This window comes from Dromiciops gliroides, chromosome 1 (assembly GCF_019393635.1).
Source record: "Dromiciops gliroides isolate mDroGli1 chromosome 1, mDroGli1.pri, whole genome shotgun sequence".
Taxonomy (NCBI): domain Eukaryota; kingdom Metazoa; phylum Chordata; class Mammalia; order Microbiotheria; family Microbiotheriidae; genus Dromiciops; species Dromiciops gliroides.
In genome coordinates this window covers 449,584,251-449,656,339 of record NC_057861.1, presented here as the reverse complement: position 1 = coordinate 449,656,339, position 72,089 = coordinate 449,584,251, and the positions used below count along the sequence as shown (strand labels likewise).

Sequence of the window (72,089 nt, the reverse complement as noted above, 5' to 3'; positions counted from 1 at the left end):
CAGAAGTTCTCAAAATATGATCCATAGACCTCCCATGACCTGTAAAGGTACTTTAGATGGTTTGGTGCAGGTATTAAGCACTTACTACATATAAGCTATTATGATAGGCTCTGAGTAATAATAACACAATAATACAATTATGACAAGATTGGCAAAGCACTTTGCATACATTAGCTTGTGTTTTTTTTTGAAGAATAACAGAGTCTCTGCCCTCAGGGAGTTTATAATCTCTCTTGTGTTTTTAAAATGATAATGTTTATATTTTTATTTCTAACATATTCATTATTTGTGATATGCAATATATATGAGGTATTTGGTCTGCCCACTGACACAGGAAAGACCAAGTAGAAGAACAAACAATATCTGTTGCCCAGATTTCAGTATTGCTAACAGCTAAGATAACATAGATAATAGCTAGCTTTTATGTAGTGTTTTAACATTTGAAAAGAACCATGCATTTTTTTATCTCATTTGACCCTCATAACACTGAGAGGTATCTTCTGTTATTATCCTGATTTAACAGATAAGGAAACTAAAACTGAGAGTGTAAATAACTTGCTCAGGATCACACAGCTACTAAATATATGAGGAATGATTTGAACTTCCTGACTCCAAGTACAGCACTCTTACCCGTTTCACCACCCAGCAATCCAACATATATTGGGATGGACACTCTAGAGAGCTTATTGAATAGGATAGATAGATAGATAGATAGATAGATAGATAGATAGATAGATAGATAGATAGATAGATAGATGATAGATAGATAGATATAGAAAGAAAGAGGTAGAGGCAGATGTAGATATAGTTGATATAGATTTAGATAGATATATGTGACATAGTACAGATGGTCAGTGAGCTAGGCCCAGAGTTTCACAGGATGAGGAGTGTAAGCTATATTGCTTTCTGGAACCTACAAAATCCTTTAACTGATCTCAAGATTCCCCTGAAAGGAAAGGCCCATCTTTTAAATTTTGTTCTTATTGCTATATTGTTGCTAGAAGTGGAACACTGCTGCTTCTGAAGAACTAAAGATGATTATCCACAGAAGATAATTGAAAGCCACATGGTAGGTGTGAGCAAATTACAACTTATAGCCACTGAGGAACTCTGAAGAAGAAATAAAGGTATCAGAAAATTGTATAATATGAAGAAAAGATGGGCTAATAGATGGCAAGAGTGGGGGCCATGGTGGGGACAGCCAGAGTTTTCCACTGGTTCCATCAGGAGAAGGAAAAGAAAGCCTTCAGAATTCTGGGATGAGTGGTGAACTTTGGGGAGAATAAGGTTTAGTAGCACAGGATAGGCAAGCATAGATGGGCTATCCCCAGCTTCATTGAAGGGATATCTTGAATCAATGAAATACGGAACCATTTGAGTATAAATAAATAGAAGATAGCATCTTCGGAACTTTTCAAAAGCAGCAGCAGTTTCCACGTTTACTCTTGTGGCCGACATTTTTAGGAGGAAACTGAAATGGGTTGGGCAGGTAGCAAGTAGGGTCTTATGTCCCATGGAAGTGATGAATAGGTTGAAACATTTTTTCTAACTGTGGCACTCATATACTTGTTCACTAGGCCCTAAGATTCTTAGTTTAATCTGAAGAAGCATGATATAATAAAGAAAAGCTGAATTTGATTAACTGAATGACATTGAAAGATTCCTACATAGTTCTATGTAGAAAGAATCTGCATGTTCTAGAGAAGATGAGATTTCAGTGACTTTTTACAGTCCATGGCATCTTGTTTGAATCATTTCTTTCAGCCCTGATCATGTTCCATTATTACAATCCACACATGTCTCTGGGACTATAACCAATACATTGAGAAAATAAAATGAATTTGACAGGTTTATCTTTGGTAGATTGGCATGTTCTTCACCAGTTTAGAATATAATAAAGGGGGACTTGTTCAGTGGTTCTATATTGTGAAAGAAACACAGATTACAAGGAAAGAGGACAAGCATGATCTACTGATATTTTAAAAAGGTATAGTCAACACATTATTCAGGCTAAATTGCCTCTGAAAAAAGATGAGGTTTTAGTAGTGAATAGGCCCCCAAATATGGGGCACCTTTTGAGAAAACATAGCATTCTACAAAACCCTTTACAGAAAAATAATGCCTCCCAATTGGCTTATGAACGTTAATGTTGCCTCCTGGCTCACACACATTAGTGCTGTCTCCTGGCTCCATAGTCACTTTTCTATATGAATCACCAAATCTTTCTTATCTCCAAGGTTAGGATCCATTGACACCATTCTTATTTACAAACTATGTACAATTTTGCAATACCATCTATGCTGCTATTGTTAAAGATTTATTACCTTTTATCAGGTTTGTCTCTGAACTCTGGTTTTTGAGGGGAGGGAGCTATCAATCCAGCATCCATTCATCTTTCCTAATGCCAGCTTAGAGTGTATTTCACCATCCCTTTTCTCATGCCCACATAGAGAAAGATTCTGGTTAGGGGATCCTCTAAGATGCTAGCTGATGTAAGCTTGGTTATCAGAACATTTATTGGGTTTTTTTGTTTGTTTTTTTGTTTTTTTTTTAGTGAGGAAATTGGGGTTAAGTGACTTGCCCAGGGTTACACAGCTAGTAAGTGTTAAGTGTCTGAGGCCAGATTTGAACTCAGGTACTCTTGACTCCAGGGCCGGTGCTCTATGCACTGCACCATCTAGCTGCCCCATTATCAGAACATTTAGCAATGAAAATTGCAGCATTTAATAAATGCATTTTTTAATTCATCTAATCATTCACTAATTTTTAAAAAAATCATTTCAAAAGCAACTCAAATTCAATGGTACATCATCTGAGGTAAGTGCACAGTGGCCATAGAAGAAATAGCAATTCTAGCTTCGTTGAATGAAGGATAATGAATCTCTTTGTTCTGACAAACTTCACATAAACCCAACCAACTCCTTCTATATAGAAAATCAATTCATTAGCCATAGGATATGAGTCAAGTTTAATATTCAAATATTTAAGTGAAACTCTTATCTGAGTGGCATGGCTCTTTCCTTCATTGATGCAGATCACAATCCATCCATGCCTATCATGCCTGTATAACTGTTTTCTGTGTCTTTCCAGGAATTTGCCAAGGGGGTCCATCCAAAAAGTTGGAGGTCTTCCTCACTTTTTCTTAATGTAGTGAGCACACTAATAGAGAACATGAACAGTCTATTGGAATTATATAGCATTCTGTTAAGAATACCAAATAAAATGTCTTATTGGTTTAGCATTGACTGGTGGGTCTAATTGTTCTACAAAGCTCCTTATTATCAGGAATGGAATTCAAACTATGCATTCTTTATTTTAGCCAATCAGCACTATGGAGTCATCTATAGCATAAGCTAAGCATACTCACCTATATGATTTTTGTTTATGCCATTCTTTAAACCTAAATTCAACTTCTAACTTGAGCTATTTCTTTGGAAGTTCTATATATCTTTTGAAACTCAGTTCCAATGTCACTAACTCAAAGGACCCTTCCCTGACTTTTCCAATCATAAGTGATCTTTCCTTCTTGACATTGCATGATATGCTATACCACTCTTGTTCCCTTTTCTTATTCTATTTTGTCAGATAAGTATTTGTATATATGCTCTTGCCCCTACTTAGTTGTAAACCTCCTACAAGGAGGGGAAGGAAAGGAAGATGATAAGCACCTGCTATGTGCTAGATAATGTACAAAGTGCTTTTTACATTTTTTTTTCCATTTGATCCTTACAACAGCTCTGGAATGCTATTAGTAACCTCATTTTACAGTTGAGAAAACTGAGATAAAGGCCAAGTGACTTTCCCAGAGTCATATAGTGAGTGTCTGAAGCTGGAATTGAACTTGTCTTCCTAACTACAGGCCCTGGGCTCTACTCACTAATGAAGGTCAATCTTCTTGATTTTCTAACCTGTCACCAATACTTAGCAAAATATGTAGTAGGTAAATGTAATGGGTAGAAATGAATTCTGAATTTGAGTTCACTTCCTTTTGCTAAATATTGCTGAAAGGTTAGAAAATCAAGAAGATTGACCTTCATTAGTGAGTAGAGCCCATTTCATCCCTGATCCTCCCCCAAGCTGACCTATGGTAATGTTTTGGTGGAAGACCAACCTTACCCCCTAACTGGACCGGACTTGTGGGTTGGTGCAGCTGGTTACCCCCTTTACCATGGCATCTGAGCCCTTCTCCAAATCCAAGTCTAAATGAATAAAGAAACACAGCCCAGAGGGGCAAAAAGGGTCATCTGATGCTCCAATCTGCCTAGATAGCATAGGAATCCCATAGGGTATGCCAGAATCTCTCCTACAGTGGGTAACCATAACTAAAAATGTAGATTGGAACCAGCAGAGGTCCATCAATTACATTAGGGTTGCAGTACAGGGTATTTCTGAACAACTGGCTGCAACTAGCAAAATGGCTTGGGAAAACAGAATTGCCCTTGATATGATGTTACTAGAAAAAGTGGGAGTGTGTGTCATGCTGGGTGGCCAATGCTGCACCTTTATCCCAAATAATACTGTCCCTGATGGTTCAATAACTAGAGCCATGAAAGGCTTAAGTACACTGGCTGAAAAATTAGCAGAAAATTCAGGGATTGACACCACCTGGATGAGATGGATGGAATCCTGGTTTGGGAAATGGAAAAGTTGCACTGCCTCAATCCTCACCACTCTCATTATAGTGGCAGGAGTTTTATGCTGTATCCTTCCCTTCCTTGGAGGGTCAAATCAGAGGCTAATAGAGACTTCTCTCACAAAGGTTACTCCATTTGGGAAGGTAGAGGCAAACACTCAAATGCTCATATTCACAGATTTAGACCAAAAGGCAGAGGAGATAACCAATAAATGGAATGAGAGGAGCCAAATAGTCAAAAATAAAGAGGAGGGATTGTGAGAAAATGGGTAGTTGTTTCCTCTCAGTGTGGATATAATAGTCAGTCATACTCCTCCTGACCTGTTTGTAGGACAAAGGTCTCAGATCCCCTCCTCCACCTCAGGTTAAAAAAGTCACATGGTTCAAGGAGTCCTGGTCTCAATAAGGTCCACTCCAGAGTTGTGTCCATATAAGGAAGTATAAGGTTCACTCCTGAGTTATGCCCATACAAGGAAGAGGGGTGGGAATACCGAGTTCTGATTAGCTAGTTTTTGCAGGTAGATTGTAACCCTTGAGTAATCAGACCAGTGATGAAAAAGAGAAGGGTCCATTCGAGTTAGGGACTAGGGCCTGCGAGCCCCCTTTCTGGGCACCCACTAGCTGCACACTAGGGTGCCTCCTTCTCATGAGAAGAAAATAAAAAGCCTTTGTCACACACACAAAAAAAAAAGAAAAAAGAAAAAAAAAGAAATGCACTCGGAACAAGTGAATTTGCATTTATATAATACTTTATCCTTTAGGATGAACATACATTCATAAGATCAGGTATATCCAGAAAAGGGTAGCCAGGATGATGAGGAGCCTCAGAAACATGTCACTTGAGGAGTATTTGAAAGGACTGGGGACCTTTAACTCAGAGAAAAGAAGACTTTAAAAGAGCATGATAGTTGTATGAAGAGTAGTCAGGTACAAGAGGGATTAGATTTCCTCTTTTGGGTCCTGTTGGGCAGAAGTAGGACCAATTGAGATAAGAGGCAGAAGCAGATTAGGCATGAAGTTAGGGAATGCATCAACCTGAAATGTTTTGCATATGGCTGAATAGTCAGAAGAAAATGTGAGCTCCTTGAGCCTCTTTTTGTATCTATCCCTTTTGCTTTAGCGCAGTGCCTGGCAAATAGTAGGTGCTTTATAAATGTTGATTAATTGATTAAATGATTAATTAACTTTCCTATTTCTTTTAGTCATAGCATCCTTTATTCCAGTTCTTCATAGTTCCCCATTTGTTAATGTTACAGTCTATTCACACTTATCATCGGCCTCTCCATTGTCCTCTGAATGAAATTCATTTTTAATTCTTCATAGATTACCATGTTGCATGACTTGTAGCCACACAACAATACAGGTAGAATATGGACATTAAAAAGAGAGACCTTTAACTGAGACATGTATAATTATTATAGCCAACCTTGGTGCCGAAGAAGAAAAGAGAAAACACGCTTCCCTCCCTCTTTTGTAGAGGATGGGGACTATTGGTGTGAAACATTCTATACACTACTGTAATTTGATTGATGCATTGGTTAGTTTTGATTAACTATTTCTTGGCACTCTCTTTTTATTCTTTTTTTAAGTAAGGAATAACTCTAGGTGGGAAAAGGAGACAGGTTTGTTTATTATTTTAAAATGAAAATGGTAATTAAAAAAGTTTTCAAAAAACAGTTTTAGGTGGGCTTTTATTTAGGGATAAGGCTGGGATCACTAAGGTAACACCAATTTCCCAGCAAGTAGCAGTAGACAGTGTTGGAAGACTTCTGTTCAAATCCTGTCTCAGATACTTACTAGTTATGTGACCCTGAACAAGTCACTTAAGCCTTTTCTGAGCTTCAAATTCTTCATGGTAAAAGTCAGATAATTGAATAGACCTCAGAATGGTTGTGGGTATAAAATAATACAAGTAAAGTGCTTTGGAAACTGTAATGAGCTATATAGATATTAGCTATTTTACTAGTACTAGTACTAGTACTACTACGCTATTAGCCACTGCTACATTTACTAATACTTAAAGGCAACCAAAGGCAATCCAGCATTTTTTCCTATATTTTGATAGACACATTTTATATAGGGTTTTATCTTACTGCATATCATCATTGGGACAATAATCATTCTTCATCTACTTGGTTTTTCCTGAGTGGATGATTTGGCCAAACTCTTTGGAGTGGTAATAGACCTTATCCAAGAGTCTCTAAAATATTCTGAGCTTTGATTTAACCAGCACAAGATCAGCTGCAAAGAGGAACACTTAGAGAACTTGGCATGAAGTATTGAGAATTAAACCATCCATAGGGAACCTTCTTTGATTTCAACTCTGCTCTGGATCTCCTAATACTGGCAAGCATATATCTTGTTTTATGTCATATCTGATAATAGTAATAGAGAAGTCATCAAACAAGGTTAATAGTTGTTATGAATTTCTAAGAATCTTCCATAATTTTGTTGCATGCGTGGGAGATACCTTGTTGGAAGAAAGCTTTTAAGGTAAGCTTTTGCTTTAGCAAACCAAATACATTAGGACTGTACATTCTTTATATCTCTAGCAACTGTGTGATGGCAAAAATGTGGCCTACTACTGTGAAAGGTCAATTGAAAAAATTCTGCCTATTCCCCCACTAATATCCTCATCTAGGAAGCCCTTGATGCATTCATAGATTATTTTCATTAAAATTCATTAAAGAACTACCAAAGAAACTTGGTATGGCAGTTTAAAAACTCAACCACTCCACATGGGGATTTTGCAAAATATTTTTCCTTCTCTACACCCTGTACACACAGGAGGAAACATCACCATGCCCTCTCAGAGACAAGGAAAGAATCAAGCACATTATTACTAGCTGAGGCTAATTTTATCCTTGATGTCCTGGGGCTACTTAACAACAATCCAGTTATCCGCTTGTGGCACTAACCAATAACAGGAAAGAATATCCGTGGCAAATCCATTGTACTTAGTCTGTGTGATGCCAAAAACAATTCAGAGATTTTAGGTCCCTTCATAATGATCAGATATCTCTGAGGTGTCAACATTTGAAGAGCTAAAAAGCTTCTGGTCATTTCCTTGGTAAATATGCTGAAACTGAAGGATCAAATAACTTGTTCAATTTATAATGTCTTATTACAAAATTTTAATTTTTTACAAATGAATTATTAAAGTCACAAGTGATAGTGGCTCCCTTTGAAGAATTATTTAACACCTTCCTTTAGAAATCAGCTTAATTCAGCACTTAAAAGATAGTAAAAAATTCCAAAAAAAAAAAAAAAACCCTTGTGTGATCTCTGAAGTGTCAAGGTGCATGTGATGGTGAATACAATGGAAAATTTGCCAGGTGACTTCAATCAAGCTATATGACATGACTTATATTCAATGCATAGGGGAAGTTATCAGAGGCATAGAATAGTTAGCCAATGTACCAAATGGTAAAAGATCTCCTGGTCTAAAACATGAGTAGCAAAAATGAGTTTCTTATTCACTTAAGGGAATCAAGAGGACACATTATAGTTCTAACTGAGCTGGCTTACTCCTGGAGGAAGCTCTGAATAAATCAGTTTCCCAGTCTTTAAAATAAGAATTATCATCCCATGGATACTGTCAAGATTAATCGGGATTATTTTGAGAGAATAGAGACCTCTGAGCTTATCTGGAAATTGTGGTTGTATAAATTTATATACCCCTGTGTGTCTAAGGGAAGAATTATTAAATGGAAATCAGAAGGAGAGAAAGCATCCAACTTAGAGTCATAACATCTGGTTTGAGTCTTGGTTTATATGAAGTCAGTCATAACTATAAAGTGCTATGTAAATATGAACAATGTCTCACAGAAGAGATGTTATGAAAAGCAGTGTAGCATATTGTAGCTGGCTGCGGAGTCAGAAAATCCTGGGTTCAAGATAAATACTGCTGCCTAGCCCGGGGCAATCATCTACTTTCTCGGTGCCCTAGACCATTCTCTCTCTCTGACTTTAAATTGCAAAGATGTCACTCTAAATTGGTAGAAGTTCCTCACTGGAAGTTTCCTATACTGACCAAATTGCATGTTCTTTCAAAAGAAGATGCAGAAGGAAGAGGAGAACTAATAATAGTAACAGAAAAGAAGGATTAAATTGTTCTACTTAGTCTCAGAAGGCAGAAGTAAAAACAATAGATCAGAGCTTCTTAAACTTTTTTCACAGGCAACCCCTTTTCACCTGAGAAATTTTTGTGATTCCATGTATATATGTATATATAATAGGCATACATAACCTTTTGCTGTTGTCAAATTTTTCACATCCCCTGCATTCAGTTACATAACCCCATATGGGGTGGCAACCCACAGTTTAAGAAGCTTTGCAATAGATGAAAGTTTTAGAGAGGATGATTTCAAAACAATGTGAGGAAAGACTTCCTAAACAAATAGAGCTGTCCAAAGGTGGAATTGTCTTGTGAATCAGTTTATTCCCTGACACTGAAGGTATTCAAAATTATTACCAAATTGTGGGGCTATTGTAGGAGAGATTCATGCCTTGAGTGTGGGTTGGACTAGGAGATTTCACAAGTCCTCGACAACTACACATTGTATGATACTTGAAGGCTATTAATTCCATTTATAGAAAGCTATGCATTGCTCACTGTGGAGAAATGATCTGCTCAATTTGGGGCTCAGATTCCTCAATGGTTAAGAAGAGAGGTCCCACTAAGCCTTTAATGTTCACAATACATACATGGGGGCATCTAGGTGGTGCTCTGGATAGCGCACTGGCCCTGGATTCAGGAGGACTTGAGTTCAAATCCGGCCTCAGACCCTTGACACTCACTAGCTGTGTGACCCTGGGCAAGTCACTTAACCCCAATTGCCTCACCAAAAAAAAAGTAGATTACATATCTTGCATGGCCAGGGGTAGGACATATATTCTCATATATTCTTAACCAAACAAGGGATAAAGGCAAATTAAAAAAGAGATAACTGTGATTACATGTAACTGAAAACCTTCTGCACAAACCAAATTAATATAACTGGATGAGAAGAAAAGCAGTTTAATGGAGAAAAAGTCTTTATATAAAATTTTTGAGAAGAGTTTGGTACTCAATGTTATAAATAAAAAATTAACTTCTGTGAGTATATATGTTTGTATGAAGAGAGAGATTCTTATATCTATATCTAGCTATACTAAAGTCATTCTCAGATAGATAAGTGACCAAAGGATGAGTGAACAGTTCTCAAAAGATGAATTACAAACTATTAATGACCTTAGGAAATAATTCTCCATATATTTAATAATAAGAGAAATGTAAGTCAAAATAACCCTGAGGACCAGGACATTGGGAGGTAACATCATGACTTATACTGAATTGGATTTAAGTGAGGGAAAGCTGTGCAAGGTCACCAACCTCACAATCTCCTCCAGAGCCATCTGAGTCCAGTGACAAGATATATATCAGGATTACTGGAGATGACCCTGGATGTTTAAGATAACTGGGGTTAAGTGACTTGCCCGGGGTCACACAGCTAGTAAGTGTATGAAGTGAAATTTGAACTCAGGTCCTCCCCACTTTAGGGCCAGTGCTCTTTCTACTGAACCACCTAGCTGCCCCACAACAATGCTTATGAAAAAAAAAACACACAAAAAAAGCAAAAGTGAATGTTGCAAAATTAGAAAGAAAAAGCATGATTCAAAAGGAGACACAAGGGATATCCTTTTGCAAAGGTAGAAGTTCCACAAGTGTAATATATTTCCCATATTTTCTGATTTTTTAAAACTTTTTTATCTTTTAAATTTTTTCTTCTACAGAATGGCTCTCTGGAAGGGAAAGAGATGTACTAGGGAAAATGGTGGTGATGCAAAAAGTAAAACATACAACAATAAAAACTAAATATGCAGGGAGGATATTGATACTGGAGAGGAAATAATTTTTATGATATCAAGGGATCAGTTCACAAAGTGTATGAAATAGGGAAGGCCACAAAAGGCTTAGAAAAAAATCTTGCAACTTACTATTTTTTTAAAAAGTGACCAAGAATAACTACTGTCCTGTGTCTGCTTTCCTATCTCTAAAAAAATTTGAGACTAATCTACACATGAATTGAGGAAATCCTTGATAAAGGTTTGAGAGGCTGGCTTTGGCAAGATTTTACAACATACTATGTATTTATAGTCACAGAATTTACTGAAAGGTCTAAAGAGCATATGATATTGCTGTGCTTCGAAGACTATTACAAAAGCATTTGATTTGGCAGAGCTAAAATCTGGCTTAAAAGCTCTCATTGAACATGTTGTCCCTTATACATATGTTGAAATCACAGGAAACCATATTGATTCCTCAAAAGATGTTACAGACATAACTTTTTCCACTATTATCGGCTCAAGTATCCCCAGATGTTTTTGCCACCCTCATGAAAGAAATTCAGTTAAAAGTCAAAATAGTACAGAGATTCTTTATCAATGGTAAGAGATTCAAAATATTCCTTCATATATATATACACATACATACATATATGTATATATATATAATATTCTAATTGTATCAAACCTCAGAATATGACCAAGCATCTTAAATGGCATCCATAATTACTCAAAAGCTCTTGGACAAATTATATACACAGGAAAAACCAAATGAATGAAGAATGTCTATCGTCAGACTATGATATGGAGTTGGATAAGCAACCCATAAAAACAATTTTTCACCACATATATCCTGAACATACAGTGCAAAGGGAAAGTGAACTAGACCTAGAATTGAATGAGAGAAAGAAGCAGGATAGATTGTCTTTGGGAAATTGTTAAGTTTTTTTAATGACCTCAAGTTTCTTCCTTAATCAAAAGCCCAAAAGTATTCTTCTAATGATGCTATTTGGCAATGATTCATGAAATGCTACAAAAATTAAAGTTGAGAATCATTAGTAAAGCAATAGAGAGTTTCATACTGGTTTTGGACAGGCTATAACACATCGCAAATGAAGAATTATACAGGAAAACCAGGACAAAAAAAGGATTCAGAGAGATATATTATTGGGAAAAGATTATATCAGATAGAGTGAAAGACAAAAAATAGTCAACCTGTATGCTCCACTGGTAATTCATACCATATGAATTAGATAAAGGCCTCTAATAGTTTAGGGGTACTGCCTTTAGAGAATTTAGGGAGGACATGTACAAGAATCACAAAAAAGATGGACAAGAATGGTGGGGTTATCAAATCCCTTGAAGGCATACACCACAAGACCACATATCCATTGAAGTTTCTATTTATTTATTTATTTATTTATTTATTTATTTATTTATTTATTTTTTTTTTTTTTAGTGAGGCAATTGGGGTTAAGTGACTTGCCCAGGGTCACACAGCTAGTAAGTGTTAAGTGTCTGAGGCCGGATTTGAACTCAGGTACTCCTGACTCCAGGGCCGGTGCTCTATCCACTGCGCCATCTAGCTGCCCCTCTATTTATTTTTAACATTTTACATTATGATATAGTCTTCCTGAGAGGAACTATTGCATCTGAGATTGGTCTGCTCATAAGCCCCACCCCCCAAAAAAAGCTTTGAATTAAAAGGTTTGATCATGGATGGTAAAATTTTCCTGTCTCTCCTTTGGCAAAAGATAGCAATAGGATGATACTTCACCTCTTATGATCTCTGGGAAATATGGCAGTCATGAGAGAGTGGTTTGCATAAATGCCTTGGAAATTCTCAAAGAAACCCTGAAACAATAGGGAGCCACTAAACAATTTGTAATAGAAGAATGATGTGATCAAAGTGCGGTATTACCTATTACTTTAGCACTGATATGAATGTGGATTGTAGAAGATTGGTATCCTATATAAAAATAGCCTATGGGGAAAGAGATAAAGGCCTAAATAAGGGTAGTTAAGGTAGTAAAATTGACGTAGCTTGGTAACTTATTATATGTGGATGTGAAGAAAGAGAAGTTTCAAAGATGACTCCAAAGTTATAAACCTCAGTCTCTGGAAGGATGTGGTTTCATCAATAGAAATATAAGAATTAAGGGGATACAGGACTGTGGGGGGCCAAGATGGCAGAGAGAAGCTAGGAACTTTCCTGAGCTTTCCCATATTTCCCTCAAAAATAACATTAAATCAAGCCTCTAAACAGATTATGGAACTACAGAACTTACAAAAAGGGAGACAAAATCCTGCTACATGAGATAAGACTTCAGAAAAGGTCAGTCTCACCTCAGTAAAAGGGGAGGGCGGCTCAGCTGGCAGCTCACCTCAGCAAAGCTTGGCTTACTGGGCAGCTCTCTAAGTGAGCAGCTCAACACTGTTGCAACTCGACACAGCTGAGAGTGGAGCAGCTGAGAGCAGTAAGAAGCTTACAACCATGAACTCTGTGCCCCAGGAGCAGACTTCAACTTGATAAGTTTAAAAATAGCCAACAACATGAGCAAGAAACAAAAAAGGACCCTTACCATTGACAACTTCTATGGTGAAAAGGAAGACCAAAACTCAAACGCAGATGAGTTAGTCAAAGTGAAGACTCAAGAGGGAAGATGATCTTGTCTCAAGACCAAAAATCCTTCTTTGAAGAGCTCAAAAAGGCTTTTAAAAACCAAATAAAAGAGGTAGAAGAAAAAATGGAAAAAGAAATAAGAGAAATGAGAGTTACACTGCAAAAAGAAGCAGAAAAAATGACTAAGGAAAACAATTCCTTAAAAAATACAATTGGCCAAATGAGAGAAATAATTAGCCAAACAGAAAAAGAAATGCAAAAGCTTACTGTGGAAAATAAGGTCTTAAAAATTAAAATTGAGCAGATGGAAGCAGATAACTCCATGAGACAACAAGAATCTGACAAGCAGAATCAAAAGACTGAAAAAATAGAAGAAAATGTGAAATACCTCATTGGAAAAACAACTGACCTGGAAAATAGGTCCAGGAGAGATAATCTGAGAATTATTGGACTACCTGAAAGCCATGATCAAGAAAAGAGTCTAGACACCATATTCCAGGAAATTATTAAGGAGAACAGCCCTGAAATTGTAGAATCAGAGGATAAAATCATCATTGAAAGAATCCACCGAACACCTCCTGAAAGAGACCCCAAAAGGAACACTTCAAGGAATATTGTAGCCAAACTCCAGAATTATCAGGTGAAGGAGAAAATACTCCAAGCAGCCAGAAAGAAATCATTTAAATACTGTTAAGGGCTAAAATTCTAGCTAAACTGTCTAAAATATCTAATGAGTGGTCGCCAATCAATTACAAGCTTTAGCAAGAGTTAGACTTTTAAGCATTTATTAAGGAGAATAAGAATTTGGTAAAGAGAGAGAGAAAGGCCTAGATTCCTATCTATTAAAGGGAGAGCACATTTTTAAAAGGTCCATTCGAAAAAATTTAAAGGGAAAACACAGCCAGTGCGCCAGTACTTAGCAGTTTAAAGGGTAGGGGAAATTTCTTACCCAACCGGAAGATCAGAAGTGAGGTTCAGCTTTCCTCTTCGTGGTCAGCCATCTGTTAAACATGTAGATTCATAGGGAATCGATGAAATTATCATAGCCGGATTTGCGACTATAGAATGTCTAGGAATAACATAATTATTAATCGCTCTAAGATCTTGCACAAAGCGATAAACAGGTTTACCATCTGGCCCAGGCTTGGGTTTTTTAACTGGCAAAATGGGAGTATTGCATGGAGAGTGATGACATGGAATAATAATACCCTGGCTTTTCAAAGCCTCAATTATAGGGGTGATCCCTTCTTCTGCTTCCCTAGACAATGGATACTGTGGAATGGAGGGGGGTGGCCCCCCCTTAACTTTAAAGGTAACAGGCATGGCAGACTTAAGGAGCCCCACCTCATTAGGGGATGAGGCCCATAAAGACTCAGGAATGTCAGAGGGGATTTTGGATACCTCCCCTGCTGTTCCTTGAGCTTCTGTAAGTAAAATTGGTAATAAATGAACAGTATCCTCTGGCAATTGTAGGGAAACAGCCCCATCTGGAGCACAAGATATGGTTGCTCTAAGCTTGCAAAGGAGATCACGACCTAATAAATTTACAGGGGCATCAGGCATGAGTAAAAATGAATGTTCTACTGTTAAGGGCCCCATAGATACCATGCGAGGATTCAATTTTGCCACTCTCTGGCTCTTTCCTGAGACTCCCACTACATTCAAAAATCCTACAGGTCTACACCCAGCATCTGGTTTGCTTACTAATACTGATTTCACCAAAAGAGGGTATCCATTGTCTACAGTACTCTCTGCCCCCACTACTAAGAGGCAGTTGAGAGCCATTCTGGGAGCAGCTGGGTACTGTAGACAACGGATACCCTCTTTTGGTGAAATTACTAAACCCCTCATAGCTCTTACAAAAAGTTCTGTTCCAGACATTTTACAGTTGGATCCCCAGCATCTCTCAGCCATAAAAGAATTAAAACGGGCCTTGTTATCAGCACCTGCCCTAGGACTGCCAGATTATAGTAAGCCTTTCACTCTCTTTGTGCATGAACAAAGGGGGGTGGCTTCTGGAGTCCTGACTCAGTCACTGGGGCCTAACCAACGTCCTATAGCCTACTATTCAATTCAGCTGGACCCTGTAGCGGCTGGAGCGCCACCTTGCCTTAGAGCAGTGGCAGCCACAGCGCTTTTGGTAGAAAAAGCCTCTGATTTGGTCCTAGGTAACCCTCTAACTGTGCAATGCCCTCACGAAGTGGAGGCTCTCTTACTACGTCACAGGACACAAGCCTTTTCAGATCAAAGGCTGGCTAAGTATGAAATAACCCTGTTAGGTAATGAGAATATCACTTTAAAACGCTGCACAGTTCTTAATCCAGCAACACTACTCCCTAACTTACCATTCTCGGGGGAACCGTTGCATGACTGTGCTTCTTTAGTTGATATGGCTGAAAAACCCCGTGACGATCTTTTTGATACACCTTTAGAAAATCCTGATCTTGTCCTCTATACAGATGGTTCCTCATTTATGAGAGAGGGAACCCGTTTTACTGGAGCTGCTGTAGTTTCTGATTATGACACCCTCTGGGCAGCTTCTCTGCCTTGCCATTTTAGTGCACAGGCTGCTGAACTTGTGGCTCTTACACAGGCCTGTAATATAGCTAAAGATAAGAGTGCCACCATTTTTACTGACTCGAAATATGGCTTTGGCATATGCCACTTTATTGGTATGATTTGGCATCAACGAGGCTTCCTAACATCCTCAGGCAAGGCTATTGCCAATGGGGACCTTATCAAGGACCTCTTAGATGCCCTAAAACTGCCTTCTTCCCTAGCCGTTGTACATTGCCCTGCCCACACAGGGAATAGTGACCCTGTTTCAAAGGGAAATGCATGAGCCGATTCTGCAGCCAAGCTTGCTGCATTAGAAGCTCCTGAACATGTATTTAACCTTTCACCTTCTGAGGATATTCCTTCCAACCTAACCTATGACGATTCTGAAGTAGAAAAGTGGAAAAAGAAATTTAAGGCGAAACAGATCAATGGCATCTGGGTGTCTCCGGAAGGTAAGCCCTTTCTTCCCCGGAAATTCTACCACCAGGTATGCCTCTCTGTTCACAGAAAAGGCCATTTTGGTACACAAGGCATTGTAGACTCTATTAAGAGAACCTGGATAGCACCAGGTGTGACTAATACAGCATCTCGAATCTGCTCGGGCTGCTCCACATGTCAGTCTTATAATCAGTATGCTTTTAAGGCCAAAAATCATCTCAGACACAGACAAGAAGCTGCTTCTTATATGATTAACCATAGACAAGAGTTTGAGTCTTTTATAGTAAACTGATGCTAGAGAACTTGTAGCATTTGCTAAGCAGCATCAGCTGAATGTTGTGGTTCATCAATTAAATCAGCCTTTTGCCTGCTTGGCAGGACTCCTGACGGCGCGGCACAGACTCTCTCTCCAAAGGTGGCCTTGTCGGTTAGGTGAGTTTTTATAAGGAATATAGACTAAGCTTAGACTTAAGACGATTTGTATTGTGTTTCTACTTTCCTATCCTTCTAATCAACATCACCTTGTGACTATCATAACTATAAATAAAAAGGTCTATCTAGAAAACCAAAAGCTGCTTCCATTTACTAGTTTGGGAGATAAATTAAGGGAAAGGTTAAGTAGGGGAGATTTATGATCTAATATCCAATTTTAAATCTCACAATACCATGGAGCCACAGTCAGGATTGCACAGGACCTGGCAGCTTCAACATTAAAGGATCGCAGGGCTTGGAATATAATATACAGGAAGGCAAAGGAGCTTGGATTATAACCCAGGATCAACTACCCAACAAAACTGAGCATCCTCTTTCAGAGGAAAAGATGGACAATCAATGAACTAGGGGACTTCCAAGGCTTCCTGAGAAAAAGACCAGAAATGAGCAGAAACTTTGATCTCCAAATACAAGACTCTAGAGAAATATAAAGAGGTAAACAAGGGGGAGAAATAGGTTGTTCAATGATGTTAAACTGCTTGAGTCCCTATGAGGGAGGATAATACTTTTAATTCTTGAGATCTGTATCTCTGTAAAGGTATTGTTATTAAATCAACTTTGATGTGATGATATAAAGAAACTTAAGGGGCAGAATAAAAGAAGGCTGGGGGAGGAGAAGAAGGGAGAGGTGGAATGGGGTTAATTATATCAAAGGAAGAGGCACAAAAAGAGCCCATTACAACAAAGGGAAATAAGGGAGGGGTGGGCATTGTTGCAACCTTACTCTCATCAGACTTGGTTCAGGGAGGGAATAAAATACACTCCCATTTGTATAAAGAAACTTTGCTTACTCTGTAAGGAAACAAAAGGGGGAGGGGAAATGGATGGTATTGATAGAATGGAGGGCACGAATGGGGGAAAAAGGGGCAAGAAAAAGAAGGGCAGCTGATAAAAGGGAGGGCAGATTGAGGGAGGCAGGGGTCAGAAGCAAAACACTGGTCAAGTGGAATAGGGGGAAAGAAGGGTAAAAAAGAGTATAAAAGAGGGGCAGCTAGGTGGCGCAGTGGATAGAGCACTGGCTCTGGAGTCAGGAGTACCTGAGTTCAAATCCAGCCTCAGACACATAACACTTACTAGCTGTGTGACCCTGGGCAAGTCACTTAACCCCAATTGCCTCACTAAAAAAACAAAAAACAAAAAAAAGAGTATAAAGGGGAAAAGAAGATGGAGGGAAATAAACAGTTAATAATTTTAGCTGTGAATGTGAATGGGATGAACTCTCCCATAAAATGGAAGCGAATTGCAGAGTGGATTAAAAACCAGAATCCTACAATATGCTGTTTACAAGAAACACATTTGAAGCAGAGTAAAGGTAAAAGGATGGAGCAGAATATATTATGCTTTAGCTAAAGTAAAAAAAGCAGGTGTAACAATCCTTATCTCAGACAAAGCAAAAGGCAAAAATAGATCTAATTAAAAGAGGTAAGAAAGGAAACTATATCTTGCTAAAAGGTACCATAGAAAATGAAGTAATAGCAATATTAAACATGTATGCACCAAGTCGTATAGTATCCAAATTCTTAGAGGAGAAGTTAAATGAGTTACAAGAGGAAATAGCCTGTAATACTATACTAGTGGGGGATCTGAATCTCCCCCTCTCAGAATTAGATAAATCTAGCCAAAAAATAAATAAGAAAGAAGTGAAAGAGGTGAATAGAATACTAGAAAAGTTAGACATGATAGATGTCTGGAGAAAATTGAATGGGGATAGAAAAGAATATACCTTTTTCTCAGCAGTACATGGCACATTTTCAAAAAATGACCATGTATTAGGGCACAAAACAGCAGAGTCAAATGTAGAAAGGCACAAATAGTAAATGCATCCTTCTCAGATCATGATGCAACAAAAATTACATGTAATAAAGAGCCATGGAAAGGTAGACTGAAAATCAATTGGAAACTAAATAATTTCATTCTAAAAAATGAGTGGGTCAAACAACAAATCATAGAAACAATCAATAGCTTTATCCAAGAAAATGACAATAATGAGACAACATAGCAAAATCTATGGGATACAGCCAAAGCAGTGCTTAGGGGAAATTTTATAGCTCTGACTGTTTACATGAATAAAAAAGAGAAAGAGGAGATCAATGAATTGGGCATGCAACTTAAAAGGCTAGAAAAAGAACAAGTTAGAAATCCCCAATTAAATACTAAATTAGAAATCCTGAAAATTAAAGGAGAAATTAATAAAATTGACAGCAAGAACACTATAGAATTAATCAATAAAACTAAGAGTTGGTTTTATGAAAAAACCAATCAAATAGATAAAATATTGGTTAATTTGATTTAAAAAAGAAAGAAGAAAACCAAATTACCAGTTTCAGAAATGAAAAGGCTGATCTTACCACCAATGAAGTGAAAATTAAAGCAATAATTAGGAACTATTTTGCCCAACTCTATGCCAATGAATTTAACAATCTAAATGAAATGGATAAATATTTACAAAAATACAAGCTACCCATGTTAATTGAAGAGGAAATAAAATCCTTAAATATGTCTATATTAGAAAAAGATATTGAACAAGCCATTAATGAACTCCCTAAGATAAAATCCCCAGGGCCAGATGGATTTACAGGTGAATTCTACCAAACATTTAATGAACAATTTATTCCAATATAATACAAACTATTTGGAAAAATAGGTGAAGAAGGAGTTCTATCAAATTTGTTTTATGACACAAATATGGTGGTGATACCAAAACCAGGCAGAGCCAAAACAGAGAAAGAAAATTATAGACCAATTTCCCTAATGAATATTGATGCTAAAATCTTAAATAAGATATTAGCAAGGAGATTACAGCAAGTGATCACCAGGATAATACACTATGACCAGGTGGGATTTATACCAGGAATGCAGGGATGGTTCAACATTAGGAAAAGAATTAGCATAATCAATCACATCAATAAGAAAACTAACCAAAATCATATGATTATCTCAATAGATGCAGAAAAAGCTTTTGACAAAGTACAACACCCATTCCTAATAAAAACACTAGAGAGTTTAGGAATAGGTGGAGCTTTCCTTCAAATAATAAGCATTATCTACCTAAAACCATCAGCAAGCATTATATGTAATGGAGATAAGTTAGAGGCCTTCCCAATAAGATCAGGGGTGAAACAGGGATGTCCATTATCACCTCTATTATTTAATATTGTATTAGAAATGTTGGCTTTAGGAATCAGAGGAGAAAAAGGAATTAAAGGAATTAGAATAGGCAAGGAGGAAACAAAACTATATTCTTTGCAGATAATATGATGGTGTACTTAGAGAATCCTAGAGAATCAAGTCAAAAATTACTTGAAAGAATTAACAACTTTAGCAAAGTAGCAGGATATAAAATAAATCCACATAAATCATCAGCATCTCTATACATGACCAACAAAGTCCAGCAGCAAGAAATAGAAAGAGAAATTCCATTTAAAGTAGTGGTAGATAATATAAGATACTTGGGAGTCTACTTGCCAGGAACTCTATGAACACAATTACAAAACACTTTTCACACAAATCAAATCAGATCTAAATAATTGGAAAGATATCAATTCTCATGGATAGGCAGAGCTAATATAATAAAAATGGCAATTCCACCTAAATTAATGTACTTATTTAGTGCCATACCAATCAGTCTACCTAAAAATTATTTTATAGAGCTAGGAAAAATAATAACAACATTCGTCTGGAAAAACAAAAAATCAAGAATATCCAGGGAAATAATGAAAAAAATGCACAGGAAGGTGGGTTAGAGGTACCAAATCTGGAGCTCTACTATAAAGCGGCAGTCATCAAAACTATCTGGTACTGGCTAAGAAATAGAGTGGAGGACCAATGGAATAGGCTAGGCACAGGAGACACAGTAGTAAATGACATTAGTAATGTACTGTTTGATAAACCCAAACACCCCAGCTTCTGGGATAGGAATTCAGTATTTTACAAAAACTGCTGGGAAAACTGGAAGATAGTATGGCAGAAATTAGGCATAGACCAACATCTTACACCTTATACTAAAATAAGGTCAAAATGGATTAGACATAAGAGGTGATACCATAGGTCAATTAGTAGAAAAGGGAATAGTCTTCCTTTCAGATCTTTGGAAAGGAGAGCAGTTTATGACCAAACAAGAGATAGAGAATATTATGAAATGCAAAAAGGATGATTTTGATTACATTAAATTCAAAAGGTTTTGTACAAACAGAATCAATGCATCCAAAATTAGAAGGGATGCAGAAAGCTGGGAAAAAATTTTTATGGCTAATACTTCAAATAAAGGCCTCATTTCTAAAATATATAGGAACTAAATCAAATTTATATGAATCCAAGTCATTCCCCAATTGAGAAATGGTCAAAAGATATGAACAGGTAGTTTTCTGACGAAGAAATCAAGGCTATCTATTGCCATATGAAAAAATGCTCTAAATCACTATTTATTAGAGAGATGCAAATTAAAACAACTCTGAGGTACCACCTGACATCTATCAGATTGGCTAATATGACAAAAAGGGAAATTAATAAATTTTGGAGACACTGGAAAAATTGGAACACTAATGCATTGTTGGTGGAACTCTGAACTGATCCAACCATTCTGGAGAGCAATTTGGAATTATTCCCAAAGGGCAATAAAGCTGTCCATACCCTTTGACCCAGCAATACCACTTTTGGGTCTTTTCCCCAAAGAGATCATAAAAAAGGGGAAAGGACCCACATGTACAAAAATATTTATAACTGCTCTTTTTGTGGTGGCAAGGAATTGGAAATTGAGGGGATGTCCATCAATTGGGGAATAGTTGAACAAGTTGTGGTATATGTATGTAATAGAATTCTATTGTGCTGTAAGAAATGATGAGCAGGGGGCAGCTAGATGGCGCAGTGGATAGAGCACCAGCCCTGGAGTCAGGAGTACCTGAGTTCAAATCCGGTCTCAGACACTTAACACTTACTAGCTGTGTGACTCTGGGCAAGTCACTTAACCCCAGTTGCCTCACTAAAAAAAAAAAAAAAGAAATGATGAGCAGGTAGAGTTCAGAGAAAGCTAGAAGGACTTGTATGAACTGATGATGAGTGAGAGGAGCAGAACCAGAATAACATAGTACACAGTATCATCAACATTATGTGTTGATCAACAGTGATAGACTAGATTCTTCTCACCAATCCATGGAACAAGAAAATTCCAAAGGACTCATGATGGAAAAGGCTCTCCAAATCCAGGAAAAAAAAGAACTGTGGAATATGGATGCTGATTAGACCATACTATTTCTTTTTTTTTTTTTTTGGTGTTGTTGGTTTTCTGATTTGAGGTTTTTCCTTTGTGCTCTGATTCTTCTCATATAACATGATTAATGCAGAAAGATGTTTAATGTTATTATGTATACATAAAATATATCAGATTGTCTGCTTTCTAGGGGAGGGGCGGAGGGAGGTGAGGAAGGGAGAAAAATTTGAAATTGGAAATCTTATATAAGCAAATGTTTAAAACTAAAAAAAAGAAAGAATTAAGGGGATAGTTGGGGTGGGAATAAGTTTAGTTTTGTGTGTGTTGAGTTTGAGGAATTTGTGGGACATCTATTTGGAGATATTCTATCTAACATGTAGTTGGAAATGCAGTACTAGAATGCAGAGGAGAAGTCAAGGTTGAAATTATAGATTTAGAAGCCATTCATATAAAGATGATAATTGAAGTTATAGGAGAAAATGAACAAAGGAGATACTGTGGATAAAGACACCCCTGGGACCTTGGAAAACACCCATCTTTAGGATGGTAGAGAAAGATGATGAGTTATCAGAGAAAACAGAAAAGGGAGTGATCAGAAATGTATAAAGGAATCCATGAATATACATCTTGGAAGCCAAGGAAGGAGAGGCTAAATTTATGTTTGTCTGTCTGTCTATCTATCTATCTATCTAATCATATACATTTGTTCACTGTTTTACCAAGATGACTATGTTAGCCTTAAAAGCGGAAAAACCTATAACCATATCTCCCTCCAACTCCACTTCTAGTGTCACCTCCCACCCCTCCACCATTCACAGGACATTCTGTTCTTTTGGTCTCTTAGAAAGTACACAGGAAGACAGAAGAAAAGGTGTGAATCAGTCAGTAGTAGGCTGATGATCTTTCTGTCATTCTAAAATGTGATTCTTTGTCCTCCAAAATTCTACTTCACTAGAGCAGGCCCCATGCAATTGGGAAGAAATGATGTAACCCAGAAATAGGAGGAAGTTATCTCTACATCCCTTAAAAACCTCACATAAACATTTTTTTCCCCAGGGAGTCATTGGATTTCACAAAAACCTCTAGATTTCTTTATTTCAAACCTCAGCCTTAATTATCATTTTTGAGATTTGTGAGACACATAATTTTCCCTTAATTTAAACCTTTCTTTTTCTAGCAGGATTTCAGTTTTTGTAACTCAATGAAAGCCTGTACATGTAAAAAATAAAATTATTGGTTAGAAAGTTATTCTTGCCATGTTTCCAAGAATCCAAGACATGTAAATTTAAAACAAAACAAAACACACTGTGATTTGCTTAGACAAAATGGCCTCAAGGGGGAAAAATGGTTCTAGTTCTCTATGAGTTTAATCAAGAACAAGTGTCTAAATTGGGAAAATTATTTTTCCTTCTTTCTGTTCACTAACTAGCTTTACACTCTTCAAGTGACTTAGCTTTTCTAATATCTCCAATATTATTGCTAATAACATATCCATACCATTTTGTATTTGAAATTGTTTGTTTTATTTTTTCCAGTAACCCTATAAAGTTGACAAATATTATTGTCATTAAGGGAGTGAGGAAATTAAGACAACATCACTGTTTACAAAGGGACTTCAGTGTCAAACTTAATATGTTTTATACTCATTCCAATGGTGGGAAATGAATGAGTCATGTTGGAAGAAAAGGCTCACTTAGTCTGCTTAGGAGGAGCAGAATGCTGAGTTACAAGGAGGTTTGGGTTCTAGTTACAGCTTCAGCATTAACTATTTGGGAGATGTACACAGTTCAATACTTATTTGAATTTGACAATTCAGAAATACAAGTTAGAGTCCTTCACTTGGTGATACTCTCTTCTCCCTGGGCTTTCACAGCTCTATTCTGAGCTACATGTATGACAACTTGCTCTAAGTCTCCTTTGCTGGCTCTTCATCCAGCATGCACCATAACAGTTGTGGTACCATAGGGTTCATTCCTCAGCCCTTTTCTTTCTATATATTCTCCATCTTGGTGACATCATTGACTCCCATGAGTCTTTGCAGACAATTCATATATTTATCTAAAGTCTTTCATAACCCAGCAACTGCTAGTCCCCTTTATCCCTAGCTACCTTGTATTTCATTTGCATTTATTCTGTTCATATTTATTTTGGAAACACTTATAAATGGATATAAATGGATCATCCAAATTTTAATATTCATTGAAAGTTGGAATTTTTGATTTTTTTTTTGTTCAGTATCCTTAGAACCTAGCACAGTGCCTGGTACCTAGATGTTTGTTAATTGATAGGTTGATGATTCTTAAATTTTGCAATGAGATAATGCAGTAAGACATATTTTTGGAAGTAGTGAAAATATGTAACAAGAGACTTCTGACTTGTAGCATTACAAAGGCCACTTTACTTATTGTAGAGAAAGCTAATAGACTAGAAAATAATGCATAAATTTTCTGAGGATCCTTGTAGCTCAGGATATGGCAAAATGAAAAACTGTGTAATTCAATAAATCCAAATAAGCACTGGAAAATTAAAGGGAGTATTCAGCACAACTTCTGACAGCTGCTGTCACTCCTGACTTTCCTGGACTTTCTCTACAATGCCCAGAAACCTCTTTACCCTAGAAGTTCTCTCTACTCCAGGACTTTACACACTGGAAGTATCCTCCACCTCTATGACCTCTCCTTCTGATCAGCTGGTTTTGAGCAGAACCGCCATTTTAGGGCTATAACCAGTACAGCCACGTCTTAATTCTTCTCCAGGCTACAATTTTGACTCTGCAGGACTTCCTCTCCAAGGCCCCCATACTAGGTATCTTTATCTCTTCTCTTTTCCCCTGTAGCCTTTTCAGATTCCTTTTTATGTTGTCTTCCCCATTAGAATTGTAAGCTCCTTCAGGGCAGGGACTTTCTTTTCATTTTTGTGATCCCAGAACTTAGCAGAGTTCCTAGCACATAGCAAGTGCTTAATAAATGCTTACTATTTTGATTTGATTTGACCAGACTCAAATGGATATATGTTCTCTTGGATTTGGGAACTCCCTCTAACAATACAGATTGTAATTCATGCATGGCTGACTATCATATGGAATTCTTACTATTAGCCTTCCATAAATTCTCCAAAGGGAGTCTACACAATGTGCTTGAGGCTTTACTGTTTTTCTCCTTATTTATCATCTCTTCTCCTTGTCTTTGCCCTTGCCATGTGACTAAACCATCTTCTTTTTTTATCATACATTTCCTAGGCAATTTTTTTTCTCCTCTTGCTCTTGAGAGTTCCTAATTGGTCACATGTTGAAGGCTGTCCTGTTCACAAAATGACTCTCTCCATTTTCTTCTGTCTTATATTAATTTTTAGTTTTTCAGAGATTATTGTGTTCTTTGTTTCGATGTCATACAGTAACAGTGGTAAAATGTAGGGTGCTAAAAGTATGGGCCTTTGTTTCCTTGAGAATCTTAGGGTCATTGACGGAGTTTGACAACATTTGTGTCAACTCCTTTAAGTGATTTTAGCTCCATGCTAAGAAGCTCTATAATTGCCTGAGGTTAAATGCAATCCTAAAAATGCCATCTGGAGGACTTCACTATCTACGTAGAATTCCAATTCAGCTGGCACTCTACACAGGATCCCTTTCATTGCGATACAAACAATTTTGGCTAACATGTTTTGAGCCTCATCTGATATTTATGATCAGTGTCATTGACCTGAGTGATTTCTAAAAGAAAGAAGAAAACATTTATTACATCTGTACTATGTGCCAGGTATTGTGCTAAGCACTTTACAAATATTATCTCATTTGATCCTCACAACAACTCTGCTATTATTATCTAGGTTTTATAACTGAGGAGTATGAGGCAGGCAGAGGTTGAATGATTTACCCAGGGACTTCTTGTTGTCATTCAGTCATTTCAGTCACATCTGATTTTTCTTCATGACTTCATATAGGATTTTCTTGACAGAGATACTGGAGTGATTTGCCATTCCCTTCTCCAGTTTATTTTACAGATAAGGAAACTGAGGCAAAGAGGGTTAAGTGACTTGCCCACAATCACACAGTTAGTTAGGGTCTGAGGTCAAATTTGTATTCAGAGAATTAGGCAGAGCAGTGAATAGAATACTGGGTTTGGAATCAGGAAGACTCATCTTTATGATCCAAAATAGAGTCACAAAGAGTCAGACACAACTACAACAACTCAACAGCAAACAAAAACTTCCTGCCTCCAGGTCCAGCACTCTATTCACTGAGCTACTGAGCTGCCCTTGCCCAGGGACACACAGCTAGTAAATGACAGGTCAATTTCTAACTCAGGTTTCTTGACTCCAGGCCTAGCACTCTATCCACTGTACCCTCTCAGCCACCTCTAAAGTTACAATTTTCAAAGGATATTGAATGATTTTGATATGTGGGTGGGAGATGTCTTATTGGAAAAGAGTCTCCAGGATAACATTTTCGTCTTTTATGTTAATTTTTTGGTAATAAAAAAATGAGTACAATGTAATCTCATATTCTCTACATTTTTCATTCAAGCAAAAGTTGTGAAGAATAAGTATACTATTTTTGTTTGTTTTTTGGAGAGCAATTGGGGTTAAGTGACTTGCCTAGGGTCACAAAGATATTAAGTGTCAGGAATCTGAGGCCACATTTGAACTTTGGTCCTGCTAACTCCAAAGCTGGTGCTCTATCCACTGTGCCATCTAGCTTCAGTGCACTATTAAATATTACTTTCAAAAATCTACTTGTCAACACAGAAAACCAAAATGGCCCCTAAAATGTCAGTTTCTTTCATCAATCCACTTCACTTTGCCAGAGTTCAGTGAGACATGTAGCAAAGTCTCTGGATTTCAGATGCACTTACTACCTTTTCTAATTTATAGCATTTTGTGGTATAGCAGAGAAAGCACTGAATTTGGAGTCAAAATGATTAGGAGATCTTTAAAGTCTTTTCCAGACCAATAACCTCATGATGTTATGATCTATCTTCCAATTCCTGACAGTAATTTCTGAGTTGGTGATTGAGAGAGTGAAGCAAGATCATGCTACTTCTATCCAAAGGAAGCTGAACAGATTTCCAAGATGTAGACATGGCATTAGATACACTCTCCAGGTGCAGATGTTGCTGTTCCTTTGTTTCCCCACTTTTTTCCTTCCCCCTTGACAAACATACAAAAAAAAGAGCAAGATCCAGACAGCACCCAGATAATCACTAACATTTCTTAAGTGTCTACCATATGCCAGACACTATGCTAGACACTGTGGATACAGAGACAAAAAGAAAACCGCCCCCGTCCCCATTCTATTAGGAGAGACATATGCATATAGTTATATACAAATACCTGTATTAAAGAAATTCTTGGGAATTGGGAGAGGGGATCACTAACAGCTGAAAAGGGTTTCTTTTGGAAGTTGGTCTTTGACTTGAGTTTTGAAGGAAGAAAGGGGACTCTAAGAGGCAGAGGGGAAGGGGGTGTACGTTTCAGAGGGGGAATAAGCAGTGTAAAGGTGTGGAGAAGGGAAATGGAGTGGTGTATGTAAAGAACGGCAAGAAGGCCAACTTGGCCAGCTTATTTATTATCCTTTAGCAAAGCCTGACTCTGGGCTAAGAGTCTGCTTAGGGAAATATTCCTCAACTTGTACTTCATGTGCTTCTTTCCATTGTATCCGTGGATATCTGGCAATAAACATGCCGCCCAATGATCACATACTTCAAAGGCACAGCCAAAATTGGGAGAATGGGCTAACTCTGACAGCATCTGATAAGATCAGGCCTCACCAAGGAAGTCACATCCCTCTGTAGGGAGTTTAAAAGACCTATAATTAAAGTCCACAGGCATTGAACTTCTGATTTGCTGTTTAAATCGCTCAATAAGCTTCATGATGACCTCCAATAATCTAGGCAATTATCAATATGGGAGAAGCCATCAAACAGTTAATCTTCAAACATAACTATGTTAATATTTTATTGGTTACATTTCATTTTAATTGTAGCATGGCTAAAACTCCATTGAGATAAACACCTTCCTTTATGTGAGTACCCCAGAGTATGGTAGCAATGAAACATCACAGAAACAAACACAGCATAAAAATGTCTGTCGTTGGCCAGCCCAGTGTAATACTACATCTAAAAATCAATGATATCCATCAAACTTTGAGGAAAGAGCATAATTCTGTAAGTAGACAGAATATTCCAGATCTGGAGAGTGAGCTGAGAAAAAAAAAAAACGCCCCTCCACTGCTGTTCGTTTAAACTCTTGACATTTTGATAACAACCTGATCCTATGATCTATAGTTCAAGCATATTGTCGAAACCAGAGTATAAGTATTTATTTTTCTATTTAACCCAATATCTGACAAGCTTTTGAATACATTTATGGAATTAAAAGGGCCTACATTTTCTCTTCAAAAGGCAGTAGAGTGACTATGAGAAAGGGAGCAGTGCATTGTAGCCTTAGTGAGTTACTGACCATTCCCAACTAAACCATTTCAAAGAGTTAAATACTAAAATCACTACTTGAAGCTCCTTGTAAATAGGGATTTATTTCTACACTGGCTTTGTATTCTCAGCCTAGCACAGTACCTGGCACATGGGCCTGCGTGTTGACTGATTGAGCCTAAGTTTTCCTGTGTCATTAATTCCAATCATGGGAAGTAATGTTGTTAGGTTGACTTTCCATTCACTGTCTCCTTCACCCCATGTATTGATTCTGTGCTCTTTTGTCATATTTCTTTTGCTGATACTAGGCAGGTAGAAGTCTTTAACAAACAAACAAAAGCCCCACAGCCCTTTCTTCATTACAGATGATTAGAGTCAGATTCCAGAGTCCAAATTGAGTCTATTCTTACAAATTTCAAGAACAAATGTTATTGGATTTGATGACTATGGGCCCAGAATGGGATTCATAATACAGGACCAAGACTTTTTTTCCTCTTCTCATAAAGACCTTGCTTTAATTCCTCCTCCATACTTCTTGTATTCTGCCTTAGCAAAGTATTGCATCTCTTGCTAGATGCTCAAGGTTTTCTGGTAAAATGGAATTAATATCCAAATAATCAGTTTCTTCTTTATCTAGCTTCTGCCTGATTATCTTACTTGTGTATTATACATTCCTGAATTGCCTCTTTCTCCTTTTTTTCTGCCTCTTGAAAGGAATTACATATAACCCATTAGCATATCCAGTAGAAAGAGACATAGGGAAAGAGAAAAGGAGAAATGTAAGGTTAAATCACTCAAAAAAAAGTGATTTGTGAATAGTCCTGAAAAAAATACTTAGTGTAAGAGGAAATGAAAATTATTAGTTAAAATAAAGTTTATAGATTATTTTTCATGAGCACAAAGAGATGGCTATATAAGAATCTAAAGTGAAAGTATTTTAATAGTCTAGAGCATAGATATGTGATTCTCTTGGTTCAGGGAATTCCTAGGTAAGGAAACTATTGATAGACATCTTCTGTTAAACTTACTTGATGCATACTTGCTGTTTATAGTCATAGAAAATTGCCAAGGGCATTAAGAGATTAAGTGACTTACTCAGGTTCACTCAGTTCTTATGTGTCCAAGGTACAACTTGAATCCAAGTCTTCCTGACAAACTTCTATACTTCTGTAGTCATCCACATTGAGTATAATTGTCATCCACTTGAATGTCCCACCAAAGTCTTAGATACTATAGCAAAGACTGAATTTATCATTTCTCTCCCCATACACCCAAGCTCCTTCTTAAAATTTCCTGTGTTGTCAGTATAACCATCCTGTTCCCAGCTCCCACACAAAGTTATGACTCTGATGTATCTTTAATTATACCCTTCCTTTTATCCTCCATACCCTCCTAAATTTCTCATTGAGACCTGTCAATACTTCCTTGGCAATATCAAATTCCACCCTCTCTCTCTGCTTTCATATCTACCACTCTTATCTAGGGCCTCATCACCACAATTCCAGCACTGAAGCAGATTCTTAGCTCTTTATTCTGACTCAATATTATTTTCCATCAAATACAGTTGCCAGAATAATCTTTTCAAATGCTGTTCTCCTCAATGAAATCTCCTACACATTTTTTTTTTACTTCAAAACAAAAAATATATATCTGACTTTGGTAATGTCCATGATCCTTCCATGGAGAACAGCTTTCAACCCCTTTACAACTTAATAATTAGTCTTTGAGAATTTCTGTGGCAAACTGGGTTAGGCTGGTCCTCAGACAACCAGTATCCTTTTTATCACTGTGGCAGGGTCAGCTTTTTGGCCCCTGCTTTGGCCTTAATTACCATGGAATAGATCAGAATGATAGATCTAGAGGGAAAAGTGTGATATTGACCAAGGACTGTTCCTTTTCTCTTATGGATCACAATATATTTTTAATCATTTTTCATACAAACTTTCCTTCCTCAGCTTTTCTCCTTATAAAGAAGTACTTCTAGTTTGTTTTGCCATTTCCATTTAATTTAATTGCCTTTTAATTTGTCATTAGAGTGCTCTTGATGGAAAGAGTGATGATGATGACAGCTAGTCTTTATATAGTGCTTTAAGGTTTCAAAAAAAAGTTAACATCTCATTTGATTCCTATAAGACAGGTGCTATTATTAATCCCATTTTACAGATGAGAAAACAAGTTGAGAGAAGTTAAATAATCTGCCTAGGGTCACATAGCTAATGAGTTTCTGAGGAAGGATTTGAATTCAGTTGTTTTCGACTCCAGGTCCACCCTTTATCTAATCTACTGTGCCACCTAACTGACATAGATACAGTTTTGACCAATTTGTGACTTCCTTATTTTATTATCTCTACCTCTCAGTACATAAAACCAAAGTGCTAAGGATAATCATCATAAAATTTATATTGTGCTTATGGTTTGCAAAAGATAAAGAAATTTACTTTTTGCCATAGGATCACTTAACTATATCAAATCTTAAATAGGTCTATTTCATTCTTAGTGGTTTGGAAGAACTTTTTCTCTTAACCTAACCTAGACTCTCTAGAGGTGTTTCTGATGCCCCCTTAATCATTCCTCCAATATTTAGTATTACATTCTAACTTGCTTTTGAAGTGGTGCTTTGTACAACTGCACCGTTAGGCAAACAACTAAGACAATGAGTTGGTCTTTGAACTAGAAAGGGAACATGATTAAATGTAACCTAAAGTTAATAGAATTAATACCAGTTAATAATACCAGTCATGATTATATAAGAGAGAAGTATGATCATCAGACAAGTGCCATTGGGATCAGGAAAACCTAAGCCCAAGTTCTGAGCTCAGACCTGCCTGTGACACATAACAGTTGGGCACCCTGGGCAAGTTACTTAAATTTCTCTACCAAGCAGTTCTCTAAAACTATAAATTACATATAAGTTGCTGCTCTTCATCAGGAAAAGAAGTTTCCCCAGTGGGATTTTTTCACACTGATGAAATCATAGATCTGAAATAGAAAAAGAAGTTAAATAAATGTTTGACGGATAGGATGTAATTTTAGTATCTACCAATTGCATAGAGCCTAACAAGTCCTAAATTTTTTCAAGAATTTTATTAAAGGCAGAGTAAGTTTTTTTTCTTTTACTGACTATAAAGATTCAGTCTTTGAGACTTTAAATATAAAAAAAGACTGTACCCTTAACTTTGTATTCAGGGAAAATATTGCAGGTGCAAATAATAGAGTTTGAGCTGCCCCTCCCCCAATTCCTATTATTATTATTATTATTATTATTATTATTATTATTATTAAATAATTTCTCCATAGTCCTAAAGGCCAAGTTCTGGACAGAATTTCCATATAAGTGTTTTTGATGAGTAATTCTGGGTGTAGAAAGAATTCATTATTGAGAATAAATTGACTTCTCTAGGGTTAGCAGCTACTAAGTGATACAGGTATGAGGGATGGGCAGATTACCAAAATGACTCCTAGAGAGGAACAGAATCATTTCAATCCTGATGCCAAGAATAGGTCAAAAGGAAAGATAAAATAATCATCTTTGACCTCACAAATAGACCAGGCCATCAATCAATCAGTGATTCTTATGGTTGATTCCATTAAGTCCTAATAAGGATAGAATTTATTAACTATTCATATACTAAAAGGCACATATATTAAGAGGTTTAAAGAAGGCAGCATTGTGTAGATGATAGAGAACTGGCCTCAAAAACAGGAAGACCTGAGTTCAAGTCCTACTTCTGACACATACTAGCTGTATTAACCTAGACAAGTCACCTGGCCTCTCAGTGCTCTAGGCCAGGCCTTCTTAAACCTTTTCCACTTGCAACCCCTTTTTGCCCGAGAAAATTTTACTTGACCCAAGGTACAGGTATATAAAGACCCACAGTTTAAGAAGCTAGGCTCTAGACAGTTAAGACCATAATTTGAAAAGAAGGGCTCACCTAAAGAAGCAGTTTCCTCATCTTGGAGTTTCCTGCATCAATGATATCACAAGTGTAATGTCTATCCTTTACCATGTATTAAGATTCAACTTGGCATAGTGCTGGGCTTAGAATTAGGAAAATGTGGGTTCAGATCCCAACTCTGACATTCAGTAGCTCTGGAATCTTTGGTAAGTGATTTAACTTTAACGTATTTCAGACAATTTCTTAGGATAAAAAATGATTATGTTAAATAAGCAACAAAGGTACTATTTGTCAGTTATCTGGTTTTTATAACATTTTTAATGGATTATTATAATTTTCACCATTACATATTATAATCTTCAATTCTCAAATTTGTTGAGCTTATAAAATTTGTATTGCATATCTTAAGTGGCTAACTTTCCACAAGATTCTGAATGAAATCTACCCCAGATTTCATCTATCAACTTCTTACTGCCTTTATCTCAAATATACTACTTATTCTGTATACCTCTTGTAGGTATACATAGTTCTTTGCATGTTGTTTTCTTCCTTTTAAAATGTGAGCTCCTTGAAAGGAGGGACTGTGTTTTTGTCCTTCTTTGTATGCCTGTATTGACTGTGCATGGTACACAATAAGAATTCAAAAAATGCTTGTTGACTGACTGTGCATCCAAAATCACTTTGTGGTTTTATTTTGCTAGTCTTTGAAATTGACAAGTATTAATTTGTTCTGTATACTTAAAACTACCAGCTAAAAAAAACCTTCTTACAATAACAATAGATCATGTTCAATGGATCTTAGCCATTCCTTTCTTTGTACAGCACAACATTGAAACTATTTCTTTATGCTAATTTGTAGAGTTGCAGTGGCTAACTCCCCGGGACCAGAAGGTCCTAGATTTAGAGTTGATTAAGCATTTTAAAGTTCATCTTATCCAATCCCTTATTTTTATATGTGGTAACTGATGGCCAGAGAAGTAAGCAGTAGAGTCAGGATCTGATTCCAAAGCATGTGGCTCTACATTCAGTATTCTTTCAACTAAAGCATTTTGAATTTGTTTAGGAGGATGATCTCAGTCATGGTCAACATAGATAGTGTGATACAATTGGAAACACCACTGATTCTGGAGCAATGGGACCTTGGTTCAAACCAACTCTTGGGGCAGCTAGGTGGTGCAGTGGATGGAGCACCCATCGGCCCTGGATTCAGGAGGACCTGAGTTCAGGTCCGGCCTCAGACACTTTACACACTTACTAGCTGTGTGACCCTAGGCAAGTCACTTAACCCCAATTGCCTTCCCAAAAAAACAAACAAACAAAAAAGAACAACAACAACAAAAAATTCCAACTCTGATGTTTATTAGCTTGTGACCCTGGGTAGCAGTGTAATAGATAGAGCATTGAACTTGGAATCATGACGACCTGGAATGAAATCTCACCTTTGACACTTATTAGCCAAGTGTTCCCAGGCAATTAATTGGCACTCACTGGACTTCTAGTTTTTTGACTGAGGCTCCTTTTGTGTCCATATGTCCATGACCCTGTGAAAGGCTGGTTCTGCAAGCCCAATTGTTGAGATGCAGGTGAGATCCTATGGAAAAACCCAACAGTTTAAAATATTAACAGGAGGCATCATAAATGTTATATAATATTAAATCTATTAATTAATTAATTAATATTAACTCTCACTTCTGAGATAAAGGGAAACCAGGAAAGATCTATTACTAGTTACAGTTCAAAAATAGGTACAGCCCCACTCCTAGAGAAAAAAATCCAGTAAAACAAAACAAAACAAAATAAAGCCCACACTTCTCAAAAGATTAAAATTCACTAATCAGAAGAAAAGCCAGTTCCAGGAGGACAGGAGGAGCTCTGCTTAATTTGCATTTCCATGAACAGCAGGGCTTTACCTCTCTATATTCATTTCCACCTGGCGTCATTTGAATCCTTTCCCAACTTTATGGGTGATTGGGATTGAAGATAGGGGGAGGATCTTTTTGACTTCTATTACTTCATAGTATCATAAAGTAGTATGTGGTTAATGCTAGAACTGTGGGTGATAGTAGAACCCTAAATGCTAAGAGAAACAAAACCAAATGAGCCAAAGAAATAATGTTCTTTTTCCTGGTCTTTTTTTGTCCTGGGTAGAGTCAGGAAATAGTTATGGGACCTTGCCAAAATGTACCTGAAACTACAGTATGTGACAATGTCCTGCTCTATTCCTGTGGTGAAAACAACAGCAGGGACCCAGCATAACAGAAGAAATTGGTATTGACTCAGTAGCAAACAAGGAGAGGGCAAAGAGGAGAGGGAGAGGAGAGAAGGAAGGGAGACAGATATAAAGACATGGACACAGACAAGACACAGATATGGACACAGAAAGGAAGGGAGAAGATGGAGAAGAAAGAAAAGAAAAAATTTCTTCAGGACCCTTCTCTCATAAGAGAAAGTCCTGGAAACAGGATGATACCTATATCTATAGCAAAAAGATATTAGTGTCAAGAGGCAGCTATTTCCCAAATTAAAATAAGCTGTTTGTTTACCTCTAAGATAAATGGAACTTATATTATGAATCTTTTTATATGGAAACCTAAATAGGAGACAATTCAACTAGGTGGCACAGTGGACAGAGAACCAGGCCCAGAGTCAGGAAGACCTGAGTTTAAATCTGGCTTCTAACACTGACTAGTTGTGTGACCCTGGACAAGTCATTTAACCTCTACTTGCCCCAGTTTCCTCAGCTGTAAAATGAGTTGGAGAAGCAAATGGCAAAACACTCTAGGATCTTTGTCAAGAAAATCCCAAATGGAGTCACAAAGAATCAGACACAACTGAAGCAACAAGAAGAAAAAAACCAGAAGAAAAAAAAGATATACAATAAAAAATAAAAAGGACCCAATACTGCTAAATGCAAATATTCTCAGTAGCAAAAATTTTAAATGTTATTTCTGTAAAGCCAGAATGATCAACTAAAATAATAATAAAGTATAAATATTTAAATTTAAAGAATTTGATAGTATATATTTTTCTGTTTATTTATAAACAGATTTGGCTTGAGACAGTTTAATTATATTGTCAATTGAATATAGTAAGTCCAAAGTTTTAACAATATCCTCAGCAAAAATTATATGAGATTTGTTACTCTATTTTCATATGCCTACTAGCTTTAAATTTAGTTCTCAAGTATATTAAAAATTCAGTATGTATGTATTAGGGCAAATGAAAGTAACTTACAATTAACAGAATTTGATGATTTTATTACATGAAAGGTTTTTTCTGTAAAAACCAAAGATATTGATAAAAATGTATTTTAAAATTCAGTAAAATTATTTTTTCCATTTAATGACTAATGTGACAATTTATTAATCTGAGGATTTAGTTGGAAATAAAGTTCTGACTCAATAAAAATAAAACTGTAAAACTATTCTTTTATTTATATAGATTATTTGCTCTGAATAGCTCAAACCATTGTAATATGTGTTACTCAATTATTCTTACATCATTTCTGTGTTATGGATAGGTATTTTAAACCCCACTTTCCATGTGAAGTAACTAACCTGATGATGAAATCACATCTCCATGAAGTCGGTATAACTAATTATGGTTTGGATCAAAACATTCTTCCTCCCTTCCACCTTTCTTTAACTATATAGCATAAAAGAAACGGAAGACCATTTACTTAACTGTTTGGAAAATAAGAAATCGAAAGCAAAACATCTGGGCCAAAATGAGAAAATGTGCTAGTTTTAAACTAACATTCTTGTGAACTACTTGGTGAGTGTTAGGGAAAAAAAAACTATTTTACAGATTCTTTTTCACCATTTTTTCTTTTCTCACATTTGTTTCCTGGTAAGTTGACAATAGTTCAGTCACTGCCAAAGGTCACACTATTTGCAACATTGCTGGAATCAGAATCCAAGTCTTTTGACTCATGCCTGGCTCTACATTCTATCCACTAAGCCTTGAGAATAATTTGTTTCAACAGCCATGAAGGCGGCTGAAGCCGGCTCTGTGGAGCACTTAAAGCTTGGTCAGACATAGAAGACCCCAAGGTCATCTACTGCATCTGGGGCCATGGCCAGGCATCCTGACTTTGGTCTTGCCGCTGGACTTTGATGACTCTGGAAGAGAGAGTGAGGCTGACGACTTTGTGCAACTCTGCCTCACTTAAAGCCAACTCATGCCCAAGTCAAGACATCACCTATCATCCACTGTTTTACCCCAATATCACAATGTCATTGGTTCTCTTCAAATTGAAAGACAAACAACATAGCTTAGAGAAATGCAAAGAAATAAAAAAGTTAAACCAGGAGGCTTAGACATCTCCTAGAGAAAGAGAAAGCTAATGTGAGTCATGAAATCCTCCTTAAATGCTACTCTAAGTGCATCTGTTCATGACCCCAATTATCCAAATAATTTAAGAACCTTTTGTCTCAATTCAAGGTACTCTGGGCTATATAGAGTTTGTCTTAAAAACAATTATTATTAAGTTGTTGTCTACCATGCTTTACTTTGTTTAATTAACTATTCTCCATAATTTGTCTTTAAAAAGACAAGACTTAATAATTCCTGTTTCACTAAAGAAAAAACTAAAACTGACAAGATTCATGCATTGGCCAAAGTCATGAAACTGGTTGGGCAAAAGCCATGAATTCTAAGTTTAGAACTCAGAAATTTTTACTTAGACTGTGTCTATGTATGAAAACAATGTGTCAATTTTTTGTCAATTGTGAAGTTGTCATGATGGTATGAAGTGAATTGAGTCAAAACGACTAATCTAGAAGCCTTGGATCTGAATAGTCTTTTATACATTCTTCTTCCTGTTCTTTATTTTACTTAGTGACCTACATTGTTTTGGAAAAATTATTATAAGGTGGACAATTTAAGAGCTCATCATTTTTGTTTCATGTCTTTTTGTATATATAATTTTTAATCTATAGTTTAAAAACTGCAACAAGTTTGAAGCATACAGTAATTATCAACCCTATGGCTATAACCCTATTCCTAATAATTATGCCATACATTGCAGAAACAGAAGCAAATAAGGAAATTCTTTTTAATCCCACTATTTCTAGGGTTTGTTTTTTCAAATAAAGAATGAAATAATTTTTGAAATTATGAAAAATATGCTGATGTTGCCCTTTTTAATTACTTAAAGAATATAGGTCCAGGATCAGGCCAATTTTTAATTTCACTGATTGGCACTATAGGAAAATGCTCATATTTCACAGGTATACCATTATTAATGCCCAATCCTGTAGTCTTTCCACAAGCAGAACTCCCACTGGGAGTACCACATGAGAAAGAAATGTAGGATGAGGCCCGATTATTATAATTCACAAGACTAATTATGACTTTGAGTTTTCCTGGATAAGCTAATTCTTCTGGTGCCCTGGGATCAGTGAGTACAAAAGTAGTCTCAGAAGGGTCTCACTGCATTTAACATTACATATATGTATAAATAAATGCAGAGACATTAAATCAGAGATCAGTGATAATCTGGGTTTTAAAAATACATTTCTGCTTTTTTAAAAGAAATAAAGAGAAAGGAAATGAGGTAGTGCCACAGGTGTAGGGCTATTGAAAACAAGCTCTTCTCTTTTGGCACTGGCTCATTTGTTTTAAACAGACTGTTTGTTTATTTTTGTTGGCATCGGTGGTGAACGGGACTTGAGCAGGGCATGGGAAAGTGAGGAGAAAAGAGAACTTGAAAGAAAGGAGAAAGACAGAGACAAACAGGAGTTGGAAGGAAAAGAAAGAAAAGGGACTGCTGTAAGATGAAAGAAGGGTGGCAGGAGGGACTCTGCTTAATTTTCATTTATAGGAAGCTTTGTGAATGGTATAAAATGATTAGATGTTTTTGAATGATCTGAAATCCATGTTTGTTTTATGGTGTGACAAATCTCACAAACACTGATTCCAGGCTTTTCTATGATGCCACTATAAACAAATCCCCTCCAACAGCCCTTTTTTATTCAGTTACCCATTGTATATCTATATGAGAGGGAATTTCTTTGTGCACTGGGTAATTTCCACGTTGTGAGGTTTCTTGTCTCTAGCTATCTCTAGTTTTATGCTGCAGGAGGAAAACTCACATAACAATGATGATGTTTAAATTCAAACCAACACGGATTTTTGTGTCTTTTTACAGAAAAGAATTTCTATCCTACTTTCTATATAAGAGAAAGAGTATATGTGATCAACATTCCTTTTCACATTCACCTTGTACATAGAAACAACTTCAGTGTGGAATACAAAACACTGGTTCTTTCTGGCTTCATAAGAAGTGATACATCACCGTAATTATTAGAGTTAGCTACAGAAAAACAGTTATGCAACTGGTCAATGAAAATAATTTTAAGTGGGAGAGGAGGGGGGAAATCTACCATCTAAAGTACTTGGGGAAATAATGTAGAATTTTCTGGAAAGAAAGCCTACTTATAACACTTCCTAGAATGGAAGTATCACCAAACTGAGGTACCACACTTATCTATAATAGCACATTGTACCCTGGGTGTAATACAGTGTACCTGCCATACCTGGCAAATATAATTACTACTATTTTCTGTTGACTTTTTTGTCAAAGTGACCATTTTCTCCATTATCGATTCATCTAATGTTTCATCAACAATGCCATTTATTCCACTTAATCCTTACTAGGTAGCTCTTGATTATGACCAAATAGACACCTAGGAGCATTATCTATCAGGACCTATTTGGAGTCAACTATTTTGGTCATAAGCATGACTAAATATTCTATATGTGGAGTCAATATAAAAATAAACTTTTATTTAAAAGAAACAAAAATCTGATGTCCTTGCTTATAAATGAAGCATCCAAAATAGAAACATGTTCTAAAGGAGACCAAAGAAATTTGAAGACTTCTACAGAAATGATTTATTTAAAATATCTCCTGTGTGCTCCCCCCACCCCAGCTCTGACATGCACCTACCCCTCATTGAAACCCAAAGGATTTTGTTTTCTTTTATAAGCATAACTGCACTGGGGTCTTTAACTTAATCTACCAGGATGAATGAACTTAGAGCAGAGACAGCAAGAGCAGCTACATTTAGTCTTATATCAGCATTTCTGTTAACACATTTTAAAACTACATTTAACTAATGTTGAGGTTATGACACAAAGTGACAAACCCGCATCTATATATAGATGTTTATATAACACACATATATACACATATATGCATACACATGTGCACACGTATATATGTGTGTACCTATACATACACATATACACACATACATATACACAGTATGTGTGTGTGTGTGTGTGTGTGTATACTGGATGAAACTATCCTTTAACCAGCCTTGCTGTACCCAAAGTATGGAAATAGATGGGTTACAGGGAGTTTAGGCTTTTACTCTGAATTTTCCAAGGTGAGATGGCTCTTTTCAAAATCTTAATATTAAAGATATCTTATCTAGCAACTCTAAGGGCTTCTGTGGTTGGCAAACTAGTGAGTGAAGTGTGAGGAAGTTTTTTTCATTCTAAGCTTTTATTTTCATTTGCTTCTCTCTGGCTTTTCTCTTCCCACACCTACCTACATACCTCTCCTATACCAACAGCAGAAACCAAACAAGCAAACCAGTAAGAAAAAGGTCTTTGGGGATTGAAATTAGGGCCTGGGGGAGGGAAATGAAATTTCTATAGTTGGTTTCAGGTGAAATAAAACTTTTCTGAACAAAACTTGGAAATTGGTTCAAGGGTGTATAGCAAGAACAGACTAGATGAAGATAGGAAAGAGTGCTTGCTTTATTCATTAAAAAAATAAATCTGATCTCTTTATATAAGCAATGGAAACAAATGAAAGGAGAGCAGGTGGATAGGTCTACACACAGAGCATAGTGTTATATGATTCAAAGAACACTGGGATTGGGGTTGGAAGGTGTGAGTATAAATCCCAACTGCTACTTATTGCTACCAAGTCTCTTAATTTCTCTGCACTTCAGTTTATTTATTTATCAATAATATAAGGGGCTTGGACTTAAGTGATTTCCCAGATTCGTTCTAGTTCTAACATAATATACACACATATGTGTGTATGCATATATGTATACACATTGAATATATATATGTATATACACATGTGCATAGAAATATATATGTGAGAGGAAGCATATGCTAGTGGATAGAGAGAAGATCAAGGAGACAAGAAAATGTAAGTTGTTTTCCTATGCAGATTGGCTATATACTGTGGACCAGGCACTGTGTTAAGCACTGAGGGTACAGGGAAAGGTCAAAGCCAGTCCCTGCTTTCACAGAGCTCACAGTCTAATGGGGGAGACAGCATGTGTGACCATGAGCAAATCACTTAACCTTTAAGTGCCCCTAGCTAGCTCTAAAATTATAAGTGATATACTGTTTCAGATATTCCTTGGAAGAAGTTTTCTCAACAGGAGTTTACTGTTAATATAGGAAATCACAGGTAGAACTCCCCTCCCCCCCCCAAAAAAAGGCTATGTATCCCAAATTTGGCCTTCTAACTTATAGAGACCTTCTTAGTGTCCATAAAGCTATTTTTTTTATGGGACTACTATCACTTCTCTGGAGTTCTATTTTACTGTCAATATTTACTCTGAAAAAAATATACATCCCTTTTTAATAAGGTAAATAGTTGGTAAATATATGAATAATTATGATGCAGTGATACCTGTAATGATAAAAGTTAAGACATTTTAATTCTGTTATCATTTAGAGTGAAACTTTCTCTAATGAAGTTAATAAAAATTATGATATAACCTAATTCAGTTTCTTAAATTTGAGCTATTAAAGCTTTAAAAATATTGAAAAATATTTTAAAACTTTTACTATTTTTGTTTAAAGAGAATTTTCTTCCAATATAAGGGGAAAGTGATTACTGTTAAATTTCATAAACTCATATAGTGTTTATTAATTGTGACAATTGTGAGAATTAATAATATTGATTATAAGAATATACATTTTAGATTTCTTAAGTATTCCTTATTTCTTCTGAGTGGAGAGATCCCAAACAAACCAATCTTAACAACATTAAAAATTTGAATTACAGAAATGAACAATATTTCTAAAGACATCAACTTAAATGTTACATGTGAATGAAATAAAACCAAAGCTGACTCAAGTTATTCCACAACTATATTATCTGATTTTATAAAAACTCACCTCAGAAATTAGTCTAACATTACAACTGAATTGCTTTTAGTAGCTTGGAAAAAATAGGAGAAAGACTTTCATTTAGAAAAATGCAAAATGAATCAGTATGCTTAATTAAATGAAGGTCATACAAATTATTTTTCACAGATTTACACAAAATATCAACAGTAACACTTACCTGTTTCAAAATTACTCAAATAAAATCAGAAGAAATGAAAACATTTTTCTTTTCATAAGGAATCTGAAAAAAATTAATTGCAGAACTGAATCGAATACCTGTTATTGTCGGCACCTAAACATCTGGGCTGGGAAACTGTATTCAAATAAGCAGCTTAAAAATAGAAGCTGATTTTTAAGTAATGCAAACGTTATGGAAGAAACTGTTAAATTTGAAGTTATAGCTTATGTTGAGATATTATTTCCTAGATCTGGTTATTAACAATGACCTAAATGTCTGTTCCCATAAATCCATTTCAAAGATTTTCTGGATTTTAATAAAATGTTATATTTCTTTTATCACTTTCAAAACCCATAAACTTATTCTAGGTTTTGAGAAAGTATAATGTTAGCAAGTTGAAACATACGGGTAAACTGTGTGGGGGAACAAGAGTTGCTTCTTATAAAATATGAAGTCAGATGTGGTAGAAAAGAACTGACAAGTATTTAAAAAAGAAGCCACCCAGGTAATTACAGTAGCCCAGATGACCTGAATATTCCAAATGCATATAGAACAAATGTGAATAGTAAAGATTGAAACGGAATGTTTAGCATGCCACATGCCACATGCCACATGCCACAACTCCTAAGCTAATGGGAATTAGGGGACATTGAGGCTCAGCCTGTACGTCACTGCCATGATCATTTGTATTCAAGCATATTTTAGTGAGTGAGAATGAGGGTTTCTGGGTGTTATTACTGAGCTGTTTCTCATGATATTTTCTTCCCAAATTTGATTACTACCAAAATCCCCCACTTCTCTGGATTTTACCTACATATAAAGCCCCCCACCCCACCATGGTTTTGTAGGGCATTTAATACTTTAGCAAAAATCCAGTGATAGCTCAAGAATCCCTATCTTAAAAAAAATGAAAGAAAGTTTTCAAGTGAATATTTTACTTTATGGACTAACTGAAAGAAAATGGAAGGCATCTGCAAATGACTGAAAACAGGAAAACAAATATAACTAAAATAACATCACAAAGGAACCAGAGCTGCCATCAGCCTCGAACACAGAAATAATTCTCATCCCTAACTAAATTTTATTTCTAATCATTTAAAACTACATCCCTAAAAATCCTTCCCTTGATTTTAATACTTTGAGCTTAATCAAAGTGAGCCAAGTTATTGTTAGAATACACAATCCAGGCAAGTTTGAAGGCTACAACCACTTCCCTCTCATCCTCACTCAATTCCATGTGCCAATGTCTTTCGGAAAGAGAAAGAAAGAAAAGTCTGCCACTGTGCTATGTGGAAGGAAAGGGGCAAAGGGGCATCACTCCAATCTCTTGGCTCTGGCTCTCTTCACTCTTGCATCCCCAGAGAAAAGAGATGCTCTTCATTCACAAAACAAAACAAGAAAATCTCTATAATTATTTTTGGCTCAGCTCCATTGAAATTCATTCTCCTGGAAGCTTCTGTGCTTTAGATTAAAACAATGCTTAGAATATTCATTCTCTGAGCAGCAAACATGTCCCCCTCCATCTTTCCTCCTCGTTTCACCCCCCCTCCCCCACCATGTTTCTCAATTTCTTTTACAATGCTTGTATCTCTCTGGACCTATTTTTCTTCTTATAACTAAGTCAGGCCTGAGAAGTATCTAACACCAATGCCTAGATTTACCTCTCAAGCTCTTCTTCATGGCCTTGGGGTGGGTGAAGGGCTAGGGGTAAATATGCCCTCAATTTCCAAGTTATAGAACATCACACCTCATCTTTTCTTGTTCATTAAAATTAGGCATCAAGCTCATTCCCTATCTTGTCTAACCCCCAAAGATGGATAAAATCGTAATTGCCCACAGCAGGAGGTACTGTGCTAAACCCCAGGAGAAGAAAAGATGTGGAGAATCACGACTTTAAACCCAAAGTCCTCTTCTTAAACCCTGACCAAGTGGAAAACCAAAATGTTCTCATTTTAGACCCTTGAGTCTCCTTCCCTATCACTGATTACAATTGTGACTTTACAAAACTACAGCATCACTAAAATAAAAATAAATCTAGCAAGTGGGAAAGGAGAACCACTTTCCTCAAAGTAAAGTTCATGACTATTTAGATATGAGGAAGGGATCTGTCCTACGAAATGTGGAATTCTTTTTCTTGAAACAATAGATTCACTTGATTCAAGTTTCTTCTAAAGGTGAAATTTTCTTCAGTCCATAATTAGGATTTAAAGTTCATGGAATCTAATTCTTTATACCTTTCCTTCTTTGGTAGGCATGCGAAGAAAGATTCTCAGAAACATATTCTGCTTGGGCTAGCACAGAAAAACTAGGACACCTGTTTTGTTTACAATTGAAGTACTTACCTATTTCTAATGTTTCCAATGTGACATTTCTAATGTTGTGATTGGAAAAATTAGTGCTTTCCCCCATTTCCTTTCATTCTCAATGGTTTGCTGGTGCATTTCAGTTTATTGTCCTTCACCCATAAAGTTTGGACACTGTTTGGGTCCATTCTTGCACTCTTAGATAATCAATATTTTGCATGGATACAGTTTTCTCTTATAAGACCTTTTCCTTGTGGCACCATCTTGACAAACAAAACAAAACAACAACAACAGCAGCAGCAGCTCATGATACCTTAAATTTAACCGGAAATTGCTACCTGTCAGACAAGACTAAAGCCAACCTAGATGTATTTGTAAGAGTTTGCTTGTCTATTTCCAAGTCTTTGCAAACAATCCTGATTACTGAACTCTATTTTGTTTACTAAGCTGAGAGAGAGAGAGAGAGAGAATGAGTCTCTGTTGTTAATTACATTGTAAACATTTAATAAATATTCCTTTCTTTTATCCTTTGCCCTTTTCAAAAATGAAAGGTTGTAATTTACATGTACTGTGACTTCACATAACCTGATTGTTTTAGTCCTTTCTCCTCTCCCTTCCTTTCTTTTCCTCCTTATATTAAGAAGAGGTGGAGACATGAGATAGAAATGTTTCTCTAGTACATTTTTTCCTAAGAGGAAACAGCCTAGGTACCTTGTGCATTTATCTACTGACCTCTGCTTAACCACTAATTCCATCAAGCAGCATTTTTTAATTGCCGAATGTTGAAAAAAATACAGTAGAAATACATAACACTCAATGATAAGATGTTTAATAGCAATGTATGGCTACAGGGATGGTTATGTTTGGGGGATCCATATGCATGTTCAACTCACACATTAAGGCAGGGCAATAAAGCAGAGAAAAAACAGCTGATACACAAAAGGGACCGTCTAGACAGTGCCCCATCAGTCTGGCTAAATTTGGTGCTGGCATTCCCAATGGGATAGTAATATAATTGTTCTGGTGTCTGCGTTCATTCCCCCTGTCAAACACCATTCCAAAGATACATCCTTTCTTACCCCCACACTCACTGCTCCTTCTTCATCTTCAAAAATGAGGCCCAAACTGTACCACTTTGCAAAGAGCTTCTAGATGACCTGACCCCAAGGAAACATAACAATTTAGCAAAATCATACTGTTTAATTCCCGGGAAATCCTCCTGTTATTTCTTAACCCAAACCAGAATTAATTTTAGTCAAATTGCAATGATTTTAATTAAAAACCTAGAAACAATTTAGAATGCAAATACAAGCATTCCTAAAATATTGAGCACCTTGGATAAAAGCAAATATGTCTTTTCTCCTTTTACATTTATTAACCTCTAAAGAAAATTTAACAGAAATCAGAGATGTGAAAGTATAATGATGGGCATGGATCATAAATTCTAATGAAGAAAAGGCTAATGAAAAAAGGGAAAGTGATAACAAGCAAAAGCACCGAAAAATGTAAATTATGTTATTTCACCCTCCTAGCTTTAAAAGGAATAATATTTTTCTCTATTAAATTTAGCCTGAGTCACAATTCTGTTTATTCAGATATGGATTTTTAAAATATTTTCTAGGTTATATTTTATAGACAGAAATATTTACTCAATGACTTATTCTCAATTAATATTTTTGCAGAAAGCTAGTATTGTAAGACATAAAGATATCTAAAAGCTCTAATTTCAAAGAGGAAAAAAAAACAAGATCAAAAGAGACTTCCTTGATATTATCATTGTGTACATTAGCCATAACGCATTTACAATCCCCAAACTTCCACATTAGAATTAATATAGAAGCTGTCAAACTAGTTCTAAAAAGTAAGATGCAAAGGTATATTTTTGGATCTCAATGTAATACATTCATCAGAAATGTTTTCCCCCTACTTCAAAGTCACCTCTGTGCTTTGCATTGTTTAGAGATTAAACTAGATCAAGACTCCCCTCCCCCCTTTTTTGTCCTGGCTTCTTTTCCTCCCTAAGAAATATTACATTGGGAAAGTAATTCTGGGGAAAGGCATCTGTTTTGTTTTGTTTTCTTAAATATGGACTAGCATTTGGGCTACAGATTTTTTGGAAAAAACCCTTTTCCTATAAATAGAAAATTGTATATCTCCCATCAGACCTGAGGAGATGGATCAGTAGACCCAGTAAGGGAGGAAATTTCTCTCTCCCCCACCTCAATCAATGACCTTTCTGACTGGAGAAAATAAAATTAAAGAAACCTCTACATAGTGGTCAGGGTTTGACCAACTTCCAGAAACGGGGACAAGGAAACCAGAGCAAACCAGGCAAAGGATAAAGTTACTATCCCTGGAAGCCCCTGACAAGCAAAATCCACTGGGTTTCCACCCAACCCAGAGACATCATCAGCACAGAAAGCATCATCAAACTTAACAAAGTATCCAAGAAACCATAATTAATAGTTTTAAATTGTAAAATGGCAAGGATTGTGAAAAATAAGTGATTTCTACTTTAATTTCAAAAACACAAATAGTGATTCCTATGGGTTGTTGTTCTGTTGTCTTTGTTTTTTGTTGTTGTTGTTTTTTTTTTTGTCATGAAGCTGGGGTTTTAAATTAGCTTAATGTGTACTGGAAACAATTAACTATTAAAAAGGTCACATATGATAATGTGATCACAATGTGTGAGTGCCTGCCTCAAGCTGGATTGTTTTGTTTAATTTTTTTCCCCTTCTTTTTTTAGGAGCTGCATTGGTAGAAAGAGAAAGGCATTGGGTAAGGCTCCTTTGAGATCACCAGTGTTGCAAAATCTGAGTTTTATACTTGATTTTCAAACTATTGAATAATGTCCTATGAGATCTCTTAGGTCTTAACTGGATTAAAATGAATATATTTGTGCTAGAGCTCTTTTCACCTAACTAATGTGCATGTGAATTGATAGTGTGTGTGAGTGAGAGGGTGTGAGAGCAACTGTAGGTGACTGTAAGAGTGGGTGTGGGGTGCAGGCTGAGTGACTAAGGGAAAGAGAGAGAGACAGAGACAGAGAGAGAGAGAGAGAGAGAGAGAGAGAGACAGACAGAGAGAGAGAGAGACAGAGACAGAGACAGACAGAGAGAGAGACAGAGAGACAGAGAGACAGAGACAGAGAGAAAGAGAGGAAAATTAGCAGGCCTCTGTGTCTGGTGGGTTTTGTTGGGCACCATGAGAGATGCATGGGGTGGGTGGGGGGGAAGCAGGACTAGGAAAGGACTGGAGGGGGAGAGGAGAAGGGGAGGTGTGGCATGTGTATATGTGTTGGCGCAGTGGCTTCAGTTATGGCTGGGGCCCCAGGTTTTTGTTTTGTAGATTCCGGGGGTAAATAGGCTGGAGTTTCAGGTTCAGGTTGGAGTGCATGGAAAAGGATTGTTGCTGTGAGTTCCTCTTTCTGCTCTTCACTATGGTTGCTGCTGCTTGGAACATTGCTGGGGGAGGGAGGCGGGAGGGAAGGGTAGGGGCCTGTCTGCAGCTGCCCCTCTCACACTTGAATAAAAGAACTTTTTTTTTCAGGGGTGGGGGAAGCTGTGAATACCTTTCCCAATAAGAGATGAGGCATATTGAAAACTATATTAAATTACCCTGATTAACAATTTAGCCACGAACAGGGGAGCTTTGGGAGATCTCTATAGGCAGGGCTGGGGGCTATTCATGCCAGTAGCTAAGAGGTCGAAAGGTTTCTGAAGTTCACAGGCTCAGATCCTTTGTTATGCTAACAGACAATCTCAAATCAGCTGCCTAGTGGAGTGTGAAATATAAATGATTCCTTGAGAACTTCCAATAAGTTGTCACTCTTGCTCTCCAAATACCAGGACAGGCTGCTAATTTCTAGCAGGCCCTTTCTGCAACATCGCTAGCCCTAAATGAATGCCTTTGTAGTTCAAATAATCTTTTCAAGGGAGCTGTCCTATCATAATAGCCCAAATGCATCTTGGTTTTGACTATTAAATGAAAATCAGGCCTCAGCCGTGCTTGACTTTTCCAAACTGCCCGGTGCTTGGGAAGGGTGGTAGCGGCCCACAAGTTAGCACCCACTGCAGGGGGCTAGGGCATTAATAACACTCTATAGACTGGGAGTTACTGAGAATGGAGCTTCAACCCCAGGCCTCACCCCATCCCCCTACTCCAGACAAAGCTGGAAGGGGGGAGGAGATAGGGGGGGTGCAATTTACGTGTCTTCCCTCCCAGATTTGAGACCACCTTTCTCTTTCAACCCATCCAACACCACCATGATTTATGTGCACTTTGTCCAGCAGGACAGAATGCTGACCCCCAGTTTGGTTGCCAGTATCTCACTAGTCATCTCTAAAGTATCAATTTTTTGGAATGGGTGTGTTCCTTTTCTAGGGTGAAGAAGAGAGTCAGAGGACATGATAAACTCAGGCCACATCCCTAGGATCATATCCCTGCAACTGTAGCAAGGCTATGCACATGACTTGTGCTCTCAGATGAGTACTTTAAAGATGTCCATCCAGATGACCAGAAAGAGGACTTCCCTACAATGAATCTTAAATTTTTTTAAGTTATCTAAATAAATAAATAAATACTCCCAAAGAAAAATTTAAGATCATAAAAACATTAATAATCCTTCTAAGAAAGTATATTCTATTTTCAAGAGTAAGATATCTTTATATTAAGAAAACAAAATAAGGCAAAAGAGATGATAGGTTAAAAAAAAATGCTAGAAATCCTACCACATTTGTCTTCCCAAGGGTAGGCAGAAAATGGTAATATGGCAAAAAAGCTCGAAGCCAGCAAAATTTGCTGTATTTTTTCTTTACAGTCCAATACTACAGTTATGGAAGCAGGAAAAAGTCTGTGATTTTGTAGGGGTCCAGGCTTTTCTCTAGCAATAGAAATTCAGCTTGTAGGTTGGGGATAGGAAGGAAGGAAATAAAATATTTATTTCAATAGATTCTTAAGAGTAACTCTGAAAAGGTTGTTAATACAGTCAGCCTAACCAGAGAAGCTGAAATGCCTTAGTTTCCCTTCACCTATTTGCTGCTGTGACTATACTCATTTAATATACCACATAAAAAAGACTTTTTTATGTATGAGGTTGGCATAGACAAACTTTTAAGCAAACATTTTTTTCCTGATCACAGATGTCCTCTCTATATTTATGCCAAGTATTTTGCACCTTCACTGGAAATTAACAAGAAATGAGGTCTGTTCTAAAAGTGTAACTTTTGTCAAGCTCAGTGTCTTCTGTTTAAAAATTCAAAAACTTGTTTTTAGATAAATCACAGTAGTTGTTACAGCAGGAAAAAGGACATGGGGTGTAACTTGATAATTTTTTGATGTGATAAGGTATTTAGAAATCAGATCACTATTTGTCATTCAAGTCCTTTGTTAATTTTCTGCAAATGATTATGGGGCATAATATAGCAAGAAAAAAATAGTCTGTATCTCTGACATTGAAGAGGCAGAAGTTTGAGGTTTGTTCTAACTAATGTCAGAATCAGACTATAATTTGTTATTGATCTACTCACACCCCTTTCAGAGGTGTCTTCTCTTCTCAGAGTCATTGTTATCACTGTTTTCACTGGGATAACAGGATGACTATTCATCTTAAGATCTACTTTTAAATACACAAAGATTTAAAAGTTTTAAAGACACACGTCATTTCAAAAATGATTTTTAATTTGTCCTTTGTTTTCTTTTAGCAACTGTCCAACTATACATTGTCTACATTGTAATAGTATATATGCTAAAATATAATGCACGGGAGATTCAAGGAAGAAATACCTTCACAGGGCTTTCCAAATGCTTATTCTAACATTTGGAAGTATCTTCTCTCTCTTTCCTGTCTTTAATACATCAAAACAGGAAAGAAAGAGCTTTTGTGTTATGACTACAGAGAAAACATTTGAGAATGTGTCAGTGCAGTGAATGCCAGCGTCAGTTTGGGGGTTGGTTTGTTTTTCCCCTTGCCATGATATTCTTTTTTTCCCCATTGCTTTTGCAGTCTTTAAATTTTGGCCACTTTGAGAAAAGCAATAGCTGAAATGTAAAGTTAGGATGAATTACATTAAGCCTACATGTTTCAAGAATATGAACATGATGAATAGCAGGTCTGTGACATCATGGAGATTGATCAGTTCTTCACAGAAAGCCTCCTCCTTTCCTCCCTCCCTTCGCCCCCTCCCCAAATCCTCTCTTCACTCTTTCTAAAACATCCTAGTTCCAACTGAAAGGGGGGAAGGAGGGTATTGAGTAAAAAAAAAAAGTTTGCAGTGTTGCCATTTCGAGGCATGAGGGGTGGGGGCTGGGGAGAGGGTAGATAACAGCGCTGGGCACTGTACATGGGAATACACAACCAGTTAAAATAGACATTTGTTTTTCTGAATAGGCTTTGTAGAGGTCTCCCCCAATCTATGGTATATGCTTCTTTTAGGTGTGCATTTATTTAAGAAGGCAGAAAATAAGATATGTACATTCTCTCTAGCCTTGGTTAATATTTATAGCCCACAATGGGGCAACAACTTTTACAGAGGTATCTTTATATTTTCTTCCCTTGTATTATACTTCTATCCTTTCCATTATAATTTGGACAAATTAAAGCAAAAGACACTCTTCCAGTAACAGAGACCCAGGAATAGAAAGCTTAAGGATTAAAAAGCAAAATGATTCCAAGATGGCTGCCTTTCCTTCTTCTCCCTCCTTACTGCCTAGTTTCTACATAGAAATTAATGTAATATTTTGTTTAGAAATCACATTTAGGTCATTTGCAAATGAGGTTGCCCAAGTGGCACCCACAGCTGCCTGGAATAGTGCAATGCTATAATCATGGTATAGAGAGATGAAAATGCAAACATTCAAATGTATTTAGATGTGTACACAGTGAATAGACCCACACATACACACTTGCATGTGTGAAACACACATACAGCTGCAACACAGAATAAAAGACAGAAATCCTACTTAATTCTTAGGACAGAAGGGCAAAACAGAACACCAGGGCCACTACCTTCCTCCCCAAAGGTTAGAAAATGCAGTGCTCATAGTCTAGATTTGATTTTTTTTTAAAGATATATCTTACTGATGACTCTCTCATTAGGCAGACTTCTGAGGTCTGGGGAGACAAGATTTCCATAAATTATCTCTGTAACTCATCTCACGCTGGTGCAAAATGCAAAGCTAAAATTGAATTTTATGTGTGTGGTTTATTTTTTTTAAGATAGAATACCAAGTTGCTCAGTTTCCCTGACAAATATATTAAAGAGTTGATGATTAATAATTACTGCTATTATTTATGATAATAGTGTATTTTTTAAAATCACAAGATTCCACCCATAAAGCTAAACTGAAAACAATATACTGAACAAATAAAGCTATATTGGGGGGGGTTACACCATTCAATATAACTGGTTAGCAGGTTATTCTGCTCAGAATGGAGGCAAAGAACAAAGCAAATGGTTCAGTTCCACTAGGAAATATATTTAAAAAAAAAAAAACAACCCTTTATCTAAAAGCCATCAGGGACAAGCACTCAATACAAGTTAACAAGCAGGAACTGATAAGATAACATTTATATGAGGTCAGAAGTCAAATGCCAGTCAAAGGCTTTTAACCTCTTGGGTCATAAACAGGAATAGTTAAAACTGAGAGATAGTTATTTATCGGATTTTAAGGGTACCTGATCATTGTCAGAGGATCACCGATGATGAAACTAATTGGGATTTATAGAAGAACTTGTAGCTGTTCAGACAAAATGAAATCCTGAACCTATAATTCTTCAATTCTTAGGGAAAAAAAATCCCCCCACCCTTTTTGTACATAAATCTACCAATTTAAACAGATTTAGGAACAAAATATTGTGCACTGTCTTTTAAACAGGAACATATGTAACCAACACACAGATTGATTAGCAGAATACGTGACTAATGTCGTCATATGTAGATTCAATATTTACAGTCTGAAAATAATAAATAAGCAGCCACAAAATCCCCTCCCCACTGTGCTGCTGGTGCTCCTCCACCCCCACAGGACTCCCAAATCAGACATACTGGAGCACCAATATTAAAATATGTCTTGCCCCACAATGCCATCTTTTCTACATTCATGAACAGTTATTTTTTTTAAATCGCAATTATTGCCACAACTCCCTAATCCAGGAAAACTGAAACCCACTTAATTATATTTTTTATCTCAATCTAGTCAGAGATACAAGTAATCCTCCTTTTCTCTGCTGTCACAGTATATTTTTTCCTCTTTGTTTTGAATTTTTTGTTTTGTTTTGTCTAGTGTCGGTTTACATTCTAAACTCTCAAACAATTCCTGGTCCCCAAACCTATACCTAGCTTGTATTTTCAAAGCTTATCACCTCCCCCCCTCCTCCTAACCCCCCCTCCGCCCTTTTTTTTCCTTTGCAGCAGAAGAAAGCAAATCTAGATATTTCTTTCTACAGAGAGATAGAGGGATTGTTGTAAGGCCTGCTAAGGCCCACTGTTTCTTTAAACAGAGTCCACAATACACTAGGCGAACATTGTGGATTTAAAATGCTTTTAAATATTTATCAGAAGTATTTTATCATCATATTCAAATGACACCTGGAGTGCACTCACCTTTATTGACAATCTCTGTTCTGAAAGTCCATTTGCTTCCTTAAAGCCCCCCAAGCAGAACAAGCACTACCCGTTTTCATTCAGTTAATGTTTAGTAAAAAACCAAGCAACCTTAATCAGCATGCTGATTGCATCGTCAACTAACAAATAATTTACTACTCTGAGCATTGCATTCCATTAAAAGCTCATTAAATTTTCTGTTCTCCAATGGGAGGTTTAGCTTTTGAACTGCATGCTTTTGCTTTGAATGATCATTTATTCAATTTTTGCAAAATGTTTTTTTTCAGAGTATAGGTGAGTATTTCAATACCTATAGAGTGCCAACATATGAAAAACACAGTCCAGGTTTTGATTTTGTTCAGTCATTTGATTTATAAGCTATCTTTATCAAAATTCAACACAATCATTTGCACTTTTAAAGAATTGCAAAATAGCTCTGTGTGTGGCTATGTCTAACCCAAACTAACTTTGGGAACATAAAGAGATACACTAAAATAACCTATGAGTCTTATATTGTTACATGTATATATAATATGTGATATATCATATATTATACATGTAATATATAATGTACATATTTGAAATCCGCATTTCCTTTCAAGTAATACTTCATTATTATTATTATACTTCATTTTTCTTATGTTCTTATATGTAAAGGTTTGCCTTCCAACTATTCCTAAAGGGGATGACATTGCAAAACCCTCACCATACAGAAAGAATACCAAATTTAGGATATCCAGTTAAAAAAAAAAAGAACCAGATTCTGAGTAACTCATAGATTCTGACCCTGAACAATTTTTACAATCCTCTGGATCCTTTTCTTGTTCAGACTATCCTGATAAGGTGCATGTTATCATTATATTTAATAAGGAAAAATGTAAGAAAATATCCGACCCCCAAATTAACATGCATCTTTGGATTGCTAATTGTGCTCATTGCAAATTTGGGTCATTTTGCATGAGTGATTCTAATGTAGGGCTGAGATTGCCACATAGCGTAGTGGATTCCTGATTCCCTGCGCTAATCCTGAACTCCGTGATTGTGTCAGGTGCAGTTCTGTATGCTCTAGCAGCTGGCTCATCCTCATCAATGCAAATAAGGCAACTCCTACAATCAAAGCCTCCTGAGTGTAAAGCCTGATTGCTGAGGGCAGGCTAAAGCACTCCACACACTCTCACTTTCAAATCACATTAAGTGACAAGACAACTGCAATGTCCCCCTGGTTCAAAATCAACCTTTAGAAAACAAAACAAGAAGAGGAAGAGGAGGAAGAGGGAGAAGATGATGAAGAAGAAAGAAGTCCCCACTCATTCAAATGGTCAACATTCTTCTTTAAATGGACTTTCTAAGGATGTGGACTTGTGAACTTCAGAAAAGCCCATACTTGGACAGACACTAACTAATATCCATGTAATTACTAGGCAGGCACCAAACCTCACTAACAATATGCTGATCATTTCTTCAAGGAACTTTCAGGGAGGATGTATCTCTGTACATAGAGAGAAACAACAACAATAACAAAAAATGCAGAAATAATAATGTGCCACCATTTGAATATAATTTGATCTTAGAACTAAATTCCTATTTGACATAATTGCTCTAGCCCAAAGCATGGAAAATGCTATGAGTAATAAAAAATCCAAATACTTTCTCTAATGTTTCTCCAGAGAATCGGGAGAATCCTTAGAAACTCTAAAAACAGAAAAGAAAAAAAAAACAGAAAATACTGTTTTTTTCTTTTTTAAAAAAATTCCTAAACATATACAGATTTCTGATTTGATTTTAGCCCCATCCTCTTTGTTTTATTTTCTCATTTTCAAAGGAGCCTTAACAGCAGCATTCAGCTTTAGCATCGAACAGTTTTCTAGGTAAGAACATGTATCCAGAATTGAATAAATGGCTCTCCAGAACTGTTTTGAGTGGATAAAGAAGCTTCACTCTGGGAACCAGTACTATGGAGACAGATCAGCATATACCTTACATAAACTCTGGGGTCTTCTGAAGAAATATGAGCAGAAATTAGTTACTAGTTGTGCAACCTTGAAGTAGTGACTTAATCTCTCAAAGCCTCAGTTTCCTCATCTGTAAAATTTGAAAGCTGGATATTGAACTAAATGCACTATAGATCTTTTCCTGACAGTATGTAATTCTTTATTGCCATTCCTTCTACCTTGGCTTTTTCATTTTGACTTTCCTAGATTTAGGGCACTGGAATATGATACAATATTAAGGGAAGGAATGGCAAGGAATGGATCAGCTCTCATGCAATGGCTTGTGCTGCATGTGCTACTTTGAGAACCTTTTCCCCTACAGGGGAGAGTAGATGCAATTAATGCTGCTGGGGAGATTTAACCCAGATAGCTTCCTAGGTATGATATTCACTCCTAGAATCACCAACCAATGACACCACTTCTTTTGCCAAACACATTAAGCACTCTGAACCCGGATGCTAAGAAGTAGCAAAACCCATGAACAAGCTAAGGAAGGAAAGGTGAACCATTTTTGCAGATTTCAATTAAGAAAAAGAACAACCCCTTGATTTTGACCTGCTTCTATCCAGCAGCTTCATAAGTTAGTATGAAATTTAAAGGACCACTGAGGTAGGATGTTGGGCTGGTCAGAAGTATGGCTCTGGGACTCTTGGAAATCATTGACACTTAGAGGGATTGAAGTTGGGAGAATAAGGCAGATCGGTGAGTGATTCGATCTTTCACAGCTACTGCTCAAGACTCTCTCCTTCTCTTTCTCTCTAATAGGATTAACAGATATTTTCCTAAACGGAAATCAGAATGTGTCAAATCATCTGTGACAGTCAATTTGCTGACAATGCCCACATTCTTGCAGTACTGATGCAGCACTATTCATAAACAGTTTCATTTCAAGAGATACAATACATCTGAGAGGTAAACATTTATCTTCATAATCTTACATTCCTTTCAGACTCCTTAATTCTTCTTCGTGTATTCTCCTCCTCTTTCACCCTCCCCACCCCACCTCATCTTCAAAACATCTCATACAAAAAGACATGACATCCCAAGTGAGCTAGGGTCTCTAGGATCCTGATGATGCAATACACATGTTATACTATTCCTAGGAGGTCCCTTGTTATGTTACCTTCTCCTATGCCACAAACTTCAAGTATTTTAATTCTTCACATTCCTTACAGACTCATTTTCTAGATGGCCTGTTAGGGTTGCTTTCTTTCCTCCCTCCAACCTCACCCCAAAGTGATCATCCTTCTTCTCCTTCCTTCTTCCCCCACATTCAGTTTTATTGTTTTTTATTGCAATAGCTATTCTTACCACTGGCACATCCCTCTGCAGTTTCTCCTTGGGGATGCATTAGGTTTTCCTCCCTGCGCTCCCTCTAACCTGTTTGTCCTCACACTTTTCTCTACAGCATGGGCTGGAATTGTCTCTGGAACCCTCCAAGAAGGGATGGTTATTTGAGGATTTCAAACCCATATCACTGTCATACCTGAAGTTCCTTTACTCTTTTCAACTTCTCATGAAGACGACTTACAAAAACAGTGGAGCACTTCACTGAATAAAGAACTGTCAGCCAGTTTGTTTTTATTCTGGTTTATAAGGGCAAATATTTGGTCAGGGAAATAAGAATCTACCTTTATTTCTCTTTTTGCAGTTAATTCAATTCAAAAAGTATTTTATAAAGTGCCCACTGTGTACAAGGCATTGACAACTAAACACTCAGAGACAAAAGCTGCCTTTTCAGTTCATACAACGATACACACACACACACACACACACACACACACACACATATATATATATATATATATATATATATATATATATATATATATACTTGCTTTCCTATGGTACTTTCAGAAGTAGTGAAATATTTTAGATATCACAGGGCTTTGAGCAGGACTGGACCTTAAAAAATTATCTATCTAGTCCAGTGTCCTTATTTTGTAGAAGAAGAAGGCTGGCTGAAATCCAAAGAAGTTAAATGAGCTGCCAAGGACACAGGTCATTAATGGCAGACCTTGGGGTACAATCCAGGTCTCAACCCCTGGCCTGTTGTTCTTTCCACTATACCTCATAGCATGATTGTGCTCTTTTAGCCAAAAGTATATCTAAGCACATTGTCAAAATACAATTTAAGCATCAGCAACTCTCTTCCCCTGGAAAATGAGTGAGTGTTGTTATTTCCAATGTGCAAATGAAAAAGGAAAAGATAAATCCTATGGACATGAGGGGAATCCATGACCAAGCTAAGCAGGGGTGTGCAGAGGCCTGCTCAAACTAGGTCATGAGAGACAACAGTTAAATTTTCAGTGTTAATATTTACACCACGAAAATTGGTAAATGCTATGAATCAGGGCTTGATTTATATTTTTTGGTGATAGGTTAAATTTAAAGTGATGAAAAAATATTAATCATGCAGATTAAATTTAAAAGTGTGTCATGCACAGTTATTGTTGTTTTTTCCAAAGAGCTGGTTGTTAAACATTTACTTAGCATACTGATGAATCTGAGTGTCCTATGCCTATGCAAAGCCAAGTTACCATTTTCTTGTCTGAAGAAGGGGAGTCACCACTCTCTTAGCCCATTTTGAACCCCCCCCCACACACACACATACCATTTCCCATTTAACTCTTGATTTTGAGACTGTCCAGCTTTGGAATTTTCAATATTTTTTCATATAAATGGTTCATCTTTAGTAAATACATGACTAGATGACTTGTGAAGTCTGGGAATTAAAAAGTGCTATCTTATATCTGAATGAATAAATCATTGGTATTAGATCCTTTCTATTTCTAGAACAGTCAGAAATTGGCAACAAGCAGCAAGGTATCACAACTCTTTGAAATGGTGTTTTCATATAGGATTTTTTTAATGCTCCTGCCTGTTGTTTACACTGAGCCAAATGTCAATTAGCATTGGCCAGAAAAGAACTGCTGGGTTACATGTGTTTCTATGTAGCTTTTTATTCATCTAGATTATTGTGGCTTTCATTTGCATAATGCATTTATCTTCAAAGAACCAAAAAAAAAATGAAACGTACTTAATATTTAACATTTAAAAAAAACATATCTTGCTCATAACCCCATCTTTTCTCTTTTGAATTTATTCCCCTGATAAGGCAAATGACACTTTAGCCTTAGTTAATGTAAAAACAGGACAGTGTTAATCTCATTTTCAACATGTCAGCTCTTCCAAGTAGGGCATTAATACCCAAGGTGCCCCACTGTCAAACTCAACAGAATTGTTCTGGTGGCGAAGTAAGGTCCAAACCCAGTCATTTCTACTTCCCTTTAGAGGATGTGCTCAAATGCATTGAATTTCAGTAGCTATACACAATAGTTCAAGGGTCATCTACTAAGGAAGGTCTTTCCTAATCCTCACTCTCCTTGGTTGCTATTCCTTTTCCTCCCCCAGCCCATGTAAGTTATTTTGGATATGTTTTATTTTTACATTTTTGCTTACCTATGGATTTTCCCAAGTAAAATGTAAGCTCCTTGAGAAAAGCTTACATTATCATGTAAAATTTTATATTTATATCTTTGTATCCCCAATACCTGGTTCACACAGTACCTATCACATAATAGGCACATAATAAATATTTCTTGAGTAAAAACTATTGACTTAGAAACAATATTATATTCATTTTTTAAAGTATTTACAAAAAGCAGGGCAGTTTAGTTCCAGGCTGAGGTGAATAAAGGAGAATAACATGTAATAAGTCCAAAAGGTCAACTGGAGCCAGATCATAATGGACTTCAAATACCAGAGGACTTTGAGGCAATAGAGAGATGCTGGAACTTTTTGAGCAGTATAGATACAGGGTCAGATCTGTGCTTTATTCCGCAAACATTTAGTTAAAGTTGATTTTAATAGCAAACAACAATGTCATATCCAAATGACATGGTAAATATATAATAGCAAATTACTGAAATAGCCTATTACATGTAATAGTTCATTTGAGCCTCACAATAACCTTGTGGGCAAAATGTAATAGATCTCATTTCCTCTGCTTTGTTGTTGTTCAATCATTTCAGTTCTATCTGACTCTTCGGGACCCCATTTAATGTTTTCTTGGCCAGGATACTGTAGTGGTTTGCCATTTCCCTCTCTAGCTTATTTTATAGATGAGGAAACTAAGGCAAATAGGGCTAAGTGACTTGCCCAGGGTCACATAGTTAGTAAGTGTCTGAGACCAGGGTCTTCCTGACTTTTTATCCACTCTGCCACCTAGCTTCTCTACTAACTGATGAGGAAACTGAGGTCCATAGTGTGGTTTGCCCACAGCTAAAGAAGTGTCAGAAAAAGGATTAAAATACATAGTGTCCAACTCCAAATCAAGCATGCAATCCATCAGACCACACTGCCTCTCTGCCTGTGGTTCCCTGGTATCATAAATATTCAGTTCTATTCTTTGTTTAATCTACTTTCTTTTAAAAAATAATTTTAAAGAATAAGACAAGAATGATGATTGAACATGATAGAGGACGAATGCTAAGATCCCATTGCCCACAGGAAATTGTGCTTTAACTCCTAGGAGTGCTATGGGGATTTGTTAAAATAATTAGTACAGGACTTCCTTTTTTAGGTTTCTCCTTAATATAAAGGACATGAAGATGAAAGAAAAAGGCTTGGTGACATATGAGAATACTAGAAGCATCATGGAAGCATTCTTGATAGAAAAGAAAATCGTAAGCATTTAAAAAACTTTCCTAATTTTCTCATATCACATTACTACTAAGGCAGAAGCAGTATATAAAATTCCTGAATTAGTCAGAAGAAAAAGAACATTAACAGTATACAAACATATATTTATTATTTATAATGTATATTACACATATATGTGTTTATTGTTAATGTTTTCTCTATAAAACTACAGCCTTGAATATTTATTCCTAATCTTAATTGATTGCATAAATATTCAAAAGTAATAAAATGTAAAGTCCTTGAGGGCAAAGACTATTTTTCTTAATCTTTGTATCTTTGGCCCTTAGGATAGCCCCCATCACATAGTAGGTGATTATAAATATTTGTGAAATTGAAAGGCTGTATTTAAAAGGCTGCTTTTGAAATAAATGTGGAATTGTCTAGAAATTCAATTTTATTTACAATTAAATCAGAGTGGATAGATTTTATTTTTTGTACCTCTTTTTCCATTTGTTTTAAGGAATTATTTTTATGAGTCATGTTTTGTACCTCTTTTACCATTTGTCCAATTCTGTTTTATAAGGTGTTGTTTTCATCAGTGTTTTTGTGCCTTTTTTACCAACAGTCTTTTCACATTCCTTTGCTCTCATAATTTTTTCCTCCACAACTTTTATTTGATTTCAAAAATCATTTTTAACTCTTCCAGGAATTTTTATTGGACTTATATCCAATTCATATTTTTCCACTTTGAGGCTTTGCTTGAAATTGTTTTGGCATCACTGTCTTCTTCTGAGTTTGTGTCTTGCTCTTCCCTGTCAACACAGTAACTTATTATGGAAAGGTTCTTTTGTTGTTGTTGTTTGTTCATTTCCCCAACCTATTTCTTAACTTTGAACTTTATGTTAAATTGGGCTCTGTTCCTGGCATTGGAAGTGGGAGGGGGCTACTGTTCCAATCTTCAGACTTTTTTGCACAGTTTTGAAATTTGGGGCACTTTAATAGTGGTGTGATCATTGCTTTCCTGGTCTGTGTTGGTAACCTGCTCCCTTGGGATATTAAGTGATACTGACATTTAGGGTCCCTGATCCCTTATGACTGAAAGTATTCTCTGTCTTTGAACTGTGACCTGGAAGTTGGTACAGAATATTAAGTTGCCGAACAGCATCAAGTGCTGTGCCCAGTGATGGCACAGGGTTCCCCTGTAATCTCTTTCTTACCAGTTGCCCAATCTCCTTGCCTTCTCTGGCTTGAGAGTTCCCAAAGCTGCTGCTGCTGCTGTCAACACCACCAAGTCTCATTACTTGTGTTGCATCCATGTAAGCTCTGGGCCAGCTTCTACCTCTGTTTCACAGATCTCTCCTTCTAACCTCCCAAGTTATCTTGGGTTGGAAGAAGGTCTCACCCTGACCTCTTGTTGACTCTGATGCTCCAGAATTAAATTTGTGGCATTATTTTAGTTGTTTGGAAGGGAATGTAGGGAGAGCTCAGGTTTAGTGGTTCCTCTACTCTACCATCCTGGTTTTGCCCCTGGATTTTATTTTTTAAATGTTTACTTTGAAGTTCAAATAAATACTCAAAATTCTACATGCTAAGGTTTGTTATTAATAAATATGACTCAATTTCTGGAAAATTCCACATAGCTTCATTTTAAGGGGTTTTTTTCCCTTTTGGGGGGTGTTTTTATATACTGTAATACTATAAACTGATATGTTCTCAGGAAAATTATGCTTAATTTTCAAATGTAGGTAAGAAAAATTAATATTTTACATTTATGTGTTATAGATTTTGATGTAATATGGACCAATAAACCTAAAATACTAAGAAACCTGGAAAGGATGGGATGCTTAAAATAGAAAGATATAATAAGATGATTTAAAAAGAGGGGAAAGAAGAAATTGAGAGAGTTGTGTCACATAAATGGGCAAAACATAAAAAGAAATAAGACCCTAGATTAAAAAAAATTAACTAAGACATGAAACAAAGATTAAAAAGTTATGCGAAGCAGGTACAGATAATACCTCACTTCACAGATTTTCAAACACTGATTATCTCATTTTATCTTTCTAACATCCCTGTGCCATGGATGGGGCAAATATTATCTCCATTTTATGGATGGAAAAACTGAGATTGACAGAATTTAACTGATTCACCCAAGATCCCACAGTTACTAAGTGGCAGAACCATAGGAAAAACATTTATTTCTTTATTCTCATGATATTTCTAGTCAGGATTTTTCACCTCTTACTACACCAACTTTTGGATAGTGGTGGTGCTGGGAAGAGCAGTAATGAAAGGGTGGATAGGATGTGAAATCCAGAAGAGTAACTGAGGAATTCAATGCTGTAGAATCTGTCCAGCAAAAAAAAAAAAAAAATCAGAGCAAGGAATGAAGTAAGATTTTTTTTTTCCTGTTAGTGGTATGGTTCTTTTTATTTCTCTCCTGTCTTCATATATCTTTCCACACAGTATTCTCTACTTATATAATCAATCTCCTTCTTGCCCACTGAATCAATACTTTATCACTTTTCAAGTCCTATTTTTACTTCTGTGTCTTATACTCCTTGCCAGGACAAGGATGTCCAAAGGAAGAAAAGGACAAATGGGAGGAAAAGTAAGAGGGAAAGAAAGAACAGGTGAGACAAGATCACTAATAGAATATCTTATAGTTCAAATCTCTCCACTGTCCCAACTTATTTTATGGATATTCTCCAAATCCCCAGTCTGTGCTGTGTTTTTTGTGTTTAGGGTTGACCCAGAACATTGATGATCTCAAGATGAATGATGGCAAGTTGAAATGTAAAGAACTGTTCATTAAAGATAACACCTTGCAATCATATGCTTTATATCTTTAATGTTACATTTTAAAACCTTTTCTTCTTTCAACTGTACCTCAGTTGAGATTTGTACAATTAACTCCATTTATGACATTTTGAGATTCTTTCTTATAATAGTCAATTTAACACAAGCTTACCTGAAAATCTGAAGTGGCAAAGGTGGTAGGAACCTTGATTAACTGGTCTAAGACAATATGAAAAAGTTTCAAAGGTGGAAGTAGAAAAAACAGTCATTGTTAGACAGAAAAAGTAAGGGAATATAAGAATTAAAGGATGTGTAGAATTCCATTTATTAAGCTTCTATGGAGCATCTACTATTTACATGGTGCTGCATCAGGTACCGTGGTACATAGAACTGTGTGTGCAAAATGGTATCTATCTTTAAAACAATTTTGAATGACTTTAAAATTCTTATCAGCATGATGATAAACCATCAGTATAGAGGCTTAAAGATGAAATATAGTACCCATCTCCTGCCAAAGAAGTGATTGACTTAAATACAGAATAGATATGTTTTTATACATGGCCATTATGGGAATTTGTTTTGCTTAACTCTGCATATTTGTTTCAAGGGTGGTTGTTGTTCAGTTGTTTCAGTCATGCCTGACTCTTCATGACCCCATCTGGGGTTTTCTTGTCAAAGATACTGGAGTGGTTTGCTATTTCATTCGCCAGTTCATTTTACAGATAAAGAAACTGAGGCAATGAGAGTTAAGTGACTTCCCCAGGGTTACATAACTGCTAAGTGTCTGAAGCCAGATTTGAATTCAGGTCTTCCTCACCCTGGACTATTGCTCTACCCACTGGGCCACCTAGCTGCCAATGAATTATGTTATTATTATTATTATTAATATTTTTATTAATTTATTTTTAATTGTTCATTTGGTGGCAAGAGGGTGTAGTAATGGGAGGGAAAGATAATAAATACTTGTAAATAAATTAACAAACAAATTAATTATTAATAAGTAAGCAAATAAAAAATTAATAAATTAACTAATGACCACCAGTCAATGAACATTTATTGTCCACTACATGTTAGGCACTATTGTAAGCACTGGAGAAACAAAGAAAGGCATAAAACAGCCCCTAGTCTCAAGGGGCTCACAATCTAATATGGAAAGATAACACATAAAAATAAGTTGGAAATATGAAGGAGGGGAATACCCAGTAATGTACAGCATGTTGAAGCCCTGGAATATGCCTGGAAAATGATCTGAGGAGGGTTGAGTTATAGTGTTGATTTCATCTTGAAGAAAGATGGGTTTCAGAGATTATGAAATCTAGGAGGTCAGCTGGGTAGGAAATGATGAGGTGAATTTCCTGGGTGCCCTCCTTAAGTGGTGGAGGATTATAGAGGAGCTCACCAATGACCAACATCCTCCTTCTCCAATAAAAGAACAGAGAGACCTGGGGGCAGGGGGTACTGAAGAGGTGAAAGTTTTAGAATTGACTTAACTGATGAATTAATTTAAAGAAAAACAACAGCAACATCTGTGATGCTTATACTCTTAGAGTGGTATGTTTGGGATCTGTTTTAGTAGTCTAAATTTCATAAAAAGGAGAGGGAGAGAGATATAGAGACAGAGAGACACACAGAGAGAACATGTGTATTAAAAACAGAGAGAAGAAAAATGAAAACTCTTTGGGGAAAGGAAATCAAAGTCAAACTATTTTTATCGACAGAAAAAAAATTTCACTGCTTCACAGGATTTAGACTTGAAAAGGGCCTTGGAGATCATGTAATCCAGATGACTTAATTTTAAAGAAAAGCAGAGGTGTAGGTGACTTGTCACAGAGCTAATAAATAATAAAACTAGAATTTGGTTGCAAATTCAGTATTTCTTTGAGTTACAAAGCAGTGAGCAGCCTAGGAAAGGTTTCAGCCAACTCAGAAGTTGCTGCCAAGTGGTTGGCTCCTCTGCCTCCAACATGTAGAAATGGGTGAGGTATGTCAGCAATCAAAGTATTCAAGGTTTACGGGGGAAATGCTGCCTTTAACCAGAACTATCTCCCCTACATAATCCATCAATTACAACTCTCCTTTTTAAAATGCAAACATCAAATGAATAATTAAGAAATGTGAGTAATTATTCATCTATAACAAGCTGAGTAATTGATCTTTAGTATTACCTATATTTCCAGGGTTTAGCTAAGGTGAGAATATGGACCATTTATGATATTCAAGAGATCTATGAGAACATTTTAGAAATTCATTTGCATTAGCAGAACTGTCTATCAGAATACTTAAACTGATAACGCCATAGTGACCATTGGAGATCCCCTAGTTTCTGAGCCCTCTAGTCTGGTAGGGGGCTTCCCCTCAGAAGGGGAGGTTTGAAGGGAAAGATAATGAGTTCTGTCTGGATTTGTTGTTTAAAGATGTCTATGAGTGAAATGAGCAGCCAAGATGGTAGAGTAGCAAGAAGCAATACAGCAAGCTTGCTTCCACAAAATTCCTCCAAATAGACCTATAAAATGCACTAGACTGAATACTGATGGGTAAATCCAGAAGAAAAAAAATCACACATCCAGGTCAGTTTGGCATAGAGAGACCAACAGTGAGGTGTATGGACACTGGGGTCAGGATGTAACCAAGAATACCATTGCCTGGAGTACTCTAGTACCAAGGAAGAAACTATGAACCAGGACAAGAGGAGGTCTGAGCCCCCATGCTAACACAGTGTGACAGGGACAGGAGTCAAATGGAAAGGGTTTTGTTGTTGTTGTTGTTTATTTTTTTGTGTTTTTTTCTTGTTTTGATCCACTACAGAGTTCCCTGTCATAGAGCCATGATAGACTGAGAAAAGGATTTATGCCTTGGAGTGGTATTGTCAAATAGGGAGACCCTGGGTCCTATACTTAGAAAGGAAGAAGTTCAGAAGCAAGTAGCAGCACTGTAACAGACTCCAGCAGTAGAGCAGGGTCTTATTTCCAGCATCTAGTCTGTCCTACAAAGAGATAATCAGGTCAGGGGTCTCAGACCAAGGAGAGCCAATAATATTGTCAGTTTGAACCAATATAGTTTCCCACGGGTTCATAGGGACTGATTCTGGTGGCATTGTACTGTTCTTTAAACCTAAACCCAGTTCAGGAACTTTCAGAGCTTATGGGGGTTGGAGGTGAGCAATCAGATTCTGACCTGGATAAGATCACTTTGGGAGCATTGAAGTCTTACACATCGCAGCCTTTCCCCAAGATCTTGGAATAACACAACACTCACTACCCCAGGAAAGCAACAATAGGACCAGCCCAGGATTTTCCTCCAGAAGGCGCAGCAAAGCCCAGCCCAAATATCAAGTCTTTGAAATCAGGGAATGAACTGGGAGAATGAGCACACAAAGAAAAAAAAATCACACCATAAAGAGAGATTGAGGTGGCAGGGAAGACCAGGACACAAACTCAAAAGAAGAGAATGACTCCTGAACATTTAAAAGCAAAGCCACAGAGGAAAACGCTACTTGGATCCAAACTCAATTAAAATTCCTCGAACAGAGGAAGTAAGAGTTTAAAACATAGTTTAAAGTGCTTTATAATTAAATTAAGGTGCTTGAGGGGGAAATGGAAAAGAAGTGAGAACTATGGAAGAAAGAATTAGAAAGCCAATGAATGACTTCATGAGACAACAAGAAATATATAAATATAAAGAAATATAAAGTCAAAAGAGTGAAAAATAGAAGAAAATTCAAGATACCTCATATAAAAAACAACTGACCTAGAGAACAAATTAAGGGAAAAATAAAAATTAAGAATCATTCGATTGTCTGAAATCTATCATGAAAAAAAGAGATTAGACATCATATTTCAAGAAATCAGAAAAGAAAACTGCCCAGATCTCTTAGTCCTCTGGTTAGAGGACAAAATGAAATAGAAAGAATCTACAAGTTACCTCCTAAAAGAAATCCCAAAATGAAAACCCCCAGGAATATCATATCCAAAATCCACAATTTTCAGGTCAAAGAAAAATGCTACCAACTTCCAGAAAGAAATAATTCAAATACTGAGGTGCGACAGTCAAGATAACACACTATTTAGCAACCATTATTATAAAGGAGCATGTAATACAACATTCCAGAAGGCAAAAGATATAGGCTTATATCCAAGAATAACTTATGTGAAAAAACTGAAAGATGAACCTTTAATTAAATAAAGGACTTCCAATTATTCCTGATGAAAAGATCAGAGCTACATAGAAACTTTGAAGTTCAAACATGGAAGTGAAGAGAAACATAAAAAAGTTAATATGAATGAAACATGATAAAGACATAAAGAAGGATAAACTACTAATATTTGAATATTGCAAGATGATATATGTGGGGGGGCAGCTAGGTGGCGCAGTGGATAGAGCACTGGCCCTGGAGTCAGGAGTACCTGAGTTCAAATCCGGCCTCAGACACTTAACAATTACTAGCTGTATGATCCTGGGCAAGTCACTTAACCCCAATTGCCTTACTAAAAAAAAAAAAAAAAAGATGATATATGTGTCCTTTCTGTGATCTCTGTCATCAGGGAGCCTAGAAAGAGGCTAAGGGAATGTTTGTTATGTCTTAATGGTCTTAAAAGAAGAATGGAAGGAGAGGGGAAGAGGGATATCCTGGATTGGGGTGGGGAAGAAAAGGAAAGTTAGAGGAAATTATCTCACATAATTAGGATATTCTGGTAAATATCCATACAATAAGGAGGAGGTAAGAGTGGGGAGTGCTGACACTTAAACTGAACTTATATCTGAACTTTCTAAAAGGAAGAACACTACACACACACACAAACACGAGAGAGAGAGAGAGAGAGAGAGAGAGAGAGAGAGAGAGAGAGGGAGGGAGGGAGGAAGAGAGTTGGGTACAGAAATATATTTTACTCAATAAGAAAGTGAGAGGGGAAAAGAAAAAGAGGAAAGAGGGGAGAAGGAATTCGAGGGAGGGTAGGTTAAGGGAGGAATTAGTCCTAAACAAAACAAATTCTAAGTATGTTAAAAAAAAATATATATATATATATATAACTATTTTAAGGTGACAAAGAATGGTAATTTAAATGGTTTCTCAGTAATTGAGGATTGACTGACCAAGTTAGACTATGTAAATATGATGAAATAATATTGTGCTATAACAACTGATGGAGATGGTTTCAGAGAAAAATGGGAAGACCTATATGAATTGATGCAAAGCAAAGTGAACCAGAACAATTTATAAAATGACAACAATATGTTAAAGGCAAACAACTTTGAAAGAACTAGAAACACTTTTAATAACCAGAAACAATTCTGAGGAATAATGATGAAATGTACTATTATTTCTATATATCACAAACAAAATCCTGCAAGAAGAGATAGTACCATTTAAGAAGAGATACCCCATTTAAAATAACTTTAGACAGTATAAAATACCTGGGCATTCACCTGTCAAAACAAACCCAGGAACTACATGAACAAAATTATAAGCATAAACTATGAAAATAGAACCAGATTTAAATAATTAGAGATATAATTATTTATGAATAGGCAGAGCCAATATAATAAAAATGACAATTTTCACCTAACCTAATTTATACATTAAATGGTATCCCAATTTAATTAACAAAAAATTATTTTAATTAATTAGAAAAATTATAACAAAATTCATTTGGAAAAACAAAAAGTCAAGAAAGCAAAGGAAATAAAGGGGGGGATGTAAAGGAAGGAAGTTTAGCAGTACCAGATCTTAAACTATATTATAAGGCAGTAAATTATTGAAACTATCTGGTACTGGCTAAGAAATATAAAGATAGAAGAACAGAGTAGACATAAAATTTACAGCAGCAAATGACTACGGTAAACTTGTGTTTTATAAGTGTAAAGACAAGTTTTGAGTTAAGAATTCATTATTTAGTAAAAATTGTTAGGAAAACTGAAAAGTGGTCTGGCAGAAATTGGGCACAGACCAATATCTTACATCATCTACCAAACTAAGGTCAAAATGGATATATGAAAGATATAAAGAGAGACGTTACAAGAAAATTTGAAGAACATGGAACACATTACTTATTAGACTTATGGATAGGCAAATAATTTATGAATAAACAAGATATAGGGAGCAGTGTGATATGTAAAATGGATAATTTAAATTATATTAAATTAAAAAGGTTTTGTACAAATACAACAAATCTACCCAAGAGCTGAAGGAAAACAGAAAATTGGTGGGAAAATTTTTTAGACAGTTTCTCAAATAAAGGTCTTGTGGGGGCCAAATTTAATATAGGGAGAGTTAATTGAGTGGCTCACCATAATATTGGGGTCCCGGAAATAATGAGGGACCTCTAGGTCCAAAACTCCCTCCCCTCTGAACTGCCTTTTTAGATATTTCTCCCAGGCCAATAAGAAAGGAGCCTAACAGCTTCTTTTCCACAAGTGAATCAGGTTTTATTAATGGTAATAAAATAAACAGCAAAGGTGAAATTAATAAAACCAAAGACAAAGGAATAGGGAAAAAGAAATATGAAATATGGATAATCCCCTCTAACTCTAACCTAAGTCTATACAATCCCCAAACTTGCTTCCAGTTCAGCTAATTCAAAAGAGCAGGGCTTGTATGTTAACTCACCACCTGGAGTCCGTAGCTTCAATGGGAAACAGCTTTGCAGCCAGGGCCCACAGGACAAAACTTCTAAGAAAGAACCTCTTTCTGCCCACTCCTGCAGCTCACACCACCAGAAAGAAAGTGACTTCGGAAAGAGACTGAGCTCCCTTCAGGGAGCATTTACTCTCCCTCCCCCAAAAGGGGAGGTCCTTCAAAATGCCTGTGGAGAGTGGTTTCTCCTGCTGACATCAGCAGCATATGTCACTCAGAACAGGTCAGGTGTGGCCCATCCCAATCAGTCTTGTCAAATTCCATTATTTTTACCACAGTCTCATATGTCAAATGTATAAAGAACTTTGTCAAATCTATAAGAATGAGTCATTCCCCAATTGATAAGTGGTCAAAGGATATAAACAGGCAGTTTTCCAAGGAAGAAATCAAAATAATTTATAATCATATGAAAAATGATGTAAATTATTATTGATTGTAGAAATGCAAATTAAAACAACATTGAGATATCATTTTATACCTTCAGATTAGCTAAAATGATTGAAGGGGGAAAGTCACATATGTTGAAGAGGATGTGGAAAAATAGGGACACATTCACTGTTGGTAGAATTATAAACTGATCATAATTGGAGACCAATCCGGAATTATGTTCAAAGAGTTATTAAAATGCCTATGCCCTTTGACCCAGCAATACCACTAGTAGGTCTATTTCCAAAGATGATTGGGGGAAAAGGAAAAGAACCTAAATATTCTAAAATATTTATAGCAGCTCTCTTTGTGGTGGCAAAGAATTGGAAACTGGGAATGCCTGTAGTTAGGTAATAGCTAAACAAGTTGTGGTATGTGACTGTGCTTGAAATACTACTGTGCTAAAAAGAAATGATAAGCTCAATAATATTAAAAAAACATGGATGGACATATGTGAAATAATGAAAAATGAAATGAGTAGAACCAAGAGAACGTTGTATACTGTAATATCAATGTTGTTTTCAGAACAACTGTGAGTAAGTCATTTTGATTATTACAAATACCAAAATTTACTGTAAAGGGCCTATAAAGGAAGCCACTATCTGCATTCAGAGAAAGAAGTGATAAATAGAAGTATATATAGAATGATTTTGCATATGTATATGTATGTGTGTGTGTCTAATGGTAGCCATCTCAAGGGTGGGGGGGAAGGAAAAAGAAAAAAAGAAAGTTACATGATAACTTTATTATATATTTTATAAGAATACCAAGTGGTATATAATAGATTTGAAGTTTTATGTGTAATTATCTTTTTTCTATTCTATTATGTTATGGAAATGCTTGTTTTGTTTCTTAAATTCAAAATAAAATTTAAATAAAAAGAAAAGAAACATGTTACCCAACCCCTGGTAGAGAAATGAAGGACCCAGAGTACAGAATCAGACAAATATTTTTATATGATCATTGAAGAACTTTATTTTAATTGACCACACATGTTTGTAACAGGTTTTGTCTTTCTTTTGTTCTCAGTTGTAGGGGGCATGGTAGGTGAGAAGGTGGATTTTTACTAATTTTTTTAAAATACAATTTACAAAATAAGTGTTTACAGAACTTCCATTTTGAAATGTCCATTCAGCCCTACAACAACAGAAATGGGGAAGAGTAGAATGATATTGCAGCTCATGGCTTTTGTTCTGCTTCTTACAGATAAATCCAAATTTCTCCTCTTTTTTATACATACTAGGATAGAATAGAGAGAAATTTGACAATTATGCACCTGAGAAAGTTTTGGGAAGATGGCAATATGTTAGGCCAAACATGGGGCATCTTATATGCCAATATCTCTTATAGAATATGAGGTAGAGAGATTCTTTTAAGAACTTGATAAAATTCTCCAAATTAAATCAACACATACTTTTGGGGGGGGGGTTTGTTTGTTTTTTAGTGAGGCAATTGGGGTTAAGTGACTGGCCCAGGGTCACACAGCTAGTAAGTGTTAAGTGTCTGAGGCCGGATTTGAACTCAGGTCCTCCTGACTCCAGGGCCGGTGCTCTATCCACTGCGCCACCGAGCTGCCCCAACACACACTTTAATACTCAGTTACTTCAATGCAAAAATGGGCATAGAAAAGAATGATGAAAAATATGGCTTAGAAACAATAAAGGCGTGTAGACTGTATCCAAACTGCATGCTTTATTTAAAAAAAAGTCAAAAGGCACTGTACTAGCAAAACAAAACAAAAATGAAAGTTTTGTCTATGGGTCATGACTATCATAGTTCCTCTGGCTATAGTCATAAATGATTTTCAACTATACCATACTAAGAAATCCTTAGATTTTGTGTCCCAACTCAAACTGTCTAGCTTCTGATTCTTGGTACTGCCTATCTTGTTATCCACTAGGTCACAGTACTTATACCAAAATCTCATCAAGAAGACTGGGGGAGTTTATTTATCTGCTCTGTGATTCATCACTGAAATACATAGAAATAATGTAGAATTATCTGTATTGACCATACAGCTGTTGGGATGGGTTTGAAGAGGTAGAGTGTTCCCATCTCTTGATAGTTATTTCCAGTTACGGCTTATGTGTGGGTTTGTTTTGCTTAGCTATACTTATTTGTTACAAGAGAAGATTTTTTTTTGCAGGTGAGGGAAATTGTGAGGGGGAAGTAGGAAGGTAGTGATAGTAATACATAGAAATACAAGTGGTGACAATGGACATACATGTTTCATCCCTGATTTTATTGGAAAGGATTTTAGTTATTTCTATGACATAAAATGTTAGCTTCTAGTTTTAGAGACGTATTATCATTTTAAGGAAAGGCCCATTTATTCATGTTTTCTCATGTTTTTTTTCTTTTAAACGTAAATTGATGTATTTTGTCAGTAATCTATTGATATATTCACATGAGTTGGTTAATTAAGCTTATGGTTTTCCTAATATTAAACTAGCCCTATATTTCCAGTGTGAATCCAAACTGGTCAAAAGGAAATCATTGTGATATGTTGTTTTAGATTTTGCTAAAATTTTAATTTTAAAAAATTTACATCAATGTTTATATAAATGTTCATGGTTTATGGTTTTCTTTTCCTGTTTTTAATTTTCCTTGGTTTACATATCAAGACCATATCTACATGATAGGAGGCATTTGGTAGGCTCACTTCTTTTAGCTAGTGTTGAAAAATAGTTTATATAATAATGAAATCAATTATTCTTTCAATTCATTTGTGAATCCTTCTGGTCCTAGAGTTTCCCTCCACCCCTCACTTTACAAATTTATTTATGGCTTTTTCATTTTCTTTTTCTGAAGTTGGATTGTTTAAACTCTCTGCATCTTGTTGTGTTAATCTAGTATCTTATATTTTTGAAAATATTCACTTATTTAATTTCAGGTGATAGTTTTATTGTCATATAATTGAACAGAATAGTTTCTAATAGCATCCTTTATATTTTTTCCTTTCTAAATTTTCCTTTTTTTCATTTTTAATACAGGTAATTTGATTTTCTTGTTCTTTTAATTAAATTAGTTAATGGTTTATCGATTTTATTTTTTAAACTAGCTTCAGTTTTATTTAATTCAGTGTGTGTGGGGGGGTGTTGGTTATTTTCAATTTTACTAACCACTTCTTTGTTTTTTGTAATGTATAAAGGTCTCATTTCTAAGATAGAGAAAGAATTGATTAAAATGTATACTAATAAGAATTCTCCACTCAGAGACATTCTCCAGTTGGCAAATGGCCCAAGGATGTGAACAGGCAGTTCTCA

At 36.3% G+C, this 72,089-nt stretch overlaps 1 long non-coding RNA gene across 1 annotated transcript; it reads right to left on the bottom strand.

Moving 5' to 3' along the window:
• Nucleotides 1–29,304: 29,304 nt before the first annotated feature.
• LOC122734801 lies at nucleotides 29,305–52,468 on the bottom strand. Its single transcript, XR_006354076.1, has 3 exons — nucleotides 52,333–52,468; nucleotides 33,538–33,689; nucleotides 29,305–31,181 (listed from the first exon to the last, which is right to left on the bottom strand). It is a non-coding gene; the product is annotated as an uncharacterized LOC122734801 (long non-coding RNA).
• Nucleotides 52,469–72,089: the final 19,621 nt, after the last annotated feature.